Source organism: Somniosus microcephalus, unplaced genomic scaffold, assembly GCF_052327205.1.
Source record: "Somniosus microcephalus isolate GS21.2 unplaced genomic scaffold, FLI_Smic_1.0 unresolved_chr4, whole genome shotgun sequence".
NCBI lineage: Eukaryota > Metazoa > Chordata > Chondrichthyes > Squaliformes > Somniosidae > Somniosus > Somniosus microcephalus.
The window spans coordinates 28,750,836-28,822,688 of record NW_028225182.1 but is presented as its reverse complement, the minus strand read 5'-3'; the positions used below and the strand labels follow the sequence as shown (position 1 = coordinate 28,822,688).

At 49.2% G+C, this 71,853-nt stretch overlaps 1 protein-coding gene and 2 pseudogenes across 1 annotated transcript; 2 read left to right on the top strand and 1 right to left on the bottom strand.

Moving 5' to 3' along the window:
• The first annotated feature begins 28,197 nt into the window (after positions 1 to 28,197).
• Positions 28,198 to 30,420, top strand: LOC147090076 (uncharacterized; annotated as a pseudogene).
• Positions 30,421 to 32,400: 1,980 nt separating this feature from the next.
• On the bottom strand, positions 32,401 to 34,457 carry LOC147090075 (uncharacterized; annotated as a pseudogene).
• A 27,852-nt stretch (positions 34,458 to 62,309) lies between these two features.
• On the top strand, positions 62,310 to 63,854 carry LOC147090074 (uncharacterized). The gene has a single exon (XM_085977232.1). The coding sequence runs from the start codon at positions 62,653 to 62,655 to the stop codon at positions 63,685 to 63,687; it is 1,035 nt and encodes a 344-aa protein (XP_085833358.1). The 5' UTR covers positions 62,310 to 62,652; the 3' UTR covers positions 63,688 to 63,854.
• Positions 63,855 to 71,853: the final 7,999 nt, after the last annotated feature.

Genomic DNA, 71,853 nt, shown 5'->3' with positions numbered 1-71,853 from the left:
GGGTGGGAGGGTAAGCTGTGAGGAGGATGTCGTGAAACTCCAGTACGATTTGGACAGGTTGGGTGATTGGGCAGAAACATGGCAAATGCACTATAATGTGGATAAATGTGAGGTTATCCACTTTGGTGGCAAAAACAGGAAGGCAGATTATTATTTGAATGGCAATAGATTGGGAGAAGGGGAAGTGCAAAGAGACCTGGGTGTTATTGAGCACCAGTCGCTGAAGGTAAGCATGCAGGTGCAGCAGGCGGTTAAGAAGGCAAATAGTATGCTGGCCTTCGTAGCAAGAGGGTTCGAGTACAGGAACAAGGATGTATTGCTACAGTTGTACAGGGCCTTGGTGAGACCGCACCTTGAGTATTGTGTGCAGTTTTGGTCACCTTACCTGAGGAAGGACGTTCTTGCCATGGAGGGAGTGCAGCGAAGATTCACCAGGCTGATACCTGGGATGGCAGGAATGACGTATGAGGAGAGATTGTGTCAATTGGGCTTATACTCACTGGAGTTTAGAAGATTGAGAGGGGATCTCATCGAAACCTATAAAATTCTGTCAGGTCTGGACAGACTACATGCAGGAAGGATGTTTATGATGGCCAGGGAGTCCAGAACCAGGGGTCACAGTCTAAGGATAAAGGGGTAAGCCATTTAGGACTGAAATGAGGAGGAACTTCTTCACCCAGAGAGTGGTGAAGCTGTGGAATTCTCTGCCACAGAGGGCGGTGGAGGCCAGTTCATTAAATATATTCAAGAAAGAGTTGGATATATTTCTTAAGGGTAAAGGGATCAAGGGATATGAGGAGAAGGCAGGGACAGGGTACTGAATTTGGCTGATCAGCCATGATCTCATTGAATGGTGGAGCAGGCTCGAGGGGCCGAATGGCCTACTCCTGCTCCGATCTTCTATGTTTCTATGTCTTTTACCCAGCACTCCCCGCGGTGGACCACATGCCGCACCCAGACTACAAGAGCCCAGCGCGCAGGCGCAGGAGGGGCCGGTATAGTGAGCATGCGCAGTGCGTTACTGGAGAAGGAGAGGAGCTGAAGCCGGGAGGGCGACGGAGGGGAGTAATGGACCAGTAGGTGGGTGGGGAGGCTTCATAAACAACTCGTGCAGGAGGCAAGCCCCGAATAATAACCTGAAGATCCCGTGTTTGCAGTTGCGGGGATTTCTTCCCCTTACAGGGCTATTTGGCTATGATAAATTGACCCTTAGTGTTAGGGGATTAAATACATGGGGTTACGGGGATAGGGTGGGATATGTGTCGGTGCAGGCTCGATGGGCCGAAATGGCCTCTATCTGCACTGTAGATTCTGTGATTCTGTGATACAGGCCCAGGTTAACGGCAGCCATCTTTGTAAAGGACAGCGGAAAGTTTCACTGCGACGTCACCCTATGCCTGACACAAAGAGCCTTGTGTACAATGCGGGGAATAAAGGCCCACAGCCTCCCCGGGCCCCGGACAAGGGACTGGAGAAACTCGCTGCCCTGCGGATCAGACAATCAGCCGGCGCTAGTCCCGCCCCTCGGGCTCCCCGATTGGTTGGAGGACCCGCCGTCGACTCGCACCTCCAGCCCCGCCCACTGGGTGCCGCTAGTCCCGCCCCTCGGGCTCCCCGATTGGTTGGAGGACCCGCCGCCGGCTCGCTCCACCAGCCCCGCCCCGCTCGCTCCCTATTGGTGGGAAGCTGCCGTCAATCAGGCCGCGGGCCCGGGTGACGTGTCCCCGAGGAGATCACGTGCACCGTCCAAGTGCCGCCGCTCGGTCCGGGGCCTCGCGGACTCTGAGGTTTTTCTATTTCTCTCGATTCTCTCCCGATCCACCCCGCGCCATTCTCCACCCAATCGGAGCGGAGAAAACTCACTTCGCGTCACCGATCGCGACTCTGGAACCGACACCAAGGCCTTGCCCCGGAATGGCCCCGCGCCGACTCCGTCCGGCAGGATCCGAGTGCGCAGGCGCTGCTCCGAGTGGGGGAGGGGGTTTGGTCTCCTCTGGGCATGCGCGGTCATTACCCTTGGTGACCGGGAGGGGTCGCTGTGCCGGACTCGGCCCAAACCGCCGCTCCCTGTGCGCATGCGCGGGCTCTCGGCTGTGAATCAAACAACCGCCAGAAGAGGTCGCTGGTGAGACCAGTGAAGGAAGAAAGACTTGCATTTATATAGCGCCTTTCACCACCACCGGACGTCCCAAAGTGCTTTACAGCCAATGAAGTACTTTTGCAGTGTAGTCACTGTTGTAATGTAGGAAATGCGGCAGTCAGTTAGCGCACAGCAAGCTCCCACAAACAGCACTGTGATAATGACCAGATAATCTATCATTTTTTATGTTGATTGAGGGATAAACATTGGCTCGGACACTGGGGATAATTCCCCTGCTCTTTCCCACATTACATCAGTGACTACTTCATTGTAGTACTTCATTGGCTGTAAAGCACTTTAGGATATCTGGTGGCACTATATAAATGTAAGTCTTTCTTTCCTGAAATAATGCCATGGGATCTTTTACATCCACCTGAGAGAGCAAACAGGGCCTCAATTTAACATCTCAGCCGAAAGATGGCACCTCCGACAGTGCCGCACTCCCTCAGCACTGCACTGGAGTGTCAGCCTGGATTTTTGTGCTCAAGTCTCTGGAGTGGGACAATGAACCCACAACTTTCTGACTCCGAGGCGAGAGTGCTACCCACTGAGCCACTGGCTGACACTAAAGAGCAAGCAGTTCTGACGAATGGTCATCGACCTGAAACGTTAACTCTGTTTCTCTCTCCACAGATGCTGCCTGACCTGCTGAGTATTTCCAGCATTTTCTGTTTTTATTAAAGAAACGAGGGAGTGATTGCTGACGGGAAGAATGTTGGGTCGTCCTGCGCATGCGCACCTCCCTGGCGGCTGAGGCGAAACACCGACTCGCCCCCACCTGAGCCGTGCACGCGTACCAGATGTTGCGGCTCCGCATGCTCGCCCGATGTTCCAACCGTGGGGTTTTGTGTGCTGAGCATGCGTGTTGCGGACTGATCGGGACGGGCGATTGTAGAGCAGGAGGGAGAGCGCGGGGGCCATGAGCACATGTGCGGGACTCAGAGTCAACAGAGCACTTTCTGCAGAGCCGGGGGCTTGTGGGTATTACAGCCGCCATTACTGCTGATCCTTTCAACCAACCTGTGCAGCAGCTGGGGCCTGAAAATCAGCTTCACTGCCCCTAGGTTCGGAAAGGGGAAAATTAAACAACAGTTTGCCTCTGATCCTTTTCTGATCTCAATTTACAGGGTTATAGAAGTGGAGCAGTTACAGGCGGGAAGCTCATAACCAAACATCATGTCAAGATCTGACAGAGTCGCTGGATTCATCAGGACCTGAATATCATCGGCCTTTGCACATGGAAGGAGAGAGCAGGGATCGCAACGCAGACAAACCGCACACGTGTTCGGTGTGTGGACACGGATTCAGCCGATCGCCTGACCTGGTGAGACACGTGCACCGTCACACCGGGGAGAAACCGGGTAAAGGTGGGGACGGCGGGAAGGGCTTCAGTTCCCCGTCTGCATTGGAAGTTCAATGGCGCAGTCACACCAGGGACAGTCTGTTCACCTGCTCCGTGTGTGGAAAGGGATTTGTTTGTTCATCCCACCTGCAAACACACCAGGGAGTTCACACTGAGGAGAGACCATTTCAATGTTCTGACTGTGGGACGAGCTTTAAAAGCCCCAGGGAACTAAAGCAACACCAACTTGTCCACACTGATGAGAGACCATTTCAATGTTCTGACTGTGGGAAGAGCTTTAAAAGTGCTCAGTATCTGAAGGGACACCAGCTTGTTCACACTGATGAGAGACCATTTCAATGTTCTGACTGTGGGAAGAGCTTTAAAAGCCCCAAGGTACTAAAGCTACACCAACTTGTCCACACTGATGAGAGACCATTTCAATGTTCTGACTGTGGGAAGAGCTTTAAAAGCGCTCAGAATCTGAAGGGACACCAGCTTGTTCACACTGATGAGAGACCATTTCAATGTTCTGACTGTGGGAAGAGCTTTAAAAGCCCCAAGGACCTAAAGCTACACCAACTTGTTCACACTGATGAGAGACCATTTCAGTGTCCTAACTGTGGGAAGATCTTTAAAAGCCCCGGGGAACTAAAGCTACACCAACTTGTTCACACTGACGAGAGACCCTTTAAATGTTCTGACTGTGGGAAGAGCTTTAAAAGCTCCAGGGAGCTGAAGAGACACCAGCGAGTTCACACTGGGGAGAAGTCGTTCACCTGCTCCGTGTGTGGGAAGGGATTCACTCAGTTATCCAACCTGCTGACACATCAGCGAGTTCACACTGACGAGAGGCCCTTTAAATGTTCTGACTGTGGGAAGAGCTTTAAAAGCTCCGGGGATCTGAAGAGACACCAATACCTACACACTGGGGAGAGGCTGTTCACCTGCTCCGTGTGTGGGAAGGGATTCGCTCAGCCCTCCTACCTGCTGGTACACCAGCGAGTTCACACTGACGAGAGGCCCTTTAAATGTTCTGACTGTGGGAAGAGCTTTATAAGCTCCGGGGAGCTGAAGGGACATCAGCGAGTTCACACTGACGAGAGGCCCTTTAAATGTTCTGACTGTGGGAAGAGTTTTAAAAGCTCCCGGCATCTGAAGAGACACCAACACCTACACACTGGGGAGAGACCGTTCACCTGCTCCGTGTGTGGTAAGGGATTCACTCAGTCATCCAACCTGCTGACACATCAGCGAGTTCACACTGACGAGAGGCCCTTTAAATGTTCTACATAAGAACATAAGAAATAGGAGCAGGAGTAGGCCAATCGGCCCCTCGAGCCTGCTCCGCCATTCAATAAGATCATGGCTGATCTGATCCTAACTGCCAATCCACTATCACAGAACCATCTCCTGAATCTAACAGAATTAGACACACGAAATAGGAGCAGGATCAGGCTACACGGCCCCTGGGCCCGCTCCGCTACCCACAGGGCCATGACCGATCCGAACCTAGACTCATGTCCAAATTCCTGCCCGCTCCCCGTAACCCTTAATTCCCTTTACTTCTAGGAAACTGTCTATTTCTGTTTTAAATTTATGTAATGATGTAGCTTCTACAGCTTTTTGGGGCAGCATATTCCATGGACCTACCACCCTCTGAGTGAAGTAGTTCCTCCTCATCTCAGTTTTGAAAGAGCAGCCCCTTATTCTAAGACTATGCCCCCTAGTTCTAGTTTCACCCATCATCGGGAACATCTCCCCTGCATCCACCCGATCCAACCCCTTCACAATCTTATATGTTTCAATAAGATCGCCTCTCATTCTTCTGAACTCCAATGAGTAGAGTCCCAATCTACTCAACCTCTCCTCATATGTCCATCCCCTCATCCCCGGGATTAACCGAGTGAACCTTCTTTGTACTGACTCGAGAGCAAGTCTGTCCTTTCTTAAGTATGGACACCAAAACTGTATGCAGTATTCCAGGTGCGGTCTCACCAATACCTTGTACAACTGAAGCAATACCTCCCTATTTTTATATTCTATCCCCCTAGCAATGAAAGCCAACATTCCATTGGCCTTCTTAATCACTTGCTGCACCTGCATACTAACCTTTTGCGTTTCGTGCACCAGGACCCCCAGATCCCTTTGTAATTCAGTACTTTCCAGTTTCTTGCCATTAACATAATAACTTGCTCTACGATTTTTCCTGCCAAAGTGCATAACCTCACACTTTCCAGTATTGTATTCCATCTGCCAAATCTCTGCCCACTTACTTAGCCTGTCTATGTCCCCTTGAAGGTTTTTTATGTCCTCCTCACTCACTACTTTCCCCCCCATCTTAGTATCATCTGCAAACTTTGATATGTTACACTCGGTCCCCTCCTCCAAATCGTTAATATAGATTGTAAAGAGTTGGGGACCCAGCACTGACCCCTGCGGAACACCACTAGTTACTGATTGCCAGTCTGAGAATGAACCATTTATCCCAACTCTCTGCCTTCTGTTAGATAGCCAATCCTCTATCCATGCCAGAATATTACCCCCAATCCCGTGATTTTTTATCTTAAGCAATAATCTTTTGTGTGGCACCTTGTCAAATGCCTTTTGGAAGTCTAAATACACTACGTCCACTGGTTCCCCTTTATCCACCCTATATGTTACTTCCTCAAAGAACTCCAGCAAATTTGTCAAACATGACTTGCCCTTCATAAAACCATGCTGACTTTGTCCTATTAAATTATGATTATCCAAATGTCCTGTTACTGTCTCCTTAATAATGGACTCCAAAATTTTACCTACCACAGATGTTAGGCTAACCGGTCTATAGTTTCCAGCCTTCTGTCTACTGCCCTTTTTAAATAAGGGTGTTACATTCGCAGTTTTCCAGTCTGCCGGGACCTTTGCTGAGTCCAGGGAGTTTTGGAAAATTATTACCAATGCATCCACAGTCCCTACCGCCACTTCCCTCAAGACCTTAGGATGTAAGCCATCAGGTCCAGGTGATTTATCCGCCTTGAGTCCCATTATTTTACCGAGTACCACTTCCTTAGTTCTGACTGTGGGAAGAGTTTTAAAAGCTCCGGGGAGTTGAAGAGACACCAGCGACTTCACACTGATCATAGAATCTAACAGCACAGAAGGAGGTGATTCGGCCCATCGTGTCTTTGAAAGAGCTGTCCAATTTAGTCCCACACCCCAGCTTTATCCCCAGAACTCTGCAAAGTAGTCCTCTTCAAGGACTCGTCCAATTACTGTTTGAAAGTTCCTGTGGACCTGATTCCAGCATCCTTTCAGATGGTGCGTTCCAGATCCGAACAACCCTCTGTATGAAAACAATTCTCCTCATTTCCCCTCTAGTTCTTTTAGTAACTATTTTAAATCTGTGACCTTTGGTTACCGACCCACTTGCCAGAGTGAACAGTTTCTCCCTACTTGCTCGATCAAAACCCCTCATCATTTTGAACACCTCTATTAGGTCTCCTCTTAACCTTCTCTGCTCTAAGGGGAACAATCCCAGCTTCTCCAGTCTCTCCACATAACTGAAGTCCCTCATCCCTGGTACCATCCTGGTCAACCTCCTCTGCACCCTCTCCAAGGCCTTGACATCCTTCCTGAAGTGTGGCGCCCAGAACTGTACACAAGACTCCAGCTGAGGCCAAAACCCTGCAGCTGTACAAAACCCTGGTTAGACCACACCTGGAGCACTGTGAGCAGTTCTGGGCATCACACCTTAGGAAGGATATATTGGCCTTGGAGGGAGTGCAGCGTACGTTTACCAGAATGATACCTGGACTTCAAGGGTTAAGTTACGAGGAGGGATTACACAAATTAGGGTTGTATTCCCTGGAATTTAGAAGATTAAGAGGTCATCTGATTGAAGTTTTCAGGATATTAAGGGGAACAGATAGGGTAGATAGAGAGAAACTATTTCCGCTGGTTGGGGATTCTAGGACTGGGGGCAGAGTCTAAAAATTAGAGCCAGACCTTTCAGGAGTGAAATTAGGAAACACTTCTACACACAAAGGGTGGTAGAAGTTTGGAACTCTCTTCCGCAAACAGCAATTGATGCTCGATCAATTGTTAATTTTAAATCTGAGATTGATAGGTTTTTGTTAACCAAAGGTATTAAGGGATATGGGCCAAAGGCGGGTGTATGGAGTTAGGTCACAGATCAGCCATGATCTCATTGAATGGTGGAACAGGCTCGAGGGGCTGAATGGCCTCCTCCTGTCCTATGTTCCTAACTAGTGATTTGTAAAGGTTTAGTGTAACTTACTTGTTTTTGTATTCAATGGCACTCTTTACAAAGCCAAGTATCCCATACGCTTTCTGAACCGCCTCACCAACTTGCCGTGGCACTTTCAAAGACTTGTGAATATGGACACCCAGGTCCCTCTGCTCTGCCACCCCCTCAAAATAGTCCCATTTAGATTATACGGCCTCTCCCTGTTGTTTCTCCCAAAGTGCATCACTTCACACTTATCCTCATTTAATGTCATCTGCCTTGTGTCTGCTCATTTCACAGTCTGTCTCTGTCCTTCTGAAGTCTGCTACTACTACACTCACAAAACTTGGCAACATAGTAAATAGTATCATCCGTAAACTTTGAAATTGTTCACCTATACCCAAGTCCAGGTCAGTTATATATAACAAGAAAAGCAATGGTCCTAATCCCGACCCCTGGGGGAGCCCACTGCATACTTCCCTCCAGTCAGAAAAACATCCCTCAGCACTGCTCACTGCCTCCTCTCCCTTAGCCAATTATATACCCAAATTACCATCAGCCCTTTAATTCCCTCTGCTTCTATTTTCAGTGTAAGTCTCTCATGTGGTATTTTATCAAATGCCTTTTGAAAGTCCATATATACAACATCTGCTGCACTACCTTCATCAACCCTCTGTTACTTCATCAGAGAACTCAATCAGGTTAATCAGACACGATTTACCTTTAACAAATCCATACTGGCTGCCCCTTATTAACCCATGCTTCTCCAAGTGAGAATTAATTTTGTCCTTGACAATGGTCTCTAGTCGTTCACCCACCACTGTAGGGGTCGCAAAATCCCCTCAGCCCCCGAAGATCGGGAAATATTAATCCACATCGTGGACGAAGACTTGTGTGATTTAAATTGTCTCTGGGTTGGACAATGTTTTAAAACATACCCAGAACCGCAAAAGGCTGCGTTAAAAAGCTCGTAAGCTAGGCAGCACTTGGACACTGGAATCAAAGAACTTTGTGAAAATCGCACACTTTAAGATTGTACATTTTATTAAAAGATGTACTCTTGAGTTTTGGACTCTTTAAATTGCCCAGGGCATAAAAGTGGCTGAACAGACCTCATGGAAACAGAATTTTAAAAGGCAGCAGAAAAGGACAGACAGGCTGTTAGCATATGAAAAGCTCAGCGCTGCCCTGTAGTAAGTTTGAATGGAGCCCGAGCTGTCAATCACCCTGTGGTATTGGGCGGGTCCGGTAACCTACAAGCTGCTTGTTTACACTGGGGAGTAGCCCATTTGAATCAGCCAATCATTGGATGGCAAGCACAATGGGTTGTTAACACACATCCATTCACTGAAATTGACTCTACTACGTGATGTCTCCATGTAGGAATGGAGGAATTAAAAGCCCTTCTCTTGTGTATTCGGACTTTTCAGCGCGAAATTGCGCACGGACCTTTTCGGCTCGAAAACAGCAGGGACTCCCAGGGTATAAAGATTAAGCCCAGGAAGTCCTCTGCCCCCCTTTTTTGTCTCTTTTACTCTTTGGACTGCAGGTGAGCAAGGCTTCTGACCCACTAGCAAGACAATCTAGTGAGAAGTAAAGGGGTGGTAATTTAAGGGAAATGTTGCTAAGATTGTCCGGTTAACATTGTAGCCATTTATCCCTCGTTTTTGCCGTCTGCCTTCCCCTGTTAAGCAATTTTACCGTGATTACTTTGATCGTGTGGTGTAGTTTCTTTAGTTTTAATAAAATTTGACTTTCTTGCATCCAGACCATTTGTCCATTTTTAATATATCATTAATTATAGGTTCCTCCAGTCAGAACTGGAGGGGGGGTTTTTAGCGATTCGAAACCGCTGATTGAAATTGGTCACAGTGCAGTGGCAAAGGCTGCCTGAACAGGTAAATTACCATAAACCAGGTAAAGGATGCCCACCTACAAATTGGCGACCACAGCAGGACTGGAGGCAGTTTTTGATAGGATAAGTGGTCTGGATCTGGAGAAAGCATCAGCTCTTGCTTTTCTTGCTTTCAGTCTGTGGGTAGCCCTGCAGAAGTTAGCGGCAGCATGTAAGCTGACCTATTATAGTATAGGTGGCTGGGTTAAGAAGGGTGAGATGAGGGTGCGGGCGGAAGTTACAGAGGCCAAGAATGAGGAGTCAGAGTTTGAAAAATGCCAGGCGGAGGTAGAACACCTCATAAGAGAGGTGAATGAGGCCAGAGATAGTGGGATGAGGGTGTGGGAAGAAAATGCACGCCTCACACTAGAGGTCACAAAATGCCAGGCAGAGATAGAGCGCCTTGTGCAGGAAGTCACAGAGGCTAGGGACAGTGAGATGAGGCTACAGGAGGAAAACGCACATCTCACCCAAGAAGCCAGCGAGGGCAAAAGCCACACGAGGCACAAGATAGAGTTCCTAAAGTGCCAAATTACAGAAGCAAAGAGTAACGAGATGAGACTGCAGGAAGAGAATGCCCGCCTCACCTCAGAAGTAACCGAGCAGGAAGAAAAGGTTAGGGAGGTAAAGGCAGCTTATAAGCTGGCCTGCGACCAAAGATTTAGTGGAGCAGATCATACCCCATATAACAGAAAGATAGAGTTTGGGTATGGAGTTATGAAGGACTAAAGGGATGGTATGTCTCATAAGTCTGAAGGGAAGTCCGTCGGACAGTACCAGCAGCCCAAATCAAACCACCCCACAGGCAGCACCCAGAACAGAGCTGGCTAGGGAATTAGAGATCCCAAGACCACAGCCCACCACTCCGAGTTTTGAGGAGGTCTGGCAGCAAGAAGGGGTGGACAATGGGGTTGTAGGAGAACGCCAGCAAGTCCCACTAGGCAGGCGGGGACCAGGATCAGTGTACCCCCTCCGACAATGGAGGTATGGTCCGCCCGTGAACGATAATGACCCAGGGGCTGTTCAGCATACCTATCTGGTACCCTATGATACCCAACAGCTCAGAGGCCTGGTGAAACATATTCCCCTGCGCTCTGAAAAAGGAGACCCCTCAATGCACTTCCAAGAGATAGAACAGGCAGCCTGTGTTAACGGCTGTGATGACGAAGAGAAAGCCAAAATGTTGCTTTTCTCTGTAGATAGTAAGCTCTATCAGACCCTTTCAGATGAGGCGAAGAGAGGGCAGAAGGGTTTTGAGGACCTAAAGGAGGAAACACTGGAAGCCATGGGCGCAAACGACGGCAGTCCGTTTGATCGCATAGGGAAAACTCTGCAGAAGGAAGGGGAGACCCCACAGGCATTTGCAGACAGGCTGTGGCCAGTCTACAACAGCACGTGTACAGGGGGACAAGATAGGGCACACCTGAACCAGTGGCAGCGGACCCAATGGCTTCATTGCCTGGTGTCCAATTGCCTGCCCCAGATAAAAGCAAAGGCTGATACTTGGTTTGACCACCGAGACCCCCTAGCAACCGAAGAGACTGTAATCCGGCAGCTCACGGTAGCATATAGGAACGGTAGAAATAGTGGGACCCCCCAGCAAAAGGGTAAGGTCCACGAGGTTAAACCTGGGGCTCAATACAAGAAAGTGGCGCCAGGAGGGGAGCCGTCCCTCCCAGAACAAGGTCACTTGTTACAGGTGCGGGGAGGATGGCCACTGGCGCAGGGATTGTGAAAAGCCTGGGAGAGATGATAAAGCCAGGACCCCCAAGGCCCAACTCAGAAGGCAGAGACAGAAACTTCTCCCGATACAGTCGAGTCCGTCATGGAGTCGATAAAATCTTTCCTCAGGGCCAATCAGGGAAAGGTAGCAGCCATCAGTGGTGCTGCAGCCCCCTCGCCCACCTCTGCCTCCCCACAATAACTGGAGCCCGCGCAGCCTGTCCGTCTGTGTAATCTCCGGTACGATGAATGGAAGAGACCGCTCGTACAGATGGAGGTACAGAAGGTTACAGGGACTTATCTATTGGATACGGGGGCATCATGCACCGTGATCCATACGGATAATCCCACCACCTCACCTCTGTCTAACGGGGTTCCATACATACTATCGGGATTCACCGGTCAGGAGCAGGCGGGGGTAATTTATGGGCAGCCAGCAGACAGCATGGGGAAGCAGCATCGGAATAACCGGCTGTTGCTCGAGCCTAGCAAGAGCCACCAGTGGGAGATAGGAGACCTAGTGATGGTAAGAAACTATTCCCAGGTGGGAAGTTTAGAGCCACTCTACATGGGACCCTATAGTATAGTTGATAGGACCAGCCCCACGGTCTATGCAGTAAAACTACCCCGGTACACAAAGTGGTTCCACGCCAACCAATGTAAATTGTATAAATCTGACCATACAAGTGCAAGTTCACAGGCTGTAAAGACAGGCGCTGTGGCTTGTTTCAAAGAAAAAGTTGTCCGGCCCACCAATTGGGACACTTCCCCGCCCCAGTGGGACCTAAGTTTTGGCCAAAGTTTAAATTTGAACCAGTTATTTAGTTCAGCAACAGAGAAACCACAGCCTGAGAGTAGAAATCTGCAGGCTGCTGCGAGTTCATTCACAGAGAATCGCTTGGGGGGCTCCAGGGAGGAGCCGCCTTTTGAAGAGACTGCCTGCTCATGCGTAGTCGCCGGTCTGGAGACAGGAATTCCCCAGTCTTTTGAACGGCCTGTTCGCGCAGGTGCAGTTCCCCAGCCCGTGACCACAGCGGCTCCTCTTCAGTTTTCTCGCGCAGGCGCAGTCACCTGTTTAAAGGGACAAGCTTCCCAGCCCGCTTCTAGAGTGGTTCCCCCTATGGTGTGGGACTCTGGGAGGAAGGGATAGCAATTCCTCTTGCAGGGGACATATGGAAGGAGCTGGTACCAAGTTTTGGACCTGGAGAGGAAGATTTTCAGCCACCAGCAGCGGGTGGTGAGGGGATACCTGCCCCCAGTACAGGAGTGGGTAGGGAAAAGGAGACAAACCCGGATTACTGGCAGGCTGCCAGGTATATTAAACAGTGCGGGCTGTTTGCATCAGGGGGAGAAGGTTCCCAGCCAGCTAGGGCTGTGACCCAAGCTCAGGGTCCGTCAGCCAAAGTTTCCCCCACTGAGACGCCCCTCAGAAGGTCTCAGCGGGTCCACAAGCCCAAGATAAGATGGTCACCAGAGTACCCGCCACAAAGAGCAATCTCCCGAGCCCGGGAGGAAACAGATCACAGAGGTCCCCAACTAGCAGCCATAAGCTGCCAGGGAATAGAAGCAGGAGGCAGTCCAGCTTTGCTGCAGGCAGCAGTAATCTGCGACAGTGACACCAGAGATTAACCTGGCCGTCCGGAGATGGGCGGCATTTGTATTATAGCTTTGTGTTAAGTTACCAATGTTTATAGCTTGCTTTTAAGGTGTTTAAATTTTAAGTTTAGAATGTAACTAGTAGTTTTGAGTTTAAGTTCAAGGTTTAAGTTTATAAGTGTGCCAAATGCTTGTATTTTGGTCCGAGGTCGAGGGACCCGACCATGTCTCCACCTAAGACAGCAGGTCAGTGAGAGACCTGGCTGCATGTCCTTTTAAGTTCTTTTGCAGGAGAGTGGACAAAGGAGCAGCTCTGTTCGCCCAGCCCGAGCTGGGCATCGAATGAAGATATGGTTATACAGAATGTTGGGGATCACCTCGCCACTGGACGAATCCAGGAGGAGACCCCGCAGTAACCTTCGGGAGAAACCGGATAGGGTCCGGAGGAACCTGCCTATTCATCCTACGTGGAAGAGATGGCCCCAGCTGGGTGGGGCACGGCCCCAACCCAGCACTATCCTGACCGAATTTCACTTGCGGGAGACCTCGCTATTGAGTCATGGTGGGGAAGCGCGGGCGCCTTGTCAGATAGGGACGCGTTCCCCGGGAGTGGGTGGTGATGGCCCGGAAAGATTGTAAAGGGGAGGGGGAGACCCAAGAGTTGCGTGGGTGCGTTCGGGGAAGGGAGGAACTCACCCGGGGCCCACGGGCAAGGTTAGAGTGTAAGTGTGGCTGGGAAGGATGAGTGGGTGGCCGGATCTGGGATCCAAGTTTGAGTGTGGGGCCAGTGAGAGCCGCCACACAGGCACCCATCATTTTCTGCAGCCAGTCGAGGGAAGACGGGAGGGGAGGGACTGGGAGTCACAATCCCATACTCCCCGGTCTCGGTCTGTGAAACATGAGGGGTACCCCGCCTCCACAAAGGGACAAGGGAACGGCTCGGGGCTGGCGGATCAGACTGTTCTGTAAAATCTATTCTGTATGTTTTAAAAGTTTAAGACCATTAAAGGGGGGGTGGAAGGAACATTTACTGCCCGGGTGGGAGGAGCAATACCCACTCGAATTTTGTGACCCATCATTGGCACGTGATGGTCGGGTTTTATTTCAGCGTTTTGTTTCAAATGTTTAATGAAGATTTTTGTATTTTGTTTTACACTTCCAAGCGGTGCAGAGGCATCGGACACTCTCCGTGCTTGGGATCATTTTGATTACATTGTATAACCAAGATTGCAACATTTTGTAATATGTTATAATGTAACAAGTGGTGCAGGGGTATGACACCCCTTATTGTAACATTTTGAAATTGATGTATCTGTAGATGCCTACTGTACCATGGTTTTTCTCGGATTTGAGGAGAATAGACGGGTTGGGGAATCAGTGATAGGTAGCTATAGGTAAATACAGGGGATGATTGTTTGTGGGGGGTCAGAAAATTTTGCTCACTTCTTCAAGTGGATACTACAAGCAAGTTGGAAGTATCCAAGGGGGAATGTAGGGGTCGCAAAATCCCCTCAGCCCCCGAAGATTGGGAAATATTAATCCACATCGTGGACGAAGACTTGTGTGATTTAAATTGTCTCTGGGTTGGACAATGTTTTAAAACATACCCAGAACCGCAAAAGGCTGCGTTAAAAAGCTTGTAAGCTAGGCAGCACTTGGACACTGGAATCAAAGAACTTTGTGAAAATCGCACACTTTTAAGATTGTACATTTTATTAAAAGATGTACTCTTGAGTTTTGGACTGTTTAAATTGCCCAGGGCATAAAAGTGGCTGAACAGACCTCATGGAAACAGAATTTTAAAAGGCAGCAGAAAAGGACAGACAGGCTGTTAGCATATGAAAAGCTCAGCCCTGCCCTGTAGTAAGTTTGAATGGAGCCCGAGCTGTCAGTCACCCTGTGGTATTGGGCGGGTCCGGTAACCTACAAGCTGCTTGTTTACACTGGGGAGTAGCCCGTTTGAATCAGCCAACCATCGGACAGCAAGCACAATGGGTTGTTTACACACATCCATTCACTGAAATTCACTCTACTACGTGATGTCTCCATGTATGAATGGAGGAAGTTAAAAGCCCTTCTCTTGTGTATTCGGACTTTTCGGTGCGAAATTGCGCACGGACCTTTTCGGCGCGAAAACAGCAGGGACTCTCAGGGTATAAAGATTAAGCCGAGGAAGTCCTTTGCCCCCTTTTTTGTCTCTTACTCTTTGGACTGCAGGTGAGCAAGGTTTTGACCCACTAGCAAGACAATCTAGTGAGAAGTAAAGGGGTGGTAATTTAAGGGAAATGTTGGTAAGATTGTAAGGTTAACATTGTAGCCATTTATCCCTCGTTTTTGCTGTCTGCCTTCCCCTGTTAAGCAATTTTACCGTGATTACTTTGATCGTGTGGTGTAGTTTCTTTAGTTTTAATAAAATTTGAATTTCTTGCATCCAGACCATTTGTCCGTTTTAAATATATCATTCATTATAAGTTCCTCAAGTCAGAACTGGAGGGGGGGGTGTTTAGCGATTCAAAACCGCTGATTGGAATTGGTCACAGTGCAGTGGCAAAGGCTGCCTGACCAGGTCAATTACCGTAAACCAGGTAAAGGATGACCACCTACACCACTGACATTAGACTGATTGGCCTGTAGTTACCAGGTTTGTCCCTCTTCCACTTTTTTTAAACAGGGTGTAACATTTGCTATCCTCCAGTCCTCTGGCACCACTCCCATATATCTGAGGGAGATTGAAAGATTGTGGTCGGAGCTTCTGCTATCTCCACCCGAGCTTCCATCTGCAATCTAGGATGCATCCACCTGGACTGGGTGACTTGTTAACTTTGAGTGATGACAACCTATTTAGCACCTCCTTTCTATCCATTTTTATCCAATTTCTCTACTCCCCCCTCCTCTACTGCGACATTAACTTCATCCTCTTCTTTTGTGAAGACAGATGCTAAGTACTCATTCAGTACCTCAGCCACGCCCTCTGCCTCCGTATGATGAGCTCCTATTTGGTCCCTAATCGGCCCCACCATTCCTTTAACTATCCTTTTACTTTTCATATGTTTATAAAAGATTTTTGGGTTCCCTTTTACATTACCCACTAATCTTTTCTTGTCTTCTCTCCCTTGTGTCAGCTGTGGCTCAGTGGGTCGCACACTTGCTCTCTGAGTCAGAAGGTTGTGGGTTCTAGTCCCACTCCAGGGACTTGAGCACATAAAGCTAGGCTGACACTCCAGTGCAGTGCTGAGGGAGTGCTGCACTGTTTCTGATGAGACTTTAAAGTGAGGCCCCGTCTGCTCTCTCAGGTGGATGTAAAAGATCCCATGGCACTCTTTTGAAGAAGAGTAGGGGAGTTATCCCCGGTGTCCTGGCCAATATTTATCCCTCAACCAACATAACAAAAACAGATTACCTGGTTATTATCACAATGCTGTTTGTGGGAGCTTGCTGAGCATAAATTGGCTGCCGTGTTTCCCACATTACAACAATGACTCCACTTCAAAAGTACTTCATTGGCTGGAAAGAGCTTTGAGATGTCTGGTGGTCATGAAAGGCGCTATATCAATGCAAGTCTTTCTTTCATATATCCTTTTTCAATTTCCCCCCACTCTGTATTCTCCTGGTTTTTGACTGTATTCTGTACCTGACAGTTGTCGTAAACCTCCCTTTTCTGTTTTATTCTAACGTCTACATCCTTTGTCATCCAGGGAGCTTGAGCTTTGGTCGCCCCATCTTTCCTCCTTATGGGAATGTGCTTGGTTTGTACCTGGTGTCAAATTTTGTTTTATAACGCTCCCGTGAAGCACGTTGGGACATTTTACTACATTAAATACGTTCTATAAATACAAATTGTCGTTATTGTCTGAAACTAACAAATTCCACAGAGGAAAAATAACAGTATTTTTACGCCCAAATATTAAATATTTTGTTCCACGAGATTTATCTGCTTTTATTGATGAATTTTAAAAGTCTCTATTAAAACCTGAGCCAGTGTGTTGTGAGACAAAGAGCCTTGTGTCCAATGCGGGGAATAAAGGGCCACAGCCTCCCCGGGCCCCGGGCCCTGAACAAGGGACTGGAGAAACTCACTGCCCTGTGGATCAGACAATCAGCCGGCGCTAGTCCCGCCCCTTGGGCTCCCCGATTGGTTGGAGGGCCCGCTGCCGGCCCGCTCCTCCAGCCCCACCCACTGGGTGCCGCTAGTCCTGCCCCTCGGGCTCCCCAATTGGTTGGAGGACCCGCCGCCGGCTCCCTATTGGTCGGAAGCTCCCGTCAATCACCCGGGCAGTGTGAGCTGAGCATACGCAGACCTTGGCAGCTGCCGCTGACACATCAGGTGAGAGAGCTCAGGGAGCGGGTTAATGAACCCCGGGGGAGGCTGCGAGATTCTCAGCAGCTCAGCTCTGCTCGGTGCTGTGTAAACGAGCTGCTCCACACCCCGGCTGCTCACGGGGAATGTCAGTGCAGAGGGCCCAGTGCAGCAGGCCCTGGGTGGGAGACCCAGAGGAGAGTGTTCTAGGCGGGGGGCCCAGCATGGAGGACCCCAGGTGGGGGGCCCAGCACAGAGGACCCCAAGCGGGAGGCCCAGCACGGAGGACCCCAGGCGGGGGGCGGAGGACCCCAGGCCGGGTGCCCAGCACAGAGGACCCCAGGCTGGGGGCCACGGGCGGAGGACCCCAGGCGGGGGGCCCAGCACGGAGGACCCAGAGGAGAGTGTCCTAGGCAGGAGGCCTAGCACGGAGGACCCCAGGCGGGGGGCCCAGCACAGAGGACCAAGAGGAGAGTGTCCTAGGTGGGAGGCCCAGCACAGAGGACCCCAGTCGGGGGGCCCAGCACGGAGGACCCCAGGCGGGAGGCCCAGCACGGAGGACCCCAGGTGGGAGACCCAGCACGGAGGACCCCAGGTGGGAGGCCCAGCATGGAGGACCCCAGTCAGGGGGCCCAGCACGGAGGACCCCAGGCGGGGGGCCCAGCACGGAGGATCCTAGGCGGGATTCCCAGCACAGAGGACCCCAAGCGGGGGGCCCAGCGCGGCGGACCCCAGGCGGGGGGCCCAGCACGGAGGACCCCAGGCGGGGTGCCCAGCGCGGAGGACCCCAGGCGGGGGGCCCAGCGCGGAGGACCCCAGGCGGGGGGCCCAGCGCGGCGGACCCCAGGCGGGGGGCCCAGCATGGAGGACCCCAGGCGGGGGGCCCAGCACGGAGGACCTCAGGCGGGGGGCCCAGGGTGGAGCGGCTAGTCGACAGAAGCGGAGTCGGGAGATGCTGTGGGTGAGCATGCTGCACGGTTTCTAAAGTTGAAGAACGGTCTCCGGCCCGAATGAGTTCCAGCGGCCCCGCCTGTGCTTCGTCTGGTGGCAGCTGTGAGGCTTTGTTTCGGTGATGGGATCGGGTTTGTGCGCTGCCATTTTGGTGGAGGAAAGACAGACTGTTCCTATCTATAGTTTGGTGCTTGAACAGCCATAAGGTGGGAAAAGAGAACGGGATAAAAGTGAAAGGAATAAAGGAAAATAAAAGACAAAACAAGGTATATCGGCAAGGAATAACCAATGTCTTGATGGCTGGGTCCTGTGAGTGATAACAGCAAGAAGAAGGAAATTTGAGTACTCGTTTTCCTCTTTTACGGGATTTGAGAAAGTGGTCGGCTTCTTCTGTGGAAAAGTTGAAGACTGTGTATAAGGATTATGACATTATATGGTTGGATAACATCAAGTGAAGACGAGGAGTTATTAGAGTGCCAATAGGACTGGCGTTGAACTGGTATTACTTGTTTTTTGAAGAAGTTTCAGGTTCTGGTTAAAAGTAGTTTACTTGAAGTCTTAAGTGATTTTTTGATATGGTTGTAGGACTTTGTATATTGTGGTGTTATTTAGTGTTAAAGCCTTCCTTAATCGAATGAATGAACGCTCTAGTGGCTCTTGTAAAAACTAGGCCACACACACCACTAGCAAACACGCCTCCCTATTGCTTGACCTGGGACAGCTGGAGCGGCCCAGGCGAAGTCATCATTTAATTATCACATCGTTAAGACCTGGTGGTGGACTGAGCCTGGGCGTCTCCAGCTTTATTTGCCCAGGTGAAGACATCTTCTCCCCCCACAAGAAGACCATCAATAGAGACTTATTTTTTGGAGAGTGCACCCCTGCGAGCACCCACCCACCATCTTGAGTGGAGACCCAGCCCCTGCGGCCTCCCTCCTTCCCACCCCCCTTTCTCTCTCTCTTTGCCTCTCTCTTTGTCTCTCTCTAAAGAGGCACCTCATATCCATTAATTGCCCGTTGAGCAGAGGAGAGAAGGCCCCTCTCCCAATTTAATCAACAAGGGGAGAGGTGTGCCTTCACTTTTAAAGCTCCCTCTGCTCAGGGAAAACAACCACTGAGGCCATTAACATCACCAGGCCTGTGACTTGGGTGGGTGTAGCCCTTTATAATAAGTGCCCCACGATGGCGACCACATCATCATAAGAACATAAGAAGTAGGAGCAGGAGTAGGCCATACGGCCCCTCTGGCCTGCTCCACCATTCAATAGGATCATGGCTGATCCGAATCTAGACTCACGTCCACTTCCCTGCCCTCTCCCCGTAACCCCTAATTCACTTATCAGCTAGGAAACTGTCTATCTCCATTTTAAATTTATTTAATGTTGCAGCTTCCACAGCTCTCTGGGGTAGCAAATTCCATAGATTTACTACCCTCTGAGCGAAGAAGTTTCTCCTCATCTCAGTTTTGAAAGCGCAGCCCCTTATTCTAAGATTATGCCCCCTAGTTCTAGTCTCACCCATCAGTGGAAACATCCTCGCCGCATCCACCCGATCAAGCCCCCTCACAATCTTATATGTTTCGATAAGATCGCCTCTCATTCTTCTGAACTCCAATGAGTAGAGGCCCAACCTACTCAACCTTTCCTCATAAGTCAACCCCCTCATCTCCGGAATCAACCGAGTGAACCTTCTCTGAACCGCCTCGAGAGCAAGTATATCTTTTCTTAAATATAGAAACCAAAACTGCACGCAGTATTCCAGGTGTGGCCTCACCAATACCCTGTATAACTGCAGCAAGACTTCCCTGTTTTTATACTCCATCCCCCTCGCAATAAAAGCCAAGATTCCATTGGCCTTCCTGATCACCTGCTGTACCTGCATACTAACTTTTTGTGTTTCATGCACCAGGACCCCCAGATCCCTTTGTACTGTAGCACTTTGCAGTTTCTCTCCATTTAGATAATAACTTGCTCTTTGATTTTTTCTGCCAAAGTGCATAACCTCACACTTTCCAACATTATATTCCATCTGCCAAATCTCTGCCCACTCACTTAGCCTGTCTATGTCCTTTTGCAGGTTTTTTATGTCCTCTTCACTCACTGCTTTCCCTCCCATCTTTGTATCATCGGCAAACTTGGATATGTTGCACTCGGTCCCTTCCTCCAAATCGTGAATATAGATTGTAAAGTGTTGGGGTCCCAGCACTGACCCCTGCGGAACACCACTAGTTACTGATTGCCAGCCCGAGAATGAACCATTTATCCCAACTCTTTGTTTTCTGTTAGATAGCCAATCTTCCACCCATGCCAGTATATTACCCCCAATCCTGTGATTTCTTATCTTGATCAGTAATCTTTTGTGTGGAACCTTGTCAAATGCCTTTTGGAAGTCCAAATACACTACATCAACTGGTTCCCCTTTATCCACTCTGTATGTTACATCCTCAAAGAATTCGAGCAAATTTGTCAAACATGACTTCCCCTTCATAAAACCATGCTGACTCTGTCCTATTAAATTATGTTTATCCAAATGCTCTGTTACTGTTTCCTTAATAATGGACTCCAACATTTTGCCAACCACAGATGTAAGGCTAACTGGTCTATAGTTTCCAGCTTTTTGTCTACTTCCCTTCTTAAATAAGGGTGTCACATTAGCAGTTTTCCAATCTGCCGGGACCTTTCCTGAGTCCAGGGAGTTCTGGAAAATAATCACCAATGCATCCACAATCCCTACCGTCACTTCTCTCAAGACCCTAGGATGTAGGCCATCAGGTCCGAGGGATTTATTCGCCTTAAGTCCCATTATTTTACTGAGTACCATCTCCTTAGTGATTTTAATCATGTTTCGCTCCTTCCCCCCCCATTGCCTCCTGTTTGTCCAGTGTTGGGATATTTTTAGTGTCCTCTACTGTAAAGACTGATACAAAATACTTGTTCAGCGTCTTTGCCATCTCCATGTTCCCCACCACTAGTTTCCCAGTCCCATCCTCTGAGGGACCAACGTTCACTTTAGCCACCCTATTTCTTTATATATAGCTGGTGACGGGGCCAGCAAGGTCATACGCAAGTGTGGCAGCCACAGCCGCTCCCGCTGCTTCTGCTGCCCCGTCACCATTCCGCCTCATCACTAAAAAACACGGGGTGAAGAGCTACACTCACCCCAACATGACTATCGAGGCGTGCGTGAAGGCCATGGCTGGGGTTGTCGGCCCTTCAGCCATCGTCGCCACTTCGAAAATGTATGGCAAGGCGGTGTTCTTCCTGGCATCGGAGCGGGCGGTGTCCCTGGCTGTAACCAAGGGGCTCACCGTGGGCGGGACCTTCCTGCCGGTGGATCCTCTCGAGGCCACCGTGCAAAGGATCCTCTTGTCAAACGTCCCGCCCTTTGTTTTGGCTGAGCTCCTCCTCCCCCCACCTACGTCAACTGGGGGAGGTGAGGTCGGGGATAACACCCATCCCACTCAGATGCAGGGAGGCCAGCCTCCGGCACGTCTTCTCCTTCCAGCACCAGCTTTTTGTTCAGCTTGCCCGGGACGAGGACACCGAGGGCACTTTTATTGTGTGCCATGAGGGGGCTGCCCACTGCGTCTTTTGGACGTCGGATGGTGTGCAGTGCCACGCCTGTAAGGAGGTGGGGCACGTACGAAAGAACTGCCCTGCCTCCAAGGCCCTAGACAGATGGTCGGATCTGGTGCTGCTCGTCGGCTCCGTATGTGCCGCTGTCAAATCCATGGGTGCGGACGAGGGCGCGGGACCATGGGAGCAGCGTCGGATCAACAAGTTCCTCGCTGGGCTGCTGAGGGACTGGCGGTTGAATAGCGGCCGCTCTCCCTCCTCCCATTATGTTAAGTAGAGGTTGCACTATGCTCTTGTCATGAAGATAACCATAGCCAGCCTCAACATCAATGGCAGCAGAGATGCTCGCCGTAGATTTAATAACTTCTTGGTCCTCCGGGACGGGAGGTATGCGGTGTGCTTCCTGCAAGAAACCCACACCATTCCGGAGGATGAGGCCACGTGGCTCCTGGAGTGGCAAGGAGGGGTCAGCATGAGTCACCTCTCCAACTGTTCCAGCGGGGTGGCTATCTTGCTGGCCCTGCATTTTCAGCCGGTTATCTTGTGGGTCAAGGAGCATGTGCCGGGCCGCTTGCTTCAGGCCACTGTGACCGGTGCGCAGCAAGTGTGCTTCTTTGAAGAAGTGTCCGCTCTTCTGGGCTCCATTGACATCGGCGAGTGCGTCATCCTCGGGGGAGATTTTAATTGCACCCTCGAGGCAAGGGACTGTTTGGGTCCCCCGCGCAGCCTGGCATTGGTGGAGAAGTTGAGAGACCTGGTCGGGTCCTTCGACTTGGTGGACATCTGGCGAAATCGCCATCCCGACTCCAGCGCCTTCACTTACATGAGTTCTGGAGGAGGAAGGTCCAGAATCGACCACCTTTACATTTCCCGGTGAAATAAAGAATAGATTTGCCTTCCAAAGCTAGGCTTTATTAACTTTCAAATCTGCAGCACATCTTCCCACATCCAGTCCTAACCAAAGCTGGAAAAGAACTGAATTTAAGGTGGCCACAACACATCATGTGATCATCAACTACCAATGAGATTACAACATATATCCCAAGGCAGTTAACAAACAACCAATCACAATACTTTTACTAAACAAGGAATAATCACCACACCCGGGCATACGTCTCCTGCGTTCCGGCGGCTTCCATGCGGCCGGTGCCGTGCACGGACCACCACCTGGTGTGGGCAGAGCTCGCTCCATTGCACACGCCGGGGGGTCCATGTACTGGCATTTTAACAACCTGCTGCTGGAGGACGAGCGGTTCCGGGATTCATTTCGTCGGTTCTGGGCCGACTGGAGAAGGAAGCGGGGGGGCTTCCCCTCCTTGAGGCTATGGTGGGATGTGGGCAAGGCTCACGTCCGTCTCTTCTGTCAGGAGTACACAAGGGGGTCGACCAAGAGACGGGAGGCTTGAGTCAGGCGGTTGGAGAAGGAGGTGCTTGACCTGGAGTCCCGTCTTGGTCAAGTTGTTGATGACCCGGCCCTGCGGAAGGTGTACGAAGAGAAGAAGGGCACACTGAAGGACCTGCAGCTCATCGGGTCCCGAGGCACGTACGTGAGGTCACGGATCCAGATCCTCCGGGACCTGGACCGCAGCTCCCCCTTCTTCTACTCGCTGGAAAAAATGGGGGGTCCGTAAGCAGCTCTTGGGGCTGCTGGCCGACGATGGATCTCTGGTCTCGGATCCGGAGGGGATCAGCGCGGAGACCTGGGCCTATTACGGGGCTCTGTTCTCTCCGGCTCTGTCCAGCGAGGATGCGCGCAGAGTTTTGTGGGAGGACTTCATGAAGGTCGGCCCGAAGGGCGCCGAAAAATTGGACGCTCCGCTAAGCTTGGCGGAGCTGACCGGCACCTTCGGCCACTCTCGAAGGAAAAGTCGCCGGGGCTGGACGGGCTGACCGTGGAGTTCCACAGTGTGTTATGGGACATCCTGGGGGGCGACTACGTGCGGGTCCTGGGGGAAAGTCTGGTGACTGGGGAGATGCCCCTCTCTTGGTGCAGGGCGGTCATTGTCCTGCTACCTGAGAGGGGCGATCTCCACCTATTAAAAAACTGGTGCCCGGTCTCCCACCTCAGTACAGATTATAATTTTTTTGCCAGGGCCATGTCTGCCCGCCTTGGCACCATGCTGGCCCACATGATCCACCCGACCAGTCCTACACGGTCCTGGGCCGGACTATCCACGATAACATCCATCTGGTCCGGGACCTGGTCCACCATTCCCAGAGATCTTGTCTGTCGGTCGCCTTCCTTTCCCTGGATCAGGAGAAGGCATTCGACAGGGTGGATCACGAGTATCTCTTCGGAACTCTGCGTGCATTCGGGTTCGGGACGCATTTTGTCGCCCGGATCTGACTTCTGTACACCACTGCGGAGTGTCTGATTAAAGTTAACGGGTCTTTGACGGCGCTGCTTCGCTTCGGGAGGGGGGTGCGTCAGGGATGCCCCATATCCGGCCAGTTATATGCCTTCTGTGTGGAGCCTTTCCTGCGCCTCTTGCGGAAGAGGCTGAGGGGACTGGCTCTGCAAGAGCCGGGCGTGGAGTTCGTCCTCTCGGCTTACGCCGATGATGTGCTCCTCATGGTCACGGATCCCGCTGACATGCGAAGGATGCGAGAATGCCAGCAGATTTACTCAGACGCATCCTCCGCCAGGATCAACTGGGAGAAATGTTCTGGACTCCTGGTGGGCCAGTGGCGGGTGGACTCCCTGCCGGAGGAGTTCAGGCCCTTCGCCTGGAGCACCACACACCTCCTCTGCTTGGGAGTCTACCTCAGCCCAGCCGAGGATGCCTGGCCAGCGAACAGGCAAGAGCTAGAGGCGAAAGTCACCACTTGCCTAGGACGCTGGACAGGACTGCTCTGATTGTTGTCCTACAGGGCTTGAGCGCTGGTCATAAACCAGCTGGTGGCCGCCATGTTGTGGTACCAGTTGGTCACTTTGATCCCACCCCCTGCGTTTGTCGCCAAGATGCAGAAGAAGCTCATTGACTTCTTCTGGGACAAAGGGAAGCACTGGGTCTCTGCTGTGGTTCTGAGTCTCCCGCTTAGGGAGGGCGGTCAGGCGCTGGTGTGCCTTCGCACCTGGGCGGCAACTTTCCATCTTCAGACCCTGCAGAGATACGTGAATATCGAGAATCCTCTTCGATGGTGTGCGCTGGCGATATATTTCTTCCGCCGAGATTACACAAATTAGGGTTGTATTCCCTGGAATTTAGAAAGTTAAGGGGTGATCTGATCGAAGTTTTCAGGATATTAAGTGGAACAGATAGGGTAGATAGAGAGAAACTATTTCTGCTGGTTGGGGATTCTAGGACTGGGGGCAGAGTCTAAAAATTAGAGCCAGACCTTTCAGGAGTGAAATTAAGAAACACTTCTACACACAAAGGGTGGTAGAGGTTTGGAACTCTCTTCTGCAAACAGCAATTGATGCTCGATCAATTGTTAATTTTAAATCTGAGATTGATAGGTTTCTGTTAACCAAAGGTATTAAGGGATATGGGCCAAAGGCGGGTGTATGGAGTTAGGTCACAGGTCAGCCATGATCTCATTGAATGGCGGAACAGGCTCGAGGGGCTGAATGGCCTCCTGTCCTATGTTCCTAACTAGTGATTTGTAAAGGTTTAGTGTAACTTCCTTGTTTTTGTATTCAATGGCACTATTTGCAAAGCCAAGTATCCCATACGCTTTCTGAACCGCCTCACCAACTTGCCGTGGCACTTTCAAAGACTTGTGAATATGGACCCCCAGGTCCCTCTGCTCTTGCACCCCACTCAAACTAGTCCCATTTAGATTATACGGCCTCTCCCTGTTGTTTCTCCCAAACTGCATCACTTTACACTTATCCTCATTTAATTTCAGAAGTCACACAACACCAGGTTATAGTCCAACAGTTTTATTTGAAATCACAAGCTTTCGGAGCACTGCTCCTTCGTCAGTGCTCTGAAGGCTTGTGATTTCAAATAAAACTGTTGGACTATAACCTGGTGTTTGACTTCTTACATTTGTCCACCCCAGTCCTTTGACAATGGTCTCTAGTCATTCACCCACCACTGACGATAGACTGATTGGCCTGTAGTTACCAGGTTTATCCCTCCCTTTTTTTAAACAGGGTGTAACATTTGCAATCCTCCAGTCTTCTGGCACCACTCCCATATATCTGAGGGAGATTGAAAGATTGTGGTCGGAGCTTCTGCTATCTCCACCCTAGCTTCCCTCCGCAATCTAGGATGCATCCCATCTGGACCGGGTGACTTGTTAACTTTGAGTGATGACAACCTATTTAGCACCTCCTTTCTATCTATTTGTATCCAATTTCTCTACTCCCCCTCCCCTACTGCGACATTAACTTCATCCTCTTCTTTTGTGAAGACAGATGCTAAGTACTCATTCAGTACCTCAGCCACGCCCTCTGCCTCCGTATGATGAGCTCCTATTTGGTCCCTAATCGGCCCCACCATTCCTTTAACTATCCTTTTACTTTTCATATGTTTATAGAAGATTTTTAGGTTCTCTTTTATGTTACCCACTAATCTTTTTTCAGAATGTCTCTTTGCCCTTCTTACATCCTGCTTCATTTTCCCCCGCACTCTCTGTATTCTGCCTGGTTTTTGACTGTATTTTGTACCTGACATTTGTTGTAAACCTCCTTTTTCTGTTTTACTCTAACCTCGATATCCTTTGTCATCAGGAGCTCTAGCTTTGGATGGCCCATCATTCCTCCTTATGGGAATATGTTTGGTTTGTACCTGAACTATCTCAGCCTTGAAGACCTGCCATTGGTCATTCACTGTTTTCCTGGACAATCTTTGTTTCCAGTCCACCTGTGCTCGATCCCTTCTCAAATCACTGAAATTGGCTCTCTTCCAGCTGGGTATTTTCACCATTGATTCTTCTTTGTCCCTTTCCATAACTACTTTAAACCTAATGATATTGTGATCACTGTTAACCAGATCCCTCCTGCCCCAGAACCGACGAGAGACCCTTTAAATGTTCTGACTGTGCAAAGAGGTTTCAGAGTTCATCCAACCTGCTGAGTCACCAGCGAGTTCAGACAGATCCTCAAAGATAGGAAAATGTTTTAGAAAGGCTGGCGACACGAAAGATTCGTAGCCATCTCAGAGTAGTGACCCTTTAATTACAGTCTCGCAGAACAAGGAGAATCGCTGTCCCTTTAACTACCACAAATCCCTGTGTGGAGGAGAGGGGAGATACAGTCTGTCCCAGTAACTGTCGCAGAACAGAATCAGCGACCCTGTCCCATAAGGGTTTGACCCTCCCCCACTCCCTGCTTTTCCTCAAGTGTCTCATCCTTAAAATTCTCATCCTTGTTTTCAAATCCCTCCGTGGCCTCACCCCTCCCTATCTCTGTAATCTCTTCCAGCCCCTACAACCTTCCGAGATATTTGCGCTCCTCTAATTCCGGCCTCTTGAGCATCCCCGATTTTAATCGCTCCCCCATTGGCGGCCGTGCCTTCAGTTACCTGGGCCCTGAGCTCTGGAATTCCCTCCCTAAACCTCTCCATCTCTCTACCTCTCTCTTCTTTAAGATGCTCCTTAAAACCTACTTCTTTGACCAAACTTTTGGTCATCTGCACGTATATCGCTTTATGTGGCTCGGTGTCAATTTTTGTTTTATAACGCTCCTGTGAGCCTTGGGATGTTTCACTACATTAAAGGCGCTTTATAAATACAAGTGGTTGTTGTTGTTTCCTGAAACTAATAATAAATTCCCCAGAGGGAAAAAAACTTGTCCTTTTACTCCCAAATATTAAAAAGTTTGTTCTACAGAAGCACGAGATTTATCTGCTTTTATTGATGAATTTTAAAAGTCTCTAATAAAACCTGAGCCAGTGTGTTGTGAGCCAAAGAGCCTTGTGTCCAATGCGGGGAATAAAGGCCCACAGCCTCCCCGGGCCCCGGGCCCTGAACAAGGGACTGGAGAAACTCGCTGCCCTGTGGATCAGACAATCAGCCGGCGCTAGTCCCGCCCCTCGGGCTCCCCGATTGGTTGGAGGAACCACCGCCGGCTCACTCCTCCAGCCCCACCCCGCTCGCTCCCTATTGGTCGGAAGCTCCCGTCAATCAGGCCGTGGGGCCGGGTCACGTGTCCCTCACGGACTTTACAAAGAAACATCGACTCTAATTTCTCTCCACGGATGTTGCATGGCCTGCTGAGTTTTTCCAGCATTTTCTGTTATTACAAAGAAAGCCTCACGTGGTCACTGGGTGGAGCTGCAGGTCGGCGGGAGCGGGGTCGGGAGATTAATAAACTGCGGGTAGGCCGCACTGCAGGGCTTATAAAGTTGGAGAATGGCCTCAGGCCCGAATGAGATCCAGCAGCCAAATGTGTTGCGCCGGACGGCAGCTGTGAGGCTTTTTCTCGGTGACAGGCCCGGGTTAGGTGCCGCCATATTGCTGTAGGAAAGACAGACCTGTTCCCCCTGCAGCACGGCGCATGCATGGCCACCTTGGTACAGGAACAGAGATTGGGCGGGGCTTCAGGGTCCCAGTGACCAGGAGAGACAATCATTGATTTTATTCTCACTCTGCACACAGCAGGTGTAGAACTGAACCCAACCAGAGTAGAGGGAGGAGGAAAACTGGGAGTGGAGGAAAGAAATGCTGGAGGTGGTGCGATGGGTTTGGATTTCAGCACAGGGAGGAGGGAGAGTGTGTGGGACGGGGATTTACAGCTTTGGGGGAACAAGAGAGGAAAGAATGTTCCATAGAAACTAGAATTGTCTGTTTTGAATTTCTATCCTGTACTTACAGTGATGACTTTTTTAAACTCCTTTTACAGGGTGTTAGAAGAGGAGGATTTACAGCCGGGAAACTCAAACCAAACATCACAACAAGATCTGACAGTCACTCAATTCATCAGGACCTGAATATCATCGGCCTTTTTCTCTGTTCTGTCTGTGGGAAAAGATTTCAAACATCAGTGTGACTGGAAAAGCACCAAGACACAGACCCGAGTGAGAGTGTTCCAGTGCACTGACTGTGGAAAGAGCTTTAACCAGTTACACGGCCTGAAGAAACATCACACCATTCACAGCAGGGAGAAACCGTACACATGTTCTGTGTGTGGACGAGGCTTCAACCGATTGTCCAACCTGGAGGGACACAAGGACTCCCGCACCACAGAGAAACCGTAGAAATGTGGGAACTGTGGAAAGGGATTCCGTTGCCCATCCCACCTGGAAACTCATCGACGCAGTCACACCGGGGAGAGGCCGTTCACCTGCTCCGTGTGTGGGAAGGGATTCACTCATTCAACCACCCTGCTGAGACACCAGCGCACTCACACTGGGGAGAGGCCGTTCACCTGCTCCGAGTGTGGGATGGGATTCACTGATTCATCCAACCTGCTGACACACCAGCGAGTTCACACTGAGGCGAGACCTTTTAAATGCTCGGACTGTGGGAAGTGCTATAAAAGTTCTGGGAAGCTGATGCACCATCAATGTGTTCACACTGACGAGAGACCATTCCGGTGCTCTCTGTGGGACTGGGTTCAGGCAATCATCTCAACTCACTGTACACCAGCACACCCACACTGGAGAAGAGACCATTCACCTGCTCCTTGTGTGGGAAGGGATTCACTCGCTCAACCTACCTCACTGATCATCAACTTGTTCACACCGATGAGAGACCTTTTAAATGTTCTGACTGTGAGAAGAGCTTTAAAAGCCAAAGGAAACTGATACAACATGAACGCACTCACACTGGGGATTGGCCGTTCACCTGCTCCGTGTGTGGGAAGAGATTCTCTCAGTCATCCAGCCTGCTGAGATACCAGTGAGTTCACACTGGGGAGAGGCCGTTCACCTGCTGCGTGTGTGGGAAGGGATTCACTCAGTCATTCACTCTGCTGAGACACCAGTGAGTTCACAAGTCACTGCAGGGGTTGGATTCTGCTGTTGTTGCTGCTGTTAATCACATTCAGGACTGAACCATGTTCATTCTGACAGTTGGGGTTTATTTCTGATGAGGTTAATGACCCCTATAACTGGGCTGGAGTTTAATATTCAGGATATGTGTCAAATAAATCAGCTTTGTTTTCAATGCATTTTTGTAGATTTTTGTCTTTCCCACCTGAGTGTTTAGCATCACCTGGCTGGAGCTCAGAAAGGACAATCTGGGGGAGGATCGTACGGCGGGAACAGAACTCCAGCCTGGACACAGTCCTTCAGGGCCACACTGAGAGGGGCAAACGGCACTTTGGTCTTTCTCGTCTCTCTTCACTGACAGCAAAGTCCCTGTGTGGGTTAATCTCGAGATGTGTAAGAAATGTGTCCCAGTCGCTCTCTGCCATGGTTCAGAGCTCCTAGGCACGGAGCAGAAGGCTCCTTTACAACTGTGTTTAGAGTCAGGAAGAACGGCGAATGCTGGAACTGTGTTGTCAAATCATTGAATGGTGAGCAGGCTCGAGGGGCTGAATGGTGTTATTAACATCCTGTTACTATATTGCCAAGCTCTGGAATTCCCTCCCTAAACCTCCCCATCTCTCTTTCCTACTTTAAGATGCCCCTTAAAATCTACCTCTTTGACCAAGGTTTTGGTGACCTGCCCTAATACAGGAAACTCTTTGGTATCCGGCACCGACGGGACCGGGATGTTGCCGGTTGATTAAAAATTCCGGATGACGGAGAGAGTTATCTACCAAGTCTATTTTTAACAAACAAAAAATAAAAAAAATCAAGAAATGTGCAGTATACAGTAATTGGCTACTCACCTACAGAATGTTGTGTTAAATGGATGGTAGAAGATGCTTGATTTAGTACAGCACTGCCAGTTGAGGGTAATCCATAACTCTTTAATTACTTAACAGTAAAACAAAACTTATACAGTAAACAGAAAAATGGCGGATCGAAAGAGACTACTGGCAGCGTGGGAGAGCCAGACTCCTGTTATTGAGGTGTTCCGACTTCCGATAGTGCCAAGAGGCCGAGTAGTGGCAGTTTGGAGAACTACCCCCACTGACTAACTCGGCCACCGCGGGAGACTCGGACTCGGCAACATTTCCGGTTATTGAGGTGTTGTTTTCGGAGTATGAATTTTGCTGGTTAACAGCGAATTCCAGATATTTAGGTGCTGTTTAAATGAGAGTTTCCTGTATCTCCTTATATGACTCAGTCAAATTTTGTTTGAAAACTTTCCTGTGAAGCAACATGGGAAGTTTTATTAGTTAAAGGCACTATATAAATGCAAGTTATTGTTGTTGCCTGTGACACCAAATCCTGTGACCATTTACACTTTGAGACCAAATCGAGGTACCATTTACACTGTGGCACCAAATCCAGGGACCACTTACACTGAGACACCAAATCCAGTTGATTATAAATGGGAATCAGAGCGACTCGGTATGGGGAATGGTCATGGTGGTGAAACCAGCTCTAGTGAGGGTGAAAGGCGGGTAATGGAGGAAGATGGCGGTGGAATCAGATGGGGGCTGGTGGGGCCTGGTGACAGGTTATTGTCAGAAGCCCTTTTCAGGCAGGCCGATGATTGGATGTAATCTGCACAATACCTGGATCCACCTGTTCTTGTCCCAAATCACAAAGTCTAATGTCCCTGATGTCTGTTTCTGTGAGAATTGTAGAGATGTGAAAGAAGGGAGGAAATCAGGCTCGGGCCAGAAAGAAGGTTCCATGAATGAACAATTCATGAGGCTGTTTCGTGACTCATCTGTGTGAGGTTCAAAAACATGAAATGAAAAAGGACGCATCTAGTGACACTGGTGTTGTCAATAGTGGTTTGTAACCTTAATCACTATCTCCTAAGCCTAATATCCTATCGGCTACCCCCAACCACTAACCCCAATCCTAACCAATAACCACTAGCCCCAATCCTGACCAATAACCACTAGCCCCAATCCTGACCAATAACCACGAACCCCAACCACTAACCCCAATCCTGACCACTAACCACTCACCCCAATCCTAACCAATAACCACTAACCCCAATCCTAACCAATAACCACGAACCCCAACCACTAGCCCCAATCCTGACCAATAACCACTAACCCCAATCCTGACCAATAACCACTAGCCCCAATCCTAACCAATAACCACGAACCCCAACCACTAACCCCTAAGCCTACACCCTAACCCCAGCCCCTGACCAAGGATTATTGACATGGATCAATGGAGGAGCTAAAGACCTGATAAAGAAGTATTTGAAACAATTATCTCGATTAAAGAAATAGTGCAAGGTATGTTAGTAACGAGACTAATTGATGGGATCATCAAAATCAGCAATGACAATGACAAAGATCAGAACATTTCTAAGGCTGTCACATGCAGTATGTGTGGAGGAGTTTTTTTAAATCGGATCCAAGAGATGTTAAATGATACAGAAAATAACAGATTTCAAATCTTATGCAAGGTCGTTCTGTAAAGGGGTGGTTCAAAGGAATTTCAGGTGAGTGTAAAGTGAGAAAGTACAGTTCAGTCTATGACACCCACAAGCCGTGTACACAAATGGAACAAGCTTGGGATTTGATGTGGTAGAAGGTGAACTAGATGAGAGCTGAAATAATCCAGAGTAAGAAACAGTCAGTAACAGAACATCAATTAGTCTCCTCTTATCATGGAGAAATCAAATATTAGACACACTGTGTATTTGAAACAAAGCTGATTTATTTAATATTGGTCCAGAATATTAATCTCAAGCCCAGTTATTCTAGTTATTAACATGAGCAGAAACAAAGCCCAATTGCCAGAGTGAACATGGTTCAGTCCTGGATGTGATTTGCAGCAGAATCCAACCTCTTCAATCACTGGTGAACTCGCTGGTGTCTCAGCAGAGTGCATGACTGAGTGAATCCCTTCCCACACACGGAGCAGGTGAACGGCCTCTCCCCAGTGTGAACTCGCTGGTGATTAAGCAGGTTAGACTTCCAAGTGAAAACCTTCCCACAATAAGAGCAGGTGAACGATCTCTCCTCAGTGTGAACTCGCTGGTGTCTCAGCAGAGTGCATGACTGAGTGAATCCCTTCCCACACACGGAGCAGGTGAACGGCTTCTCCCCAGTGTGAGTGCATTGGTGGGTCAGCAGGTCGCTTGTGCTTTTAAAGCTCTTCTCACAGTCAGAACATCTAAATGGTCTTTTAACAGTGTGAACAAGTTGGTGTGTCAGAAGATGGGATGATTGAATGAATCCCTTCCGACACATAGAGCAGATGAATGGCCTTTCCCCAGTGTGAACTCGCTGGTGTATCTGGAGATGGTATAACTGACTGAATCCCTTTCCACATTCAATACACGTGAACAGCCTCTCGCCAGAGTGAACTCTCTGGTGTATCAGGTGCTTGGATAACTCTGCAAATCCCTTCCCACACACGGAGCAGGGGAACGGTTTCTCCCCAGTGTGAACTCGCTGGTGTCTATGGAGGCTGGATGACTGAGTGAATCCCTTCCCACATTCAATACACGTGAATGGCCTCTCCCCAGTGTGAACTCGCTGGTGTATCTGGAGCTTGGGTAACTCTGCAAATCCCTTCCCACACACGGAGCAGGTGAGTGTACCTCCCCGGTGTGAACTCGCTGGTGTATCTGGAGCTTGGATAACTCTGCAAATCCCTTCCCACACATGGAGCAGGTGAGTGTCCCTCCCCGGTGTGAACTCGCTGGTGTATCTGGAGCTTGGATAACTCTGCAAATCCCTTCCCACACACGGAGCAGGTGAACGGCCTCTCCCCGGTGTGAACTCGCTGGTGTATCTGGAGCTTGGATAACTCTGCAAATCCCTTCCCACACATGGAGCAGGTGAACGGCCTCTCCCCGGTGTGAGTGCACTGATGCATTTCCAGCTTGGATGGATAATTGAATCCCTCCCCACAGTCCCCACATTTCCAGGGTTTCTCTGTGGTGCGGGTGTCCTTGTGTCTCTCCAGGTTGGATGATCAGTTGAAGCCTCGTCCACACACGGAACACTCTCTCTCTCTCTCTGGCTCCCTTTCTCTCTCTCTCTATCTCACTCTCTTTCTCTCTCTCGCTCCCTTTCTCTCTATCTCTCTTTCTCGCTCCCTTTCTCTCACTCCCTTTCTCTCTATCTCTCTTTCTCACTCCCTTTCTCTCTCTCGCTCCCTTTCTCTCCCTCTCTCTCTCGCTCCCTTTCTCTCTCACTCCCTTTCTCTCCCCACTGTGAATGGTACGATGTTTTTTCAGGCTGTGTAACTGGTTAAAGCGCTTTTCCAGTCACACTGATGTTTGAAATCTTTCCCCACAGAGAGAACAGACAAATATTCCTCCTTCCACATTCAAAGGCTGATGATAGTCAGGTCCTGATGAATGGAGTGACTGTCAGACCTTGATGTGATGTTTGGTTTGAGTTTCCCATCTGTAAATCCTCCCCTTCTAACAGCCTGTAAAAGGAGTTTACAAAAGTCATCACTGTAAGTACAGGATAGAAATTCAGAACAGACAATTCTAGTTTCTGTGGAACATTTTTTCCTCTCTTGTTTCCCCAAAGCTGTAAATCCCCGTCCCACACACTCTCCCTCCTCCCTGTGCTGAAATCCAAACCCATCGCACCATCTCCAACATTTCTTTCCTCCACTCTTAGTTTTCCACCTCCCTCTACTCTGGTTGGGTTCAGTTCTACACCCGCTGTGTGAGTGAGAATAAAATCAATGAGTCAATGATTGTCTCTCCTGGTCACTGGGACCCTGAAGCCCTGCCTACTCACTGTTACTGTACCAAGATGGCCGCGCATGTGCCGTGCTGCAGGTGGAACCAGTCTGTCTTTCCTCCACGAAGATGGCGGCGCCTAACCTGGGCCTGTCACCGAGAAAAAGCCTCACCGCTGCCGTCCGGCAGATCACAGACCGGGCCGCTGGATCTCATTTGGGCCTGAGGCCATTCTCCAACTTTATAAACCCTGCAGCGTGGCCTACCGGCACGTTATTAATCTCCCGACCCCGCTCCCGCTGACCTGCAGCTCCGCCCGGCGACCGCGCGAGGCTTTCTTTGTAAAGTAATTGAGTGACACTTGACCTGGGCCCATGGCCTGATTGACGGGAGCTTCCAACCAATAGGGAGTGAGTGGGGCGGGGCTGGAGGAGCGAGCCGGCGGCGGGTCCTCCAATCAATCCGGGAGTCCGAGGGGCGGGTCTTGCGGCACCCAGTGGGCGGGACTGGAGGAGCGAGATGGCGGCGGGTCCTCCAACCAATCAGGGAGCCCGAGGGGCGGGACTAGCAGCACCCAGTGGGCGGGGCTGGAGGAGCGAGCCGGCGGCGGGTCCTCCAACCAATCGGGGAGCCCGAGGGGCGGGACTAGCGCCGGCTGATTGTCTGATCCGCAGGGCAGCGAGTTTCTCCAGTCCCTTGTTCAGGGCCCGGGGCCCGGGGAGGCTGTGGGCCTTTATTCCCCGCATTGTACACAAGGCTCTTTGTCTCACAACACACTGGCTCAGGTTTTACTACAGACTTTTTAAATTCATCAATAAAAGCAGATAAACCCCGTGCTTCTGTGGAACAAACTTTTTAATATTTGGGAGTAAAAGGACAAGTTTTTTTCCCTCTGGGGAATTTATTATTAGTTTCAGGAAACAACAACAACCACTTGTATTTATAAAGCGCCTTTAATGTAGTAAAACATCCCAAGGCTCTTCACAGGAGCGTTATAAAACAAAATTTGACACCGAGCCACATAAGGAGATGTTCGGGCAGATGACCAAAAGCTTGGTCAAAGAGGAAGGTTTTAAGGAGCATCTTAAAGAAGGAGAGAGAGGTAGAGAGATGGAGAGGTTTAGGGAGGGAATTCCAGAGCTTAGGGCCCAGGCAGCTGAAGGCACGGCCACCAATGGTGGAGCGATTAAAATCGGGGATGCTCAAGAGGCCAGAATTAGAGGAGCGCAGATATCTCGGAGGTTGTAGAGGCTGGAAGAGATTACAGAGATAGGGAGGGGCGAGGCCATGGAGGGATTTGAAAACAAGGATGAGAAATTTAAGAATGAGACACTTGAGGAAGAGCAGGGAGTGGGGGAGGGTCAAGCCCTTATGGGACAGGGTTGCTAATTCTGTTCTGTGACAGTTACTGGAACAGACTGTATCTCCCCCTCTCCTCCACACAGGGATTTGTGGTAGTTAAAGGGACAGTGATTACATAGAAACATAGAAGATAGGAGCAGGAGTAGACCATTCAGCCCCTTGAGCCTGCTCCGCCATTCAATGAGATCATGGCTGATCATCCAAACTCAGTACACTGTCCCTGCTTTCTCCCCATATCCCTTGATCCCTTTAGCCTGAAGAAATATATCCAACTCTTTCTTGAATATATTTAATCAAATGGCCTCAACTGCCTTCTGTGGTAGAGAATTCCACAGGTTCACCACTCTCTGGGTGAAGAAATTCCTACTCAGCTCAGTCCTAAATGGCTTACCCCTTACCCTTAGACTGTGACCCCTGATTCTGGACTCCCCCGCCATCGTGAACATCCTTCCTGCATCTAGTCTGTCTAGTCCTGTTAGAATTTTATGTTTCAATGAGATCCCCTTTCATTCTTCTAAACTCCAGCGAGTATAAGCCCAGTCGACCCAATCTCTCCTCATACGTCATTCCTGCCATCCCAGGTATCAGTCTGGTGAATTCTTCTTGTTCTGCGAGATTGTAATTAAAGGGACACTACTCTGAGATGGCTACGAATCTTTAGTGTCACCAGCCTTTCTAAAACATTTTCCTTTCTTTGAGGATCTGTATGAACTCGCTGGTGACTCAGCAGGTTGGATGAACTCTGAAACCTCTTTGCACAGTCAGAACATTTAAAGGGTCTCTCATCGGTTCTGGGGCAGGAGGGATCTGGTTAACAGTGATCACAATATCATTAGGTTTAAAGTAGTTATGGAAAGGGACAAAGAAGAATCAATGGTGAAAATACCCAGCTGGAAGAGAGCCAATTTCAGTGATTTGAGAAGGGATCGAGCACAGGTGGACTGGAAACAAAGATTGTCCAGGAAAACAGTGAATGACCAATGGCAGGCCTTCAAGGCTGAGATAGTTCGGGTACAAACCAAGCATATTCCCATAAGGAGGAATGATGGGGCGTCCAAAGCTAGAGCTCCCGATGACAAAGGACATCGAGGTTAGAGTAAAACAGAAAAAGGAGGTTTATGACAAATGTCAGGTACAGAATACAGTCAAAAACCAGGAGAATACGGAGAGTGGGGGGGAAATGAAACAGGATATAAGGGCAAAGAGAGAATATGCGGGTAACATAAAAGAGAACCTAAAAATCTTCTACAAACATATGAAAAGTAAAAGGATAGTTAAAGGAATGGTGGGGCCCATTAGGGACCAAATAGGAGCTCATCATACGGAGGCAGAGGGCATGGCTGAGGTACTGAATGAGTACTTAGCATCTGTCTTCACAAAAGAAGAGGATGAAGTTAATGTCGCAGTAGAGGAGGAGGGAGTAGAGAAATTGGATAAAAATGGATAGAAAGGAGGTGCTAAATAGGTTGTCATCACTCAAAGTCAACAAGTCTCCCAGTCCAGGTGGATGCATCCTAGATTGCAGAGGGAAGCTAGGGTGGAGATAGCAGAAGCTCCGACCACAATCTTTCAATCTCCCTCAGATATATGGGAGTGGTGCCAGAGGACTGGAGGATTGCAAACGTTACACCCTGTTTAAAAAAAGGGGAGAGGGATAAACCTGGTAACTACAGGCCAATCAGTTTAATGTCAGTGGTGGGTGAATGACTAGAGACCATTGTCAAAGGACAAAATAAATTCTCACTTGGAGAAGCATGGGTTAATAAGGGGCAGCCAGTATGGATTTGTTAAAGTTAAATCGTGTCTGACTAACCTGATTGAGTTCTCTGATGAAGTAACAGAGGGTTGATGAAGGTAGTGCAGCAGATGTTGTATATATGGACTATCAAAAGGCACTTGATAAAATACCACATAAGAGACTTACTCTGAAAATAGAAGCAGAGGGAATTAAAGGACTGATGGTAATTTGGGTATATAATTGGCTAAGGGAGAGGAGGCAGTGAGCAGTGCTGAGGGATGTTTTTCTGACTGGAGGGAAGTATGCAGTGGGTTCCCCCAGGGGTCGGAATTAGGACCATTGCTTTTCTTGTTATATATAACTGACCTGGACTTGGGTATAGGTGAACAATTTCAAAGTTTATGGATGATACTATTTACTATGTTGCCAAGTTTTGTGAGTGTAGTAGTAGCAGACTTCAGAAGGACAGAGACAGACTGTGAAATGAGCAGACACAAGGCAGATGACATTAAATGAGGATAAGTGTGAAGTGATGCACTTTGGGAGAAACAACAGGGAGAGGCCGTATAATCTAAATGGGACTAGTTTGAGGGGGTGCAAGAGCAGAGGGACCTGGGGGTCCATATTCACAAGTCTTTGAAAGTGCCACGGCAAGTTGGTGAGGCGGTTCAGAAAACGTATGGGATACTTGGCTTTGTAAATAGTGCCATTGAATACAAAAACAAGGAAGTTACACTAAACCTTTACAAATCACTAGTTAGGAACATAGGACAGGAGGAGGCCATTCAGCCCCTCAAGCCTGTTCCGCCATTCAATGAGATCATGGCTGATCTGTGACCTAACTCCATACACCCGCCTTTGGCCCATATCCCTTAATACTTTTGGTTAACAAAAACCTATCAATCTCAGATTTAAAATTAACAATTGACCGAGCATCAATTGCTGTTTGCGGAAGTGAGTTCCAAACTTCTACCACCCTTTGTGTGTAGAAGTGTTTCCTAATTTCACTCCTGAAAGGTCTGGCTCTAATTTTTAGACTATGCCCCCAGTGCTAGAATCCCCAACCAGCGGAAATAGTTTCTCTCTATCTACCCTATCTGTTCCCCTTAATATCCTGAAAACTTCGATCAGATGACCTCTTAACTTTCTAAATTCCAGGGAATACAACCCTAATTTGTGTAATCCCTCCTCGTAACTTAACCCTTGAAGTCCGGGTATCATTCTGGTAAACCTACGCTGCACTCCCTCCAAGGCCAATATATCCTCCCTAAGGTGTGGTGCCCAGAACTGCTCACAGTGCTCCAGGTGTGGTCTAACCAGGGTTTTGTACAGCTGCAGGGTTTTGGCCTCAGCTGGAGTCTTGTGTACAGTTCTGGGCACCACACTTTAGGAAGGATGTCAAGGCCTTGGAGAGGGTGCAGAGGAGGTTGACCAGGATGGTACCAGGGATGAGGGGCTTCAGTTATGTGGAGAGATTGGAGAAGCTGGGATTGTTCCCCTTAGAGCAGAGAAGGTTAAGAGGAGACCTAATAGAGGTGTTCAAAATGATGAGGGATTTTGATCGAGCAAGTAGGGAGAAACTGTTCACTCTGGCAAGTGAGTCGGTAACCAAAGGTCACAGATTTAAAATAGTTACTAAAAGAGCTATAGGTGAAATGAGGAGAATTGTTTTCATACAGAGGGTTGTTCAGATCTGGAACGCACCATCTGAAAGGATGCTGGAATCAGGTTCCACAGGAACTTTCCAACAGTAATTGGACGAGTCCTTGAAGAGGACGAGTTTGCAGAGTTCTGGGGATAAAGCTGGGGTGTGGGACTAAATTGGACAGCTCTTTCAAAGACACGATGGGCACAGACACGATGGGCCGAATCACCTCCTTCTGTGCTGTTAGATTGTATGATCAGTGTGAAGTCGCTGGTGTGTCAGCAGGTTCCTGGGACTAGGGACAGGGTCACTGGCAAGGCTTGGAAACTAAGCAGAGCCAGGCCTGGCTAGTGCCTGGGGGGGTGACCATCAGGGAAGACCAGGTGCAGAAGGTCACGGAAGGAGCCCCGAGGAGGGGCGGTTGGTGAGAAGGTCACGGAAGGAGCCCCGGGAGGGGCGGCTGGTGAGCAGGCCTGGGCGTTGGGCTGAAGATTGTCGGACAGGAGGAATGGTGGAAATGGAATGGCGGCGCGCACAGACGCAGCGGCTTTGCTTCTCCCAGGGTGGTGCTATTTACATTTAATGTTAATGTTATTTGTACTGGACTCATGGGAGCTTGCAAGATCACATTTCGTTGTTCATGTACTTGTGCATTGTACAATGACAATAAAGTTGAATTATTATTAGGTTGGATGACTGAGTGAATCACTTCCCACACACGGAGCAGGTGAACAGTCTCTCCCCAGTGTGAACTCGCTGATGTACCAACAGGTTGGATGACCGAGTGAATCCCTTACCACACACGGAGCAGGTGAACGGCCTCTCCCCAGTGTGTAGGTGTTGCTGTCTTTTGAGCTCCCCGGAGCTTTTAAAACTCTTCCCACAGTCAGAACATTTAAAGGGCCTCTCGTCAGTGTGAACTCGCTGATGTCCCTTCAGCTCCCCGGAGCTTATAAAGCTCTTCCCACAGTCAAAACATTTAAAGGGCCTCTCGTCAGTGTGAACTCGCTGGTGTACTAGCAGGTTGGAGGGCCGAGCGAATCCCTTCCCACACACGCAGCAGGTGAACAGCCTCTCCCCAGTGTGTAGGTATTGGTGTCTCTTCAGATCCCTGGAGCTTTAAAGCTCTTCCCACAGTCAGAACATTTAAAGGGCCTCTCGTCAGTGTGAACTCGCTGATGTGTCAGCAGGGTGGATAACTGAGTGAATCCCTTCCCACACACGGAGCAGGTGAACGACTTCTCCCCAGTGTGAACTCGCTGGTGTCTCTTCAGCTCCCTGGAGCTTTTAAAGCTCTTCCCACAGTCAGAACATTTAAAGGGCCTCGCGTCAGTGTGAACTTGCTGATGTGTCAGCAGGTGGGATGACCGAGTGAATCCCTTCCCACACACAGAGCAGGTGAACGGTCTCTCCCCAGTGTGAACTCGTTGATGTGCCAGCAGGTTGGATGACACAGTGAATCCCTTCCCACACACGGAGCAGGTGAACGGCCTTTCCCCAGTGTGTAGGTGTTGGTGTTTCTTGAGCGCCCCGGAGCTTTTAAAACTATTCCCACACTCAGAACATTGCATGAGTCTCTCCCCAGTGTGAAGTCGCTGGTGTCCCTTCAGCTCCCCGGAGCTTTTAAAGCTCTTCCCACAGTCAGAACATTTAAAGGGTCTCTCGTCAGTGTGAACAAGTTGGTGTTGCTTTAGTTCCCCAGGGCTTTTAAAGATCTTCCCACAGTTAGGACACTGAAATGGTCTCTCATCAGTGTGAACAAGTTGGTGTAGCTTTAGTTCCTTGGGGCTTTTAAAGCTCTTCCCACAGTTAGAACATTGAAATGGTCTCTCATCAGTGTGAACAAGCTGGTGTCCCTTCAGATACTGAGCGCTTTTAAAGCTCTTCCCACAGTCAGAACATTGAAATGGTCTCTCATCAGTGTGGACAAGTTGGTGTTGCTTTAGTTCCCCAGGGCTTTTAAAGCTCTTCCCACCGTCAGGACACTGAAATGGTCTCTCATCAGTGTGAACAAGCTGGTGTCCCTTCAGATACCGAGCGCTTTTAAAGCTCTTCCCACAGTCAGAACATTGAAATGGTCTCTCATCAGTGTGGACAAGTTGGTGTTGCTTTAGTTCCCAGGAGCTTTTAAAGCTCTTCCCACAGTCAGGACACTGAAATGGTCTCTCCTCAGTGTGAATTCCCTGGTGTGTTTGCAGGTGGGATGAACAAACAAATCCCTTTCCACACATGGAGCAGGTGAACAGACTGTCCCTGGTGCGACTGCGCCCTTGAACTTCCAATGCAGATGGGGAACTGAATCCTATCCCCCCGTCCCCACCTTTACCCGGTTTCTCCCCGGTGTGACGGTGCACGTGTCTCACCAGGTCAGGCAATCGGCTGAATCCGCGTCCACACACCGAACACGTGTGCGGTTTGTCTGCGTTGCGATCCCTGCTCTCTCCTTCCATGTGCAAAGGCCGATGATATTCAGGTCCTGATGAATCCAGCGACTCTGTCAGATCTTGACGTAATGTTTGGTCTGAGCTTCCCGCCTGTAACTGCTCCACTTCTATAACCCTGTTAATTGAGATCAGAAAAGGATCAGAGGCAAACTTGTTTAATTTTCCCCTTTCCGAACCTAGGGGCAGTGAAGCTGATTTTCAGGCCCCAGCTGCTGCACAGGTTGGTTGAAAGGATCAGCAGTAATGGCGGCTGTAATACCCACAAGCCCCCATGCTCCAGAAAGCACTCTGTTGACTCTGAGTCCCGCGCATGTGCTCATGGCCCCCGCGCTCTCCCTCCTGCTCTACAATCGCCCGTCCCGATCAGTCCGCAACACGCATGCGCAGCACACAAAACCCCGCGGTTGGAACATCGGGCGTGCATGCGGAGCCGCAACATCTGGTACGCGTGCGCGGCTCAGGTGGGGGCGAGTCGGTGTTTCGCCTCAGCCGCCAGAGAGTTGCGCATGTGCAGGATGACCCAACATTCTTCCCGTGAGCAATCACTCCCTCGTTTCTTTAATAAAAACAGAAAATGCTGGAAATACTCAGCAGGTCAGGCAGCATCTGTGGAGAGAGAAACAGAGTTAACGTTTCAGGTCGATGACCATTTGTCAGAACTGCTTGCTCTTTAGTGTTAGCCAGTGGCTCAGTGGGTAGCACTCTCGCCTCGGAGTCAGAAAGTTGTGGGTTCATAGACCCACTCCAGAGACTTGAGCACAAAAATCCAGGCTGACACTCCAGTGCAGTGCTGAGGGAGTGCGGCACTGTCGGAGGTGCCGTCTTTCGGATGAGATGTTAAATTGAGGCCCTGTTTGCTCTCTCAGGTGGATGTAAAAGATCCCATGGTATTATTTCAGGAAAGAAAGACTTGCATTTATATAGTGCCACCAGATATCCTAAAGTGCTTTACAGCCAATGAAGTACTACAATGAAGTAGTCACTGTTGCAATGTGGGAAAGAGCAGGGGAATTATCCCCAGTGTCCGAGCCAATGTTTATCCCTCAATCAACATAAAAAATGATAGATTATCTGGTCATTATCACATTGCTGTTTGTGGGAGCTTGCTGTGCGCTAACTGACTGCCGCATTTCCTACATGCGGCAGTCAGTTAGCGGCGGCAGGCAGCGAGAGGTGGGACCTGTGGGAGACTCGGCGGCGAGGTAATAAAAGCGGCAGCGGGGCCAGGAGAGGCCTCAGAGCAGCGGCGGCAGACAGCGAGAGGCGGGACCTGTGGGAGACTCGGCGGCGAGGTAATAAAAGCGGCAGCGGGGCCAGGAGAGGCCTCAGAGCAGCGGCGGCAGGCAGCAAGAGGCGGGACCTGTGGGAGACTCGGCGGCGAGGTAATAAAAGCGGCAGCGGGGCCAGGAGAGGCCTCAGAGCAGCGGCGGCAGGCAGCGAGAGGCGGGACCTGTGGGAGACTCGGCGGCGAGGTAATAAAAGCGGCAGCGGGGCCAGGAGAGGCCTCAGAGCAGCGGCGGCAGGCAGCGAGAGGCGGGACCTGTGGGAGACTCGGCGGCGAGGTAATAAAAGCGGCAGCGGGGCCAGGAGAGGCCTCAGAGCAGCGGCGGCAGGCAGCGAGAGGCGGGACCTGTGGGAGACTCGGCGGCGGCGAGGTACAAAAGGCGGCAGCGGGGCCAGGAGAGGCATACCAAACTCCAGTCTGCGAGCTCAGAAGTTGCAGAGAGGTAAAAAGTAATCGGGGTGTGACGTCACCAGGGAGCAGGTAAGTGATTGGTTGGTGAGTATTTCTCTCTTTTCATTACAAGCTTGAATTCTGTGGTGTTAAATTTCTAGGGGCTCTGTGTTGTAGTGAGGACAGTTGGTAAATAAAGCGCCCTAGAGTATACCTGTAACTGGGGTATTGAATAAATGTTTAAATTAATTAAAGGAGTAAGTCATGGCAGGAGAGCTCAGACCCGTGTTCTGCTCCTCTTGCTCTATGTGGGAAGTCAGGGACGCTGCCAGTGTCCCTGGCGACCATGTGTGCGGGAAATGCATCCAGCTGCAGCTACTTGTAGACCGCATTGTGGCGCTCGAGCTGCGGGTGGATGAGTTTTGGAGCATGCGCGATGCTGAGAGGGTCGTGGATAGCACATTTAGTGAGTTGTTCACGCCTCAGGGTAGGGCTGCACAGGGGGTGACCATCAGGCGGAGCAACAGAGGCAGGCAGGAAGTGCAGGGGCCCCCTGCGGACATCCCCCTTTCAAACAGGTATACCAAATTGCATACTGTTGAGGGGGATGACTCACCAGGGGAAGGCAGCAGCAGCCAGCTTCCTGGCACCAGGGATGCTTCTGCTGCTCAGAAAGGGAGGAAAAAGAGTGGGAGAGCAATAGTGGTAGGGGATTCTATCGTAAGGGGAACAGATAGGCGTTTCTGTGGCCGCAAACGTGACTCCAGGATGGTTTGTTGCCTCCCTGGGGCCAGGGTCATGGATGTCACTGTGCGGCTACAGGGCATTCTTAAGGGGGAGGGTGAGCAGGCAGAGGTCGTGGTCTACATTGGGACCAACGACATAGGTAGGAAGGGGGATGAGGTCCTGCATCAAGAATTTAGGGAGCTAGGTAACAGATTAAAGAGCAGGACCTCAAAGGTTGTAATCTCTGGATTACTCCCAGTGCCACGTGCTAGTGAGTATAGGAATAGGAGGATAGAGCAGATGAATGCGTGGCTAAAGAGTTGGTGTAGGGGGGAGGGTTTTACTTTCCTGGATCACTGGGCCTGCTTCTGGGGAAGGTGGGACTTGTACAAGTCAGATGGGTTGCACCTGAACCAGAGCGGGACAAATATCCTTGCGGGGAGGTTTGCTAGCACTGTTGGGGGGGGTTTAAACTAACTTGGGAGGGGGATGGGATACAGAGGGGAGCTGAAATAGGGGGTGATGTGCTGCCAATTATAGAGAAAAAAACAAGTCAGCTTGGTAGACAGGGCAAATATACAAGGGCAAGGCTGGATGGCATCTATTTTAATGCAAGGAGTCTTGCAAATAAGGTGGATGAACTGAAGGTGTTGATAAACACATGGGAGTATGATATTGTTGCTATCACGGAGACATGGTTGAGGGAGGGGCAAGACTGGCAGCTCAATATTCCGGGGTACAGAATCTTCAGGCGAGACAGAGGGGGGGGGGTATAAGAGGAGGGGGTGTAGCAATATTAATTAAGGAGTCAATTACTGCAGTAAGGAGGGATGACATATTAGCAGGTTCCTCTAATGAGGCCATATGGGTGGAGCTTAAAAACAAGAAGGGGGCAAGCACTTTGCTGGGAGTGTACTATAGGCCTCCAAACAGTCAGGGGGAGATAGAGGAACAGATATAGAAACATAGAGATAGGAACAGGAGTAGGCCATTCGGCCCTTCGAGCCTGCTCCGCCATTCAATGAGATCATGGCTGATCTTCGTCTGAGATCATAGCTGATCTTACCAGTTCAGTACCCCGTCCCCGCCTTTTCTCCGTAACCCTTAATCCCCTTAGCCTTCAGAAATATATCCAATTCTCTCTTGAAAATATTTATTGAATTAGCCTTCACAGCCCTCTGTGGCAGGGAATTCCACAGGCTCACCACTCTTTGAGTGAAGAAATTCTTCCTCATCTCTGTTTTAAATGATTTGCCCGCTATTTTTAGACTGTGGCCCCTGGTTCTGTGCTCCCCGGCCATTGGAAACATTCTCTCTGAATTCAGCCTGTCCAGGCCTGCCATAATTTTATATGTTTCGATGAGATCCCCTCTCAATCTTCTAAACTCCAGTGAGTACAAGCCCAAACTATTTAATCTCTCTTCGTAGGTCATTCCCACCATTCCAGGTATCAGCCTGGTGAATCGCCGTTGCACTCTTTCCATGGCAAGAACATCCTTCCGCAGATGGGGCGACCAAAACTGTACACAATACTCCAGATGCGGTCTCACCAGCACCTTGTACAGCTGTAGTAAGGTATCCCTATTCCTATACTCGAACCCCCTTGATATGAAGGCCAACATACCATTTGCCTTCTTAATCGCCTGTTGCACCTGCATGCTCTCCTTCAGTGACTGGTGCACAAGAACACCCAGGTCCCTCTGCACTTCCCCATCTCCCAATCTATTGCCATTTAGATAATAATCTACCCTCCTGTTTTTACCCCCAAAGTGGATAACCTCGCATTTATCCACATTATAGTGCATCTGCCACGTATCCGCCCATTCCCCCAACCTGTCCAAATCGCACTGTAGCCTCCTGACATCCTCATCAGAGCCCACCCCTCCTCCTAGTTTAGTGTCGTCAGCGAATTTGGAAATATTGCATCCAATTCCCTGATCCAGATCATTTATATATATTGTGAACAGCTGGGGTCCCAGGACAGATCCTTGCGGCACCCCGCTGGTCACTGCCTGCCACTCCGAAAACGAGCCGTTTATTCCAACTCTCTGTTTTCTATCCGCCAGCCAGTTCTCTATCCACGTTAATACTTTGCCCCCAATCCCATGAGCCTTAATTTTGCATGATAATCTTTTGTGTGGAACCTTATCGAAGGCTTTCTGGAAGTCAAGGTACACCACATCCACTGGCTCTCCCCCATCTATTTTACCAGTTACTTCCTCAAAAAATTCCAGCAGATTAGTCAAACACGATTTACCCTTTGTAAATCCATGTTGACTCTGTCCGATCCTTTCCCCATTTGTCAAGTGCTCCGCTATTTTATCCTTAATAATGGACTCTAGCATTTTGCCCACAACCGATGTAAGGCTTACTGGTCTATAATTCCCTGCTTTCTCTCTACCCCCCTTTTTAAATATTGGGGTAACATTAGCTACCCTCCAATCCACGGGTACTGTTCCCGAGTCAATGGAGTTCCGGAAGATGATCCTTAGAGCATCTGCTATCTCCAGGGCCACCTCCTTAAGTACCCTAGGATGTAGTTTATCAGGCCCCGGGGATTTGTCGGCCTTCAGTCCCCTCAACTTACCCAACACCATATCCCTAGAGATACTAATTTCTGTCAGCTCCTCCCTCTCATTAGTCCCTATGTTTGCCGATATTCCTGGGAGGTTATTTGTGTCCTCCTTTGTGAATACAGAACCAAAGTATGAGTAGGCAAATCTCAGAGAAATGTGCAAATAATAGGGTAATAATAATGGGGGATTTCAACTTCCCCAATATTAACTGGGATAGTCAGAGTGTGAAAGGCACAGAGGGTGTAGAATTCTTAAAGTGCATCCAGGAGAGCTTTTTGAGCCAGCATGTAGAAGGTCCTACAAGAGAGGGGGCGGTACTGGACCTAATTCTAGGGAATGTGGCCGGCCAAGTGGAAGAAGTGCTAGTCGGTGAGCACTTTGGTGACAGTGACCATAATATGGTGAGATTTAAGGTGGTCATGGAAAAGGACAGGGATGGGCCGGAAATAAAGGTTCTAAATTGGGGGAAGGCCGATTTTAATAGGATAAGGCAGGATCTGGCCAAAATGGACTGGGATCAGCTACTTGTAGGAAAATCCGCATCGGAGCAATGGGAGGCTTTCAGAAGGGAGATTGAGATCATACAATGGCAACATGTTCCCGTAAAGGTCAAGGGTGGTTCCAAAAACCACAGGGAACCTTGGATGTCAGGGGATATACGAGAATGGATTAGAAAAAAAAGGAGGGCTTTTGGCAGATACAAAAGGCTAAAGACGGAGGAAGCCTAGAGGAGTACAAAAAGTGCAGGGGGATACTTAAAAAAGAAATTAGGAGATCAAGGAGGGGCCATGAAATAACACTGGCGAGCAAAATAAAGGAAAATCCTAAGATGTTTTATAAGTATATTAAGGGTAAGAGGATAACTAGGGAAAAAATAGGGCCCATTAGGGACAAAAGTGGCAATCCGTGTGTGGAGCCGGAAGATGTAGGAGGGGTTCTAAATGAATTTTTTGCATCTGTTTTCACTATGGAGAGGGACGATGTAGACATAGAAATAGGGCGGGAGGACTGTGATATGCTCGAACACATTAACATCGAGAGGGAGGAGGTATTGGCGGTTTTAGCAGGCCTAAAAATGGATAAATCCCCAGGCCCGGACGAAATGTATCCCAGGCTGCTGTGTGAGGCAAAGGAAGAGATTGCGGGGGCTCTAACACACATATTCAGAACCTCTCTGGCCACAGGGGATGTGCCAGAGGACTGGAGAACCACTAATGTAGTTCCATTATTCAAGAAGGGGAGTAGGGAAAAACCGGGGAACTACAGGCCAGTGAGCCTAACATCAGTGGTGGGAAAATTATTGGAAAAAATTCTGAGGGACAAAATCAGTCTCCACTTGGAGAGGCAAGGATTAATCAGGGATAGTCAACATGGCTTTGTCAAGGGAAGATCATGTCTGACTAATTTGATTGAATTTTTTGAGGGGGTGACTAGGTGTGTGGATGAGGGCAACGCAGTGGATGTGGTATACATGGATTTCAGTAAGGCCTTCGATAAAGTCCCGCACAGGAGACTGGTCAAGAAGGTAAGAGCCCATGGAATCCAGGGTGCCTTGGCACGTTGGATAAAAAACTGGCTTAGTGGCAGAAGGCAGAGGGTGATGGTCGAAGGTTGTTTTTGTGGCTGGAAGCCTGTGGCCAGTGGGGTGCCACAGGGATCGGTGCTGGGTCCCTTGCTGTTTGTGGTCTATATTAATGACTTGGATATGAATGTAAAAGGTATGATCAGTAAGTTCGCGGATGATACAAAAATTGGTAGGGTGGTAAATAGCGAGGAGGGTAGTCTCAGTCTGCAGGACGATATCGATGGGTTGGTCAGATGGGCGGAACAGTGGCAAATGGAATTTAACCCGGAAAAGTGCGAGGTGATGCACTTTGGGGGGACTAACAAGGCAAGGGAATACACAATGAATGGTAAGACCCTAGGCAAGACGGAGGGTCAGAGGGATCTGGGTGTGCAAGTACACAGATCCCTGAAGGTGGCGGAACAGGTGGATAAGGTGGTAAAAAAGGCATATGGGATACTTGCCTTCATTAGCCGAGGCATAGAATATAAGAGCAAGGAGGTTATGATGGAGCTGTATAAAACACTGGTTAGGCCACAGCTGGAATACTGTGTGCAGTTCTGGTCGCCACACTACAGGAAGGATGTGATCGCTTTGGAGAGGGTGCATTGAGTACTGTTGGAGTTTTGCTAAGTGGGAGAAAAATCATTTAAGTGTATTTTGTGAATTTTAGTGTGTTAAGAAGTCAATTATTTGAAGTAAGTTTAATTTTTTAAGGGTTTTTTAAACTCTTGGGCAGTTTAAACAGGAAGTAGAATCTGGGTATAAAAGGGGAGGGGCTAGTGCAGTGCACGGAGTGCTTTGTGCATTGAGTGCTGTTGGAGTTTTGCTAAGTGGGAGAGTTTGGTTAAGTGGGAGGTGAGGGTGTGTTTTTTGCTCTGTTTTGGTCCCCACTCCCAGGCTTAGACAGCACTGCGGAGGCGGAGCAGCGAGACGAGTCAACCAAACAGGCTCCACAGACAGTATTCAAGGAGGAGGTTGGTGATCAGCTGGTTGGTTGGTTTTCTTCCTTTCCTTCTCTTTTATACCTTTAAGTTGGTAAGTCCTATTGAATAGTGGTGTGATATTATCATATATATCCGGGCAGGGTCTTCATAACTAATAATAAGAAATTAAATTAATTATATAGAATGGAGCAGGTGATGTGTTACTGTTGCGAGATGTGGGAGCCGGTGAACCCCATTGAGGCTCACGGTGATTACATCTGCGACAAGTGTTTGCTGCTAGAGGAACTTAAGTTCCATGTTATGGAGCTTGAGACCGAGCTTCAGACACTGCGACACATCAGGGAGGGGGAGAAGTTCCTGGACTCTATGTTTCAGGAGATGGTCACACCTATGAAGTTAATTACTGCAGATGTAGTCCGTGGTCAGGGACAGGACGGTGTGACTACGAGTGAGGAAGGTACAGGGATCCAGGATGTAGTGTTGAAGGAGACGCAGCCCTTGTTCTTGTCCAGCAGGATCGAGGTTCTTACTCCCTGTGAGGGCGGGAGCGGGGACTGCAGGGAGGATGAGCAACCTGGCCACAGCACCGTGGTACAGGGGGCCATTCAAGTGGAGGGAGTAAAAAGAAATGTTGTAGTGGTAGGGGATAGTATCATTAGGGGGATAGATAGGGTTCTCTGCAGTCAAGAGCGGGAGTCCCGAAGGCTGTGTTGCCTGCCTGGTGCCAGGGTTAAGGACATCTCTTCTGGGCTGGAAAGAAACTTGGAGTGGGAGGGGGAGGATCCAGTTGTCGTGGTCCATGTTGGTACAAACGACGTAGATAGGACAAGGAAGACGGTTCTGTTAAAGGAGTATGAGCAGCTAGGGGTCAAATTAAAAAACAGAACCTCAAGGGTAATAATCTCTGGGTTATTACCTGAGCCACGAGCGAATTTGGCTAGGATAAATAAAATTAAAGAGTTAAATGCGTGGCTCAAAGACTGGTGTGGGAGAAATGGGTTTTGCTTCTTGGGACACTGACACCAGTACTGGGACAGGAGGGAGCTGTTCTGTTGGGACGGACTCCACTTGGCCAGTGCTGGGACTAGAGTCCTGGCGAATCATATAACTAGGGCTGTAGAGAGGGCTTTAAACTAATTAGTGGGGGGGAGGTTTCTAGAGAGCAAATAATAGAAATGACAACAGAGAAGGTCATAGACTTAGGTAGCAGTGGGGGAATTAAAAAACAGAATGTGTCAGGAAGGGACAGAAGGTATGGAGTAAAAAGTAAAGTACTAAAAAGGGAAAAAACAGGAACTAAGTGTTACAAAACATATTTGAAAGTTCTTTATCTGAATGCACGTAGCATTCGTAACAAAATGAATGAGTTAACGGCACAAATAATGACATATGGGTATGATCTTGTGGCCATTACAGAAACATGGCTGCAGGGTGACCATGACTGGGAATTAAACATACCAGGTTATTTAATAATCAGGAAGGACAGGCAGGAAGGGAGAGGAGGTGGGGTGGCTATGTTAATAAAGGAAGGAATCACTATAATACAGAGAAATGATATTGGGTCAAAGGAGCAGGATAGTGAAACAGTTTGGGTGGAGATAAGGAATAATAAGGGGAAAAAAACACTAGTGGGTGTAGTCTATAGGCCTCCGAACAGTTGCAACTCTGTTGGACGGAGTATTAATCAGGAAATAGTTGAGGCTTGTAATAAGGGAACAGCTATAATTATGGGGGATTTTAATTATCATATTAACTGGACAAATCAAATTGGGCAGAGCAGCCTTGAGGAAGAGTTCATTGAGTGTATTAGGGATGGGTTTCTTGAGCAGTATGTAACTGAACCGACCAGGGGGCAAGCAACCTTAAATTTGGTCCTGTGTAATGAGACAGGATTAATTAAAAATGTCCTAGTAAAGGATCCCCTTGGAATGAGTGACCATAACATGGTTGAGTTCCATATTCAATTAGAGGGTGAGAAGGTTGGATCTCAAACAAGCGTGCTGAGCTTGAATAAAGGAGACTATGAAGGTATGAGAGCGGAATTAATTAGAGTGGACTGGGAAAATAGATTAAAGGGTAAGACGGTACATGACCAGTGGTGTACATTTAAAGAGTTATTTTACAACTTCCAAAAAAAATATATTCCACTGAGGAAAAAAGGGTGTAAAAGAAAAGATAGCCATCCATGGCTAAGTAAAGTAATTAAGGATAGTATCCGACTAAAAACAAGGGCATATAAGGTAGCCAAATCTAGTGGGAGGATGGAAGATTGGGAAGTCTTTAAAAGACAGCAAAAAATAACTAAAAGATTGATTAAGAAAGGGAAGATAGATTATGAAAGTAAATTAGCAAAAAATATAAAAACAGACAGTAAAAGTTTCTATAGTTATATAAAAAGAAAAAGGGTGGCTAAAGTAAATGTTGGTCCCTTAGAGGATGAGACCGGGAAATTAATGGTGGGAAACATGGAGATGGCAAAAACACTGAACAATTATTTTGTATCAGTCTTTACAGTAGAGGACACTAAGAATATCCCAACACTGGACAAACAGGGGGCTCTCGGGGGGGAGGAACTAAATACGATTAAAATCACTAAGGAAGTGGTACTTGGTAAAATAATGGGACTCAAGGCGAATAAATCCCCTGGACCTGATGGCTTGCATCCTAGGGTCTTGAGGGAAGTAGCGGTAGGGATTGTGGATGCATTGGTAATAATTTTCCAAAACTCACTGGACTCAGCAAAGGTCCCAGCAGATTGGAAAACTGCTAATGTAACACCCTTATTTAAAAAGGGTAGTAGGCAGAAGGCTGGAAACTATAGACCTGTTAGCCTAACATCTGTGGTTGGTAAAATGTTAGAGTCCATTATTAAGGAGACAGTAACGGGACATTTGGATAAACATAATTTAATAGGACAAACTCAGCATGGTTTCATGAAGGGGAAGTCATGTTTGACAAATTTGCTTGAGTTTTTTGAGGAAGTAACATACAGGGTGGATAAAGGGGAACCAGTGGACGTAGTGTATTTAGACTTCCAAAAGGCATTTGACAAGGTGCCACACAAAAGATTATTGCTCAAGATAAAAAATCACGGGATTGGGGGTAATATTCTGGCGTGGGTGGAGGATTGGCTCTCTAACAGAAAGCAGAGAGTTGGGATAAATGGTTCGTTCTCAGATTGGCAACCAGTAACTTGTGGTGTTACGCAGGGGTCAGTGCTGGGTCCCCAACTCTTTACAATCTATATTAACGATTTGGAGGAGGGGACCGAGTGTAACATATCAAAGTTTGCAGATGATACAAAGATGGGACGGAAAGTAGTGAGTGAGGAGGACATAAAAAACCTGCAAAGGGACATAGACAGGCTAATTAAGTGGGCAGAGATTTGGCAGATGGAATACAATACTGGAAAGTGTGAGGTTATGCACTTTGGCAGGAAAAATCATAGAGCAAGTTATTATCTTAATGGCAAGAAACTGGAAAGTACTGTAGTGCAAAGGGATCTGGGGGTCCTGGTGCACGAAACTCAAAAAGTTAGTATGCAGGTGCAGCAAGTGATTAAGAAGGCCAATGGAATGTTGGCTTTTATTGCTAGGGGGATGGAATATAAAAACAGGGAGGTATTGCTGCAGTTGTACAAGGTATTGGTGAGACCGCACCTGGAATACTGCATACAGTTTTGGTGTCCATACTTAAGAAAAGACATACTTGCTCTCGAGTCAGTACAAAGAAGGTTCACTAGGTTAATCCCGGGGATGAGGGGGTGGTCATATGAGGAGAGGTTGAGTAGATTGGGACTCTACTCATTGGAGTTCAGAAGAATGAGAGGCGATCTTATTGAAACATATAAGATGGTGAAGGGGCTTGATCGGGTGGATGCGGTGAGGATGTTCCCAATGATGGGTGAAACTAGAACTAGGGGGCATAATCGTAAAATAAGGGGCTGCTCATTCAAAACTGAGATGAGGAGAAACTTCTTCACTCAGAGGGTGGTAGGTTTGTGGAATTTGCTGCCCCAGAAAGCTGTGGAAGCTACATCATTAAATAAATTTAAAACAGAAATAGATAGTTTCCTAGAAGTAAAGGGAATTAAGGGTTACGGGGAGCGGGCAGGAAATTGGACGAGTCTAGGTTCGGAATGGTCATGGCCCTGTGGGTAGTGGAGTGGGCCCAGGGGCCATGTAGCCTTGTTCTGCTCCTACTGTACTGTGTTCTAATTCTGTGTTAGATTTCAGGAGATGGTTTTATTCCTGTTCCTGGCTGGGGTGGAGATCGCCTTTACAGAAGGTAAGTACTGTAGAAAATATAGGGACAGAGTGATCTCCTGGAAGAATTTCGATCGCCTAGATGGGTCGCAGAGGAATTTCCCAGATTTTTTTCTCCCAAATTGGCCATTGGGTCTTTATCTGGTTTTTCGCCTCTCCCGGGAGATCACATGGGTTCGGGTGGATTTGAGGTTAGGATCAGATCAGCCATGATCTTATTGAATGGTGGAGCAGGCTCGAGGGGCCGATTGGCCTACTCCTGCTCCTATTTCTTATGTTCTTATGTTCTTATTCACCAGGATGTTACCAGGGCTGGAGCGCTTCAGCTATGAAGAGAGACTGGGCAGATTGGGTTTGTTTTCCTTGGAGCAGAGGAGGCTGAGGGGGGACATGATTGAGGTGTACAAAATTATGAGGGGCATAGATAGGATGGATACTAAGAAGCTTTTTCCCTTAGTAGAAGGGTCAATAACTAGGGGGCATAGATTCAAGGTAAAGGGCGGGAGGTTTAGAGGGGATTTGAGAAAGAACTTTTTCACCCAGAGGGTGGTTGGAGTCTGGAACTCACTGCCCGAAAGGGTTGTGGAGGCTGGAACCCTCACAACATTCAAGAAGCATTCGGATGAGCACTTGATATGCCATAGCATACAAGGCTACGGACCAAATGCTGGAATATGGGATTAGATTAGACAGGGCGTGATGGCCGGCGCGGACACGATGGGCTGAAGGGCCTCTATCCGTGCTGTATAACTCTATGACTCTATTACAAGAGTGACTACACTGCAAAAGTACTTCATTGGCTGTAAATACTTTGGGACGTCCATTGATGGTGAAAGGCGCTATATAAATGCAAGTCTTTCTTTCTTCACTGGTCTCACCAGCGACCTCTTCTGGCAGTTGGTTGATTGACAGCCGAGACTCCGCGCATGCGCACGCAGAACGGCGGTTTGGGTCGAGTCCGGCACAGCGACCCTTCCCGGTCACCAAGGGCAACAACCGCGCATGCCCAATGGAGGCCAGCCCCCCTCCCCCACTCGGAGCTGCGCCTGCGCACTCGGATCCTGCCGGATGGAGTCGGCACGGGGCCGTTCTGGGGAAAGGCCTTGGTGTCGGTTCCAGAGTCGCGATCGGTGATGCGAAGTGAGTTTTCTCCACTCCGATTGGGTGGAGAATGGCGCGGGGTGGATCGGGAGAGAATAGAGAGAAATAGAAAAACCTCAGAGTCCGCGAGGCCCCGGACCGAGCGGCGGCACTTGGACGATGCACGTGATCTCCTCGGGGACACGTCACCCGGGCCCGCGGCCTGATTGACTGCAGCTTCCCACCAATAGGGAGCGAGCGGGGCGGGGCTGGAGGAGTGAACCGGCGGCGGGTCCTCCAACCAATCGGGGAGCCCGATGGGCAGGACGAGCAGCACCCAGTGGGCGGGGCTGGAGGAGCGTGCCTGCGGCGGGTCCTCCAACCAATCGGGGAGCCCGAGGGGCGGGGCTTGCGGGTCCCAGTGGGCGGGGCTTGAGGAGCGAGCCAGCGGCGGGTCCGGAGGAGCGAGCCAGCGGCGGGTCCTCCAACCAATCGGGGAGCCCGATCGGCTGATTGTCTGTTCCGCAGGCCAGCAAGTTTCTCCAGGCCCTTGTTCAGGGCCCGGGGCCCGGGGAGGCTGTGGGCCTTTATTCCCCGCATTGGACACAAGGCTCTTTGTCTCACAACACACTTATAAGAAGTCACACAACACCAGGTTATAGTCCAACAGCTTTATTTGAAATCACAAGCTTTCGGAGCGCTGCTCCTTCGTCAGGTGCCTTCAGACTTCACCTGCCGAAGGAGCAGCGCTCCGAAAGCTTGTGATTTCAAATAAAGCTGTTGGACTATAACCTGGTGTTGTGTGACTTCTTACATTTGTCCACCCCAGTCCAACTCCGGCATCTCCACACCATCACAACACACTGGCTCAGGTTTTAATAGAGACTTTTTCAATTCATCAATAAAAGCAGATAAACCTCGTGCTTCTGTGGAACGAACTTTCTAATATTTTATAGAATCATAGAATGGTTATAGCACAGAAGGAGGCCATTCGACCTGTCGAGCCCGTGCCGGCTCTCTGCAAGACCACTTCAGCGAGTCCCACTCTCTGCCCTTTCCCCGTAACCCTGCAAATTTCTTTCCTTCAGATACTTATCCAATTCCCTTTTGAAAGCTGTGATTGAATCTGCCTCCACCACCCTTTCAGGCAGTTCATTCCAGACCCTAACCACTCGCTACATAAAAAAGCTTTTCCTCATGTCGCCTTTGGTTCTTCTGCCAATCACCTTAAATCTGTGTCCTCTGGTTCTCGACCCTTCCAGCAATGGGAACAGCTTCTCTCTATCTACTCGGACCTGGGTGAGGATTTCAGCGCGAGGCGGAGCTTATAACCGGCAGCGAACGAGGCCCGACCAGAGCATCGGACCTGGGTGAGGATTGCAGCGCGAGGTGGAGCTTATAACCTGCAGCGAACGAGGCCCGACCAGAGCATCGGACCTGGGTGAGGATTGCAGCGTGAGGCGGAGCTTATAACCAGCAGCGAACGAGGCCCGACCAGAGCATCGGACCTGGGTGAGGATTGCAGCGTGAGGCGGAGTTTATAACTGGCAGTGAACGAGGCCCAACCAGAGCATCGGACCTGGGTGAGGATTGCAGCACGAGGCGGAGCTTATAACCGGCAGCGAACGAGGCCCGACCAGAGCATCGGACCTGGGTGAGGATTGCAGCGCGAGGCGGAGCTTATAACCGGCAGCGAACAAGGCCCGACCAACTCAGCAGCAGGGAGAGAGGTAAAAAGTAATCAAAGTGTGACGTCAGCAGGAAGCAGGTAAGTGATTGGTTGGTGAGTATTTCTCTCTTTTTTAAACTTTAACTCTGGTTTATAGTTTCTAAGGTCTCTCTGGTGTAGCGGGGACTGTTGGTAAACTATTTAACTGTAGTGTAATTAGTGGGATTGATTGATTTAATTTAAATTCAATTAATTAAAGGGTAAATCATGGCAGGACAGCCTGGGCATGTGATATGCTCCTCCTGCGATATGTGGGAACTCAGGGACACTTCCTGTGTCACTGCCAACTACGTGTGCAGGAAGTGCACCCAGCTGCAGCTACTGACAGACTGCATTGCAGCGCTGGAGCTGCGATTGGATGCATACTGGAGCGTTCACGATGCTCGGGACATCGTGAATAGCACGTTTAGGGAGTTGGACACACCACAGGTAGAGGTTGGACAGGAAGAAAGGGAACGGGTGACCAACAGGCAGAGTACTAGGCACAGGCAGGTAGTGCAGGGGTCCCCTGTGGCCATCCCCCTCTCCAACAGATACACCACTTTGAGTGCTGTTGGGGGGGATGGCTTATCAGAGGAAGGCAGCAGCAGCCAACTTCCTGCCACCAGGGGTGGCTCTGCTGCACAGAATGGGAGGAAAAAGAGTGGTAGAGCTATAGTAATAGGGGATTCAATTGTAAGGGGAATAGATAGGCGTTTCTGCGGCCGCAAGCGAGACTCCAGGATGGTGTGTTGCCTCCCTGGTGCAAGGGTCAAGGATGTCTCCGAGTGGCTGCAGAACATCTTGGAAGGGGAGGGTGAACAGCCAGTTGTCATGGTGCATATAGGCACCAACGATGTAGGTAAAAAGCGGGATGAGGTCCTAAAAGCGGAATATAGGGAGTAAGGAGGTAAATTAAAAAACAGGACCTCAAAGGTAGTAATCTCAGGATTGCTACCAGTGCCACGTGCTATTCAGAGTAGAAATAGAAGGATACTTCAGATGAATACGTGGCTAGAGGAATGGTGCCAGGGGGAGGGATTCAAGTTCCTGGGACATTGGAACCAGTTCTGGGGGAGGTGGGACCAGTTCAAACCGGACAGTCTGCACCTGGGCAGTGCTGGAACCGATGTCCTAGGGGGTTTGTTTGCTAGTGCTGTGGGGGAGGGTTTAAACTAAAATGGAAGGGGGTTGGGAACCTGAGCAGGGAGACAGAGGAAAGGGAAACAAGGATAAAAGCAAAAGATAGGAAGGAGAAAAACAAAAGTGGCAGTCAGAGAAATCAACGGTTTAACTCAAACTTGGCCACAGTAAATAATAATTCTAATAGGTCTAAGAGCGTTAAAAAAACAAGCCTGAAGGCTTTGTGTCTTAATGCGAGGAGCATTTGTAATAAGGTGGATGAATTGGCTGCGCAAATAGGGGTAAACAAATACGATTTGGTTGGGATTACGGAAACGTGGCTCAAGGATGGCCAAGACTGGGAACTCAACCTCCAGGGGTATTTGATATTCAGGAAAGACAGGCAAAAAGGAAAGGGAGGTGGCGTAGCATTACTGGTTAAAGAAGGGATTAACACAATTGTAATGAAGGATATTAGCTCTGATGATGTGGAATCTGTATGGGTAGAATTGAGAAATACTAAGGGGAAAAAAACATTAGTGGGAGTGGTATATAGACCTCCAAACAGTAAGGTGGAGGTTGGGGATGGCATTAAAAGGGAAATTAAAGAAGCGTGCAATAAGGGCACAGCAGTCATCATGGGTGACTTTAATCTACATATAGATTGGGCTAACCAAATTAGTAACAATACTGTGGAGGAGGAATTCCTGGAGTGTTTACGGGATGGTTTCCTGGACCAATATGTCGAGGAACCAACCAGAGATCAGGCCATCTTAGACTGGGTATTATGTAACGAGAAAGGATTAATTAGCTATCTTGTTGTACGAGGCCCCTTGGGTCGGAGCGATCATAATATGATCGAATTCTTCATTAAGATAGAGAATGAAGTAGTTGACTCAGAAACTAGGGTCCTCAATTTAAATAAAGGAAACTACGATGGTCTGAGGAGCGAGTTGGGTAGGATTGATTGGGGAATGGCACTCAAAGGGTTGACGGTGGATAGGCATGGCAAACATTCAAAGACCGAACGGATGAACTACAGAAGTTGTTCATCCCAGTTTGGCATAAAAATAAAACAAAAAAGGTGACTCAGCCGTGGCTAACAAGGGAAATTAGGGATAGCATAAGATCCAAGGAGAGGACATACAAATTGGCCAGAAAAAGCAATAATCCTGAGGATTGGGAGCAGTTCAGGATTCAACAAAGGAGGACAAAGGGATTAATTAAGAAAGGGAAAATAGAATATGAGAGTAAGCTTGCAGGGAACATAAAAACTGACTGTAAAAGCTTTTATAGATATGTGAAGAGAAAAAGATTGGTGAAGTCAAGCGTAGGTCCCTTGCAGTCAGAATCAGGGGAATTTATAATGGGGAACAAAGAAATGGCAGACCAACTAAATACATATTTTGGTTCTGTCTTCACAAAGGAGGACACAAATAACCTCCCAGAAATACCGGGGAACATAGTGTCTGATGAAAGGGTGGAACTGAAAGAAATCAGTATTTGTAGGGAAATGGTGTTAGGAAAATTGATGGGACTGAAGGCCGATAAATCCCCAAGGCCTGATAATCTACATCCCAGGGTACTTAAGGAAGTGGCCCTAGAAATAGTAGATGCATTGCTGGTCATCTTCCAGAACTCGATAGACTCTGGAACAGTACCCATGGATTGGAGGGTAGCGAATGTTACCCCACTATTCAAAAAAGGTGGCAGAGAAAAAGTGGGGAATTATAGACCGGTAAGCCTGACATCGGTAGTGGGGAAAATGCTAGAGTCCATTATAAAAGATGTAATAGCAGAGCACTTGGAAAGCAGTGACAGGATCGGACAAAGTCAACATGGATTTACAAAAGGTAAATCATGCTTGACTAATCTACTGGAATTTTTTGAGGATGTAACTGGTAAAATAGATAAGGGAGAACCAGTGGATGTGGTGTATTTGGACTTTCAGAAGGCTTTCGATAAGGTCCCACAAAAGAGATTAGCGTGCAAAATTAAGGCACATGGGACTGGGGGCAAGGTATTGACTTGGATAGAGAACTGGTTGGCGGACAGAAAGCAAAGAATTGGAATAAATGGGTCGTTTTCCGAGTGGCAGGCAGTGACTAGTGGGGTACCGCAAGGATCAGTCCTAGGACCCCAGCTGTTCACAATATATATTAATGATCTGGACGAGGGAATTGAATGTAATATCTCCAAATTTGCAGACGACACAAAGCTGGGTGGGAGGGTATGCTGTGAGGAGGATGTCATGAAACTCCAGTACGATTTGGACAGGTTAGGTGATTGGGCAGAATCATGGCAAATGCACTATAATGTGGATAAATGTGAGGTTATCCACTTTGGTGGCAAAAACAGGAAGGCAGATTATTATTTGAATGGCAATAGATTGGGAGAAGGGGAAGTGCAAAGAGACCTGTGTGTTCTTGTGCACCAGTCGCTGAAGGTAAGCATGCAGGTGCAGCAGGCGGTTAAGAAGGCAAATGGTATGTTGGCCTTCGTAGCAAGAGGGTTCGAGTACAAGAACAAGGATGTCTTGCTGCAGTTGTACAGGGCCTTGGTGAGACCACACCTTGAGTATTGTGTGCAGTTTTGGTCACCTTATCTGAGGAAGGACGTTCTTGCCATGGAAGGAGTGCAGCGAAGATTCACCAGGCTGATACCTGGGATGGCAGGAATGACGTATGAGGAGAGATTGTGCTGATTGGGCTTATACTCACTGGAGTTTAGAAGATTGAGAGGGGATCTCATCGAAACCTATAAAATTCTGTCAGGCCTGGACAGACTAAATGCTGGAAGGATGTTCCCGATGGTCGGTGAGTCCAGAACCAGGGGTCATCGTCTAAGGATAAGGGGTAGGACATTTAGGACTGAAATGAGGAGGAATTTCTTCACCCAAAGAGTGGTGAACCTGTGGAATTCTCTGCCACAGAGGGCGGTGGAGGCCAATTCATTAAATATATTCAAGAAGGAGTTAGATATATTTCTTTGAGGCTAAAGGGATCAAGGGATATGGGGAGAAGGCAGGGACAGGGTACTGAATTTGGATGATCAGCCATGATCTCATTGAATGGTGGAGCAGGCTCGAATGGCCTACTCCTGCTCCTATCTTCTATGTTTCTATGTTTCTATGTTACTCTATCCAGAACCCTCATGATTTTGAACACCTCTATCAAATCTCCTCTCAACCTTCTCTGCTCTAAGGAGAACAACCCCAGCTTCTCCAGTCTATCCACATAATTGAAGTGCCTCATCCCTGGAATCATCCTAGTCAATCTCTCCCTTAACCTTCTCTGCTCTAAGAAGAACAACTCCAGCTTCTCCAGTCTAACAACATAACTGAAGTCCCTCATCCCTGGAACCATTCTTGTAAATCTTTTCTGCACCCTCTCTAAGCCCTTCACATCCTTCCTAAAGTGCGGTGCCCAGAATTGGACACAATTCACCAGTTGAGGCCGAACCAGTGTTTTATAAAGGTTCATCATCACTTCCTTGCTTTTGGACTCTATGCCTCTATTTATAAAGCCCAGGGTCCCGTATACTTTTTTAACCACTTTCTCAACCTGCCCTGCCACCTTCAACGTTTTGTGCACACATACCCCCAGGTCTCTCTGTTCATGCACCCACTTTAGAATTGTACCCTTTAGTTTATATTGCCTCACTTGGTTCTTCCTACAAAATGTATCACTTCGCACTTTTCTGCATTAAATTTAATCTCCCACGTGACCGCCCATTCCACCAGCCTGTCTATGTCCTATTGAAGTCTATCACTATCCTCCTCACTCTTCACTATACTTCCAAGTTTTGTGACATCTGCAAATTTTGAAATTGTGCGCTCTACACCCAAGTCCAAGTCATTAATATATATATCAAGTAAAGCAGTGGTCCTAGTACCGACCCCTGGGGAACACCACAGTGTACCTTCCTCCAGTCTGAAAAACAACCGTTCACCACTGCTCTCTGTTTTCTGTCACTTTGCCAATTTTGTATCCATGCTGCCACTGTCCCTTTTATTCCATGGCCTTCAACTTTGCTGGCAAGCCTATTATGTGGCACTTGTCGAAAGCCTTTTGGAAATCCATGTACACCACGTTAACCGCATTGCCCTCATCAACCCTCTCTGTTACCTCATCAAAAAACTCAATCAGAATCAGAGCGGCCGCGCCCAGCGGACATGCGGCCAGAGCCCCGGCAGCAGGAAACCCAGGGTGCAGCGCCTCCCCCATCCGAGCCGTCGCTTCCCGGTTTCTTCAGCCGGTTCCACTGAGTCCGACTCGGGAAAAGGACAGGAGCCAGGCTCCCAGAATGGCCCGCGGCCCCGGGGAGCATGCGCACTCTCAGCAGGGAAATCAGCGCATTGGATAGAGCGGTCTCTGGGGCGCGGGGAATTGTGGGTGCTGCGGCCGCCATTAGTCAGCGGCTGTGGGGAAGAATTTTATTGCAGGCTGACGGAAGGTAGGTCCCTGGCCGCCTGTGTAGGTCTTTTTGTTGCTTCAGTTTGAGCTGGAGTGGAGATGGAGGAGAAGCTGCTGGGTTTAACCCCCAGTACTTCTGAGTCCAGGAGGACCCACCAATTTCCAATGTGTGACAGTCAAGGGAGGTGGATTCTGGGGGAGATTAGGTTGTTAAACAGACACTGTCCCTACAATGTAAAAGAATATTGTTTTAGGACTAAGTATTTCTGGAGAGGCTTTTATCCAGTTTACATATACAGATTTGTTTTAATTCATTCTTGGGATGTGGGCGTCGCTCGCAAGAGCAGCAAATATTGCCAATCCCCAGTTTCCTGTTGAGAAGGTGGTGGTGGGCCGCCTTCTTGAACCGCTGCAGTCCGTGTGGTGAAGGTGCTCCCACAATGCTGTTGTGTAAGGAGTTCCAGGATTTTCACCCAGTGATGATGTAGCAACGGCGATATATGTTCGAGTCAGGATGGTGTGTGACTGGGAGAACTTGGAGGTGATGGTGCTCCCATGCACCTTCTGCCTTTGTCCTTCTAGGTGCTGGAGGTTGCGGGTTTTGGAGGTTCTGTCAAAGTTCTGGTCGAGTTGCAGATGTATAAAGTCCATCTCCTTCGCCCCCTCCCACTCCCACCTCTCTCTCTCTCTCCTCCCATAGAGGCCAGAGGCCCAGACCAGGTGGCAGATTCCCTTCACTGAGGGACATTAGTGAACCAGTGGGATTTTATGACAATCCGGCAGCTTTCATGGTCACTTTTTTCCAATGCCGGCCCCACAAATAACCAGATTCATTGAGCTCAATTTCACAACCTGCCTCTTTAGTGGGTTCTCTCTCACGCTCCCTTTATTAAATTCATTTTACAGGGTATTAGAAGGGGAGGATTTGCAGACGGGAAACTCAAACCAAACATCACGTCAAGATCTGACAGTCACTCGATTCATCAGGAACTGAATATCATCGGCCTTTGAATATGGAAGCAAAAAGCACCGTTCACACCGGGGAGAGGCCGTTCACCTGCTCTGAGTGTGGGAAGGGATTCACTAATTCATCCCACCTGCTGAATCACCAGCGAGTTCACTCTGGGAAGAGACCTTTTAACTGCTTGGACTGTGGGAAGTGCTTTAAAAGTTCCGGGGAAATGATACGCCATCAACGTTTTCACACTGGGGAGAGACCGTTCAGGTGCTCGCACTGTGGGACTGGGTTCAGGCGGACATCTGAGCTCACTGTACACCAGCGCACTCACACTGGGGAGAGACCGTTCACCTGCTCCGTGTGTGGGAAGGGATTCACTCGCTCATCCACCCTGCTTACACACCAGCGAGTTCACTCTGATGAGAGACCTTTTAAATGCTCTGACTGTGGGGAGTGCTTTAAAGGTTCCGGGGAACTAATACACCATCAACGTGTTCGCACTGATGAGAGACCATTCAGGTGCTCTCACTGCGGGACTGGGTTCAAGCAGTCATCTGACCTCACTGTCCACCAGCGCACTCACACTGGGGAGAGACCATTCACCTGCTCCGTGTGTGGGAAGGGATTCACTAATTCATCCAACCTGCTGACACACCGGCGAGTTCACTCTGAGAGACCTTTTAACAGCCCGGACTGTGGGAAGTGCTTTAAAAGTTCCGGGGAAATGATACACCATCAACGTGTTCACACTGACGAGAGACCGTTCAGGTGCTCTCACTGCGGGACTGGGTTTAGGCAGTCATCTGACCTCACTGTACACCTGCGCAGTCACAGAGGGGAGAGGCCATTCACCTGCCCTGAGTGTGGGAAGGGATTCACTCAGTCATCCCACCTGCTGAGACACCAGCGAGTTCACACTGGAGAGAGACCGTTCACCTGCCCTGAGTGTGGGAAGGGAATCACTCAGTCATCCAACCTGCTGACACACCAGCGAGTTTACACTGGGGAGAGACCGTTCACCTGCCCTGAGTGTGGGAAGGGATTCACTCAGTCATCCCACCTCCTGACACACCAGCGAGTTCACAAGTGACTGCAGGGGTTGGATTCTGTTGTTGTTGCTGCTGTTAATCACATCCAGGACTGAACCATGTTCATTCTGACAGGTGGGGATTATTTCTGCTGATTTTAATAACTCCAGGAATTGGGCTGGAGTTTAATATTCTGGATAGATGTCAAATAAATCAGCTTTGTTTTAAACACATTGTTGTAGATTTTTGTCTTTCCCACCTGAGTGTTTAGCATCACCTGGCTGGAGCTCGGAAAGGACAATCTGGGGGAGGATCGTATGGCGGGAACAGAACTCCAGCCTGGACACAGTCCTTCAGGGCCACACTGAGAGGGGCAAACAGCACTTTGGGCTTTCTCGTCTCTCTTCACTGACAGCAAAGTTGCCGTGCGGGTTAATCTCAAGGCATGTGAGAAATGTGTCCCAGCCGCTCTCTGCCATGGTTCAGAGCTCCTAGGCACGGAACAGAAGGCTCCTTTAGGAATGTACCCCAGTGCTTTTTTTAAATGGCCTTATTAACCTGTGTTGCTACTTTTAGTGATTTGTGTATCTGTATCCCTGGATCCCTCTGCTCCTCCAGCCCATTTAGACTCTTAGGGAGAAATTCGGTGGCGCCGGGGCTAATTTTAGCGCCCCAAAAAAGTTAGAGCGCCTGCACATTAAATTCAGTGGTAGCACCCCAGGCAGGAGGCAGGGTGCTACTGGAAGCATTCCCCTCCATCTTGAGGCACTACCAGTGAATTTCATGGCGCTTTGTGTAACAGCTCCACGCCTGTTGGCACATAGCACCACATCATAGCAGACCACCCTCCCTGATTAAAGGGGAGGGGCCTAGCACTAGGCACACCGGGGCCCTGCTGGACTACCGGGGAGTGGGGTGCCGGATCAAGAGGAGCGCCGGGCTGAGCGATCGCAGCCGACATCCCTAAGAAGAAAGGGGAAGGGGGCAGGTGCTGGCAGTTGGCCAAAATAAAAAGTTGCTGCCCGACACCTGCCCTTTAAGTGGTGTTGCCGTGGCTGCAGGAACGACCCCTGACCCTGTCGGACATATCGTCCGGTGATAGGTCAGGGGTCGCAACCCAAGGTTGCATCCGGGGTGCTGTGCACGGTGATGACGTCATTTCCGGCAGAGCAGTGCCGCGGGGCGCAACCGGCTTCTGCCGCCGCTAACCTCCTGCTGAATAGCACAGGAGGCGCAAAGCAACCCAATTTCACCCCCTTGTCCAAGTAGTGTGTGGCCTCCTTATTCTTCCCACCAAAACACACCATCTCACACTGACCTATAGTGAAATTCATTAACACACCACCTCACACTGATCTATAGTGAAATTCATTAACACACCACCTCACACTGATCTATAGTGAAATTCATTAACACACCACCTCACACTGATCTACAGTGAAATTCATTAACACACCACCTCACTCTGAGCTATAGTGAAATTCATTAACGCACCACCTCACACTGATCTATACTGAAATTCATTAACACACCACCTCACACTGATCTACAGTGAAATTCATTAACAAACCACCTCACCCTGATCTATAGTGAAATTCATTAACACACCACCTCACACTGATCTATAGTGAAATTCATTAACACACCACCTCACACAGATCTATAATGAAATTCATTAACACACCACCTCACACTGATCTACAGTGAAATTCATTAACACACCACCTTACACTGATCTATAGTGACATTCATTAACACACCACCTCGCACTGATCTATAGTGAAATTCATTAACACACCACTCACACTGATCTGTAGTGAAATTCATTAACACACCCCCTCACACTGATCTATAGTGACATTCATTAACACACCACCTCACACTGATCTACAGTGACATTCATTAACACACCACCTCACACTGATCTATAGTGACATTCATTAACACACCCCCTCACACTGATCTACAGTGACGTTCATTAACACACCACCTCACACTGATCTACAGTGAAATTCATTAACACACCACCTCACACTGATCTATAGTGAAATTCATTAACACACCACCTCACACTGATCTATAGTGAAATTCATTAACACACCACCTCACACTGATCTATAGTGAAATTCATTAACACACCACCTCACACTGATCTACAGTGAAATTCATTAACACACCACCTCACACTGATCTATAGTGAAATTCATTAACACACCTCCTCACACTGATCTATAGTGAAATTCATTAACACACCACCTCACACTGATCTACAGTGAAATTCATTTGCCAATTACACCCCCCATTCTGAAATTTATTAATGTCTTCTTGCATTTTGTCTTCCTCAAAATTAACTCTACCTCCCAATTTGGTGTTATCGACAAACTTTGAAATTGTTCTTCTGAATCCCGAGTCCAAATCATTTATGAACAACAGTGATCCCAGCACCGATCCCTGTGGAACACCACTTCCCACCTTTTGCCAGTCTGAGTAGCTACTCCCAACCACTACTCTCTGTTTTCTGTTTTGTAATCAGCTTGTAAGATCAACAAGATGACCAAGTTCAGGCCGTGTGGAGTGAAGGGCCAGGCAGCAGAATGGATGGAAAGCTGGCTACAAAACAGAAATCAGAGGGTTGGAGTTAAGGGAAGTTTGTTGCGATCTTTCCATCCATTCTGTTACCTGACCTTTGAATCCACACGGCCTGACTGTGGTCATCTTGTAGACCGTACACACTGCAGACACAGTGCACCAGTGGTGGAGGGGCTGGATATTGAGTCCTGTGGCAGGGGTGCCCCTGAAAGGGTTACAGACCCTTCAGCCACTGGAGAGACATGAAGAGCTGAGCTCGGCAGCATTAGTCCGGTTTTGTCTCCTTTGGAGACCAGGTGTACGAGCAGAGTGAGCGCAGCCTTCACAGCAACTGCAATAAAATTGTTACAGTTGTGAAGGAACTTTGTGTCAGTGCACTGGACCACAAAGAAAGTATGTTTCTCGATTATTGTCTGACTGCATTACTGTGACATTTTAAAGGTGCTATATAAAGGTAAGTTGTTGTTGGTTTGAGTTTGCGGTGTGTAAATGCTGCCCTTCTCACAGCCTGTAAAAGGAGTTTACAAAAGCCATCACTGGGAGTCCAGGATAGAAATTGACAAGATTCTCTCCTCCTGGTTCCTGGCCAAGGGGGCCGTGCATGTGCCCTGCTGCCCCCTGAGCCTCTCAAGATGGCGGACGTGAACCCGGGCCTGTCACTGGGAGAAAGCCCCGCAGCTGCCGCTCTGCTTGTGGCAAACGCCCGGCCCGGAGCCTGAGGCCCACCCTAGGTGTTTGTGAAGCGGATAATGTTGAGCCTTTTCTCCGGGCTGGGCCAGGGGCCGCACTCGGGCTGTGTGCAGCCCGCGTCCCCCCGGGGTTAGTTAACCCGCTCCCTCCGCCCATCTCTCACCTGCTGCCCACCCGCCCGCACATGCTCAGCTCACACTGCCCGCCCGGGTGATTGACGGAAGCGCTGGACCAATTGGAAGAGCGGGGCGGAGCTGGAGGACCAAGCGGGCGGTGGGTCCTCCAACCAATCGGAGTGTGTGCGGGGTGGGGCTTGTGGCACCCAGTGGGCGGGGCTCAGCCCGGAGCTCCCTCATTGGCTGAAACTCTGCATCATTTTCAAAGCTGATTTCTCTCAAACTCCAGGAGAAAACTGTCCCTTTCTGTTGTGGCTTTAAACAGATGAAACCCTGTGGTGTGGAGCAAACATCGCAACATTTGGTAGTGAAATGGATTCATTCAGGACAGACAGCAGGGATTATTTCAGGAAATAACTCAGTGTAGTGAGGGAGGAAATGCAGTGGATGTTGTGTCGATGGATTGTCTGAAGCTGTTTGATAAGGTGCTGGACAGGAGGCTTGTTGATCAAATTAAGGCTCATGGTATTAAAGGGAGTGGGGCAGCGTGGATAGGAAGTTGGGTAAAGGGCAGAAAACAGAGAGTAGTGGTTAATGGATGTTCAGACTGGAGGGATGTAAACAGTGGTGTCCCCCAGGGTCAGTGTTGGCTCCATTGCTCTTCTCAATATAACTGAATGAGCTGGGCTTGTGTTTATGGGGCACAAGGTCAAATTCACCAGATGAGGCTGAAATAGGGAGCATGGCCACCTGTGAAGAGGACTGTAATTGACTTCAGTGTGAATATACAGGTTTGTATAAGGGGCGGGTAGATGTCAAATTATATTTCATGCTAAGAAATATGAGTTGATAAGAACATAAGAACATAAAACGTAGGAGCAGGAGTCGGTCATTCGGACCCTCGAGCCTGCTCCGCCATTCAATAAGATCATGGCTGATCTGATCTTGGCCTCAACTCCACTTCCCTGCCCGCTCCCCATAACCCTTGACTCCCTTATCGTTCAAGAATCTGTCTATCTCCACCTTAAACACACTCAATGACCCAACCTCCACTGCTCTCTGGGGAAGAGAATTCCAAAGATTCACGACCCTCTGAGAGAAGAAATTCCTCCTCATTTCCGATTTAAAAGGGTGCCCCCTTATTTTGAAATTATGGCCCCTAGTTCTAGATTCCCCCACAAGGGGAAACATCCTCTCAGCATCTACCCTGTCGAGTCCCCTCAGAATCTTATATGTTTCAATAAGATCCCCTCTCATTCTTCTAAACTCCAATGAGTACAGGCCCAACCTGCTCAACCTTTCCTCATAAGACAACCCCTTCATCTCCAGAATCAACCTACTGAACCTTCTCTGAACTGCCTCCAATGCAAGTATATCCTTCCTTAAATAAGAGACCAAAACTGTATGCCATAAGGCAGGATCTGGCCAAAGTGGATCGGGATAAGCTCCTTGAAGGAAAATCCACATCAGAGCAATGGGAGTCTTTCAGAAAGGAAATAGAGAGAGTACAACGCCAACATGTTCCCGTAAAGGTCAAGGGTGGGACCAACAAGCACAGGGAACCCTGGATATCAAGAGATATACAAGAATGGATTAGGGGGGAAAAAGGAGGCTTTTGGCAGATACAAAGGACTAAAAACAGTGGAAGCTCTAGAGGAGTACAGAAAGTGCAGGGAGGTACTTAAAAAAGAAATTAGGAGAGCGAAGAAGGGGCATGAAAAAACACTGGCGGGCAAAATAAAGGAAAATCCCAAGGTGTTTTATAAGTATATTAAGGGCAAGAGGATAACCAGGGAAAGAGTAGGGCCCATTAGGGGCCAAAGTGGCAATCTGTGTGTAGAGCCGGAAGATGTGGGTGAGGTTTTAAATGAATATTTTGCCTCTGTGTTCACTATGGAGAAGGACAATCAGGCAGGGGGATTGTGATATACTTGAACAAATTAGTATTGAGAGGGAGGAGGTACTAGCGGTTTTAGCGGGTTTAAAAGTGGATAAATCCCCAGGCCCAGACGAAATGTATCCCAGGCTGCTGTGTGAGGCAAGGGAGGAGATTGCAGGGGCTCTGACACAAATTTTCATAACCTCTCTGGCCACAAGGGAGGTGCCAGAGGACTGGAGGACAGCTAACGTAGTACCATTATTCAAGAAGGGTAGTAGGGATAAACCAGACAATTACAAGCCAGTGAGCCTAACATCAGTGGTAGGGAAATTATTGGAAAAAATTCTGAGGGACAGAATTAGTCTCCACTTGGAGAGGCAAGGATTAATCAGGGATAGTCAGCATGGCTTTGTCAGGGGGAGATAATGTCTAACCAATTTGATTGAATTTTTCAAGGGGGTGACTAGGTGTGAGGATGAGGGTGGTGCAGTTGATGTAGTCTATATGGACTTCAGTAAGGCTTTTGACAAAGTCCCGCATGGGAGACTGGTCAAGAAGGTAAGAGCCCATGGGATCCAGGGCAATTTGGCACATTGGATCCAAAATTGGCTTAGTGGCTGATATACCTATCAATTCATCCAATGAAAAGCGACGAGTTAAGAAAGTAACTATAGGTTTTTATTGGCTAAATAACAGAGCCCACCCTCGTGGGTGATCGGATCCAACAAGGAGGAATACCAGCCAGTCGACCACCTTTATACCTGGGCAGGTAGGTGGAGCCATGGGCGGAGTCAGCAGTGGTCAGCCCAGGTATAACAGCGTGACAAGAGGCGACCTCGTATAGTGATACAACAGTGTGAACAGTGATAACGATATAACAGTGATAACTATAGTGTAACGATAGTGAACGATAAAAGTGGTTCACCACATTCACCCCTTGTTTAGATTTGAGTCCGGCGGGGTGAAGTGTACTACCAGTTCTGGTAAGTCAGTCTGTCCGGAGGCCTTGTAAGCCTTTCTGATCGTTGCAGCGGCGGTGTTGCATTCTCCGGTGTTGATGCTGGTGTCTGCGTGGTCAGCGAAGGCTCGTGGGGTTCCGGCATGCCGTCTACCTGAGCTGGAATTGGGGGGGGTGGGGGGGGGTAAAGGTGGTGTCTCCGGAATGCCCGAGGGTGCGAGGTCTCGCAAGGAGACTGTGTCCTCCCGCCCGTCCGGGTAAGCCACATAGGCGTACTGGGGGTTGGCGTGCAGGAGGTTCACCTTCTCGACCAGGGGGTCCGTTTTATGGGTCCTCACGTGCTTTCGCAGCAGGACGGGCCCCGGGGAGGTCAGCCAGGTTGGTAGTGTGGTTCCCGTAGTCGACTTCCTGGGGAAAACAAACATTCGTTCATGGGGGGTGGCAGTGCAAAGTAGTGACCGGATGGAGTGCAGGGCTGCCGGGAGGACTTCCTGCCAGCGGGAGGTTGGGAGGCCCTTAGGCTTTAAGGCTAAGAGGACGGCCTTCCATACCGTCGCGTTCTCTCTTTCTACCTGGCCGTTCCCTCGGGGGTTGTAGCTGGTGGTCCTGCTTGCAGCAATACCTCTCGCTAGTAGGAACTGACGGAGTTCCTCGCTCATGAAGGAGGAGCCCCGGTCACTATGTATATAGTTTGGGAACCCGAACAAGGCGAAGAGGTCGTTCAGGCATTTGATGACCGTGGTACTGGTCATGTCTGGGCAGGGGAAGGCAAAGGGGAAACGGGAGTACTCATCAACGATGTTGAGGAAATACACATTACGGTCAGAGGACGGGAGGGGCCCCTTAAAGTCGATGCTCAGGCGCTCGAAGGGGCGGGTGGCCTTGATCAGGCTTGCTCTGTCCGGCCTAAAGAAGTGCGGTTTGCACTCGGCACAGGTCTGGCAGTTCCTGGTCATGGTCCTGACCTCCTCGATGGAGTATGGCAGGTTGCGGGCCTCAATGAAGTGGTAAAGTCTGGTGACCCCGGGGTGGCAGAGGTCATTGTGGAGGGTCTGAAGTCTATCACTTTGCGCGCTGGCGCATGTAATTCGTGACAGAGCATCAGGGGGATCGTTCAGCTTACCTGGCCGGTACAAGATATCATAATCATAGGTGGATAGTTCGATTCTCCACCTCAATATCTTGTCATTCTTGATTTTGCCCCTCAGCTTGTTATTAAACATAAAAGCGACCGAACGCTGGTCGGTGAGGAGGGTAAATCGTTTGCCTGCCAGGTAATGCCTCCAGCGTCGTACCGCCTCCACAATCGCTTGGGCCTCCTTCTCGACCGACGAGTGTCGGATCTCAGGGCCCTGTAGGGTCCTTGAGAAGAAGGCCACTGGTCTCCCCTCCTGGTTAAGGGTAGCGGCTAGGGCGAAGTCGGATGCATCGCTCTCCACTTGGAAGGGGATGGACTCGTCCACTGCGTGCATTGTGGCCTTGGCGATGTCTCCCTTAATGAGGGAGAAGGCTGCGCACGCTTCCTCCGTAAGGGGGAAGGATGTGGACTTCATGAGGGGTCTGGCTTTGTCTGCATAATTGGGCACCCATTGGGCATAGTAGGCGAAGAGCCCCAGGGTTCTCTTCAGAGCCTTTGGACAGTGGGGGAGGGGTAGCTCCATGAGGGGACGCATTCTTTCGGGGTCGGGGCCGATGACTCCGTTCTCTACTACACAGCCGAGGATGGCAAGGCGCGAGGTGTTAAACACACATTTCTCCTTATTGTAGGTGAGGTTCAGCCGTTGGGCCGTACGGAGGAATCTCTCCAGATTAACGTCATGGTCCTGCCGGTCGCGGCCGCAGATGGTGACGTTATCTAGGTAGGGGAACGTGGCATGCAGCCCGTTCTGGTCAACCATCCGGTCCATCTCCCTTTAGAAGACCGAAACCCCGTTGGTGACGCCGAAGGGAACCCTAAGGAAGTGGTAGAGGCGGCCGTTCGCCTCGAAGGCTGTAT

Bases quoted from the DNA above. Each gene is read 5' to 3' on its own strand.
- LOC147090074 (XM_085977232.1), top strand. From the start codon at position 62,653: ATGGAAGCAAAAAGCACCGTTCACACCGGGGAGAGGCCGTTCACCTGC.